The following is a 65,131-nucleotide window of genomic DNA, read 5'->3' as shown; positions in this document are numbered from 1 at the left end:
AGTGTAGAGACGCTGCAACAGACCAAAGAAACTGACTGATGCCACAGATGACTTGGCTGCGTCACCAACAACAAGGTTCAGTGTGTGACTTCCACAGGGAACACATAAGGCCTTGCTATTGAGATCGAGCACTCTCTTCTGGACCCCCTGGTTCTTGCCCTGCATATTGCTGCCATTGTCGTATGACTGGCCACGACAGTTAGCAAGGTCCAAACCTAGTTTTTCTAGGTGCCCTAAAAATAACTCAAACAGGCCTTTGCCTGTTGTATCATGGGCCACCAGAAATCCAACAAAATGTTCGTGAACTGCTATGCCTTTTTTTAAATCACAATTGACTATGCGAAGCACAACCGAGAGCTGCTCGTTGTGACTCAAATCAGGTGTGCAGTCCATTATTACCGAGTAATATTTGGCTTTTTTTATTCGGTCAACAATGGCATCTGTTGTGCACGTGGCCACAAGTGAGATGATTTCATTTTGGATCCGACTACTCAGGTAAGTGTCGGAGGCTTCCTTAGCTTGGATTCGTCTGAGATGCTCACGCATCACAGGGTCAAACTAAGCCATTAACTGAACCTGACCCAAAAAATTACCATTGCCTGGTTCATACAGTTTGTCAGAGCGGCCACGGAGAGGAAGGTTTCTCTCTGACAGGAAGTTGATGATTTCCAGTAACCTGGATAAAATCTCATTCCAGCGTTTTGCTTCTACTTCAATTATGTCCTGATTATGTTGATCTATTGCTGTTTTGGTCTCAAGCCGATGTGAGTGCTGCTTCCATCTATCAGTGTTTTTCCTGTGCTCTTCAGACCTTTCATGGTTCATCAGATGCATTCCAAGGTTCTTCCAGTCATTGAATCCTTCCTGACTCAGTTGTTGTTTTTGTTTCCCATAAAGAAAACAACAAAAGCAAAAAACACGGTCTGCACTTACACTGTACACTAACCAAGACCTGTTAACCCTCTCACCATTTTTCATTTCAATGCAATAATATGCCTTTGTGAATCTGCGGCCCTTTTCATTTTTTGGAAAATCTTTATCTTTGACCTGGACTGGCCCCAATTGGACTAACGAGCAGCGCTCTCTATCAGTGAGCAGCTTGGGCCAGAGTGCTGGGTCGTCCACAAGAATATGGGTCTCGCAGTCAATGTTGTCGTTATTTTCATCCTCTTGAATAACCGAAGTGGAAATATTCACCAGTTGTGCTTGTGCATGATCTCCGTCTGTTTGTTGACACAGGTCATCATTCGCATTGCTGCTGGCTGAGCCAGAGCCACTTGGAATTGAAGGAGCGGTAACGTTACCAGTGACAGCAAACGACGTTGAGGGCTGCTCTTCATCCGCCGACGGTCCCGCTGCCACTGCGGTGGCTGTAAAAAAGCTCGATAGCTTTGGCAGCTTTGATATAAAGTCCTGCCTTTGGTCTTTCTTTTTCTTCTTTTGTGACCCGCTCTCGTAAGATCGCTTCATGATGTCTCTCTCTTACTCTTAGCGCTTACTGTTTTGAATTTGACGTCATTTCCGCATACGTATGATGAGCGTTATGCGCGTAACATGGAATAGTCCATGTAGTGCAGACTGAAGGGGGGTGCACACGGAAAGATCGTGAAAACATGAGCAATTAGACATCCCGATGCTACTATTGTGAAGGGATTTTTATAAAAATAATAAATATGGGGACAAAATATATGCATTGGGGAATTTTGGGGGCCCCAAAAACCTTCGATGGGGCCCGGGGCTCCAGGCAAATGCCTGGTTTGCCTAATAGTACGGCCCGCCCCTGGGGATTGGACCTGAGTGCGGGCAGGTGTTGGCACTCAGGCCAATCAGGGAGTGTTTGTACTTATGTGCCTGCTTTTGTCTTGTAGGGAGGTGGGGAATCCAGGAAGGATTGGGAGGAGAAAGGAGCCGATCGCCAACAGAGATCGCGTAAAGCAGAATATGATTTACGTTCTGTCCAATTATCTTTGATTTACACGTGTGTGGAAGACAATAAAAGAACTTCCTTGTGGAAAAAGCAAAACCTGTGTCCAGCGCTCAATTGAACCCGTTACAAAGGTCAAATAAAACAAAAAAACACCTGCACTGGCACAGGTATTGCATTTGATCGCCTAGTTTCTCGCCTTAACTGTGGCTCCAAAGCATTGCATAGCTCCATCAGGAGATGCCTTGGGAGACGAAAACGACTCAAGAGCCATTCATCGTTCTCCATAAAAAAATCGGCGCGGCCTCGAAAAACTCTCTCTCGTCTTAGACGTGCGTTGAGGACCTCTAACAGAGCCAGATCTGCCATCGCTGAGACTCTACCACCTATTTGGCAAAGCTCCTGTTTATATAGACAGCTGAATAAACATTTCACCTGTCACATTCTAATTATTTTCATAACAATACTGTTTTTAATTAGGCCTGACTTGATTGTAATTGTTTGAACGGCTGGGCTAATTCCAATTTATTTAGTAATTAATACAGATGTGCAACATGGGCTACTTGTGCTGCACTATTCATCAGTGAAATACCCGTATGTTGCGCCAAAAAAACTTGCGTACGAGCTCAGACCTGACGTGAGATTTCATCGCAGCCTGCCCTCACGTTCAAATTGATAAATGCCAAGCTCAATGTTGAAATGAGCGTACGTCCATTTTACGCACGTTTTCTGTCGTACGCTCGTTTGATAAATGAGGGCCAATGTATGAATAGAATAACCTACACAAGAAGGATCATATTTAAACTAATATCCAGATCTCAGCTGCCATATCATGCCCACAGGCCTCCAGATAATAAGATTATGTTTGTTATTTTTATTATTAAATAATATTGAGATTATTGTAATTATTATTATTATAACTAGAGTTTCCGCACACACATTGCGCACTGTGGCATCCCCTTTCGTCGGCGGGCGGGGATTCGGGAATTAATGAATGAAGCAGGGTTGCGGTGCAACGGGTTTTATTTTAAGTCCAAGCACAAACAGGGAAATCATACACAAACTAAGGTTCTTCCGTAATCGGGGATAAGGGTGCGGGACCTCCTGGTCCAGCCCTTCCTCGGGGTCGGCGGGGAAACAGCACCCGACGCCTCCGGCTCACTCCTGGGGGGGGGGGGGGGGGGGAAACGTTCTGTTTAGTAACGTCGGGTCAACAACAGGTCTCTTCCCGGTCAGCCCTCTCTCCCGTCTGCCCCGTCCCCAGCCCTTAAAGCTCCTCTCTCGTCCCCGTGCCCCCGATGTTCTTGATTGCCTGGGCCCGCTTGATGCTCCCTCTAGTGCAGCTGGGTGGAGGGGGATGTATCTTCCTTCCACCACCCGTCCACGGGGATGGTGCTGAAGCGGCTGGCCCCTGGCCAATGGCGTGGGGTTGCCACACACCCCCATCCTCAGCAGCAAGCCGGGGGTTCCACCTGTTAGCCCTAGGCAGGCGTCCCTTCGGGACAGTGCGTCTGCGTTGCCGTGAGCCCGACCGGGTCAATGGACCACCTGGAAGCGGTAGTTTTGCAGGGCCAGGAACCAGCGCGTCACCCTGGCGTTGGTGTCCTTGGCCGTCGCCATCCACTTTAGGGGGGCGTGGTCGATGACCAGGCTAAAGTTCAGACCGAGGAGGTAGTAACAGAGCTTTTCTAGGGTCCACTTGATTGCCAGCGCCTCCTTTTCCACCGTTGAGTATGCCCTTTCGCTGGCCAGGAGCTTCCGGCTGATGAAGGTCACCGGATGCTCCTCTCCTGACTGGACCTGAGACAGAACGGCTCCCAGCCCCACCTCAGACGCGTCCGTGTGTACCAAGAAGGGGAGGCTGAAGTCCGGGGTGATGAGCACGGGCTCGGTGCAGAGAGCCTGGCGTAGGTGGGAGAAGGCTTCCTCAACCTCCTCCGTCCACTTCACTTGGTCAGGTAGAGTCCTCCGGGTTAGCTCGTGGAGGGGGCTGGCCAGTGTTGCGAACGCGGGGATGAACCTCTGATAGTACCCGACTAGTCCCAGGAAGGACTTCACCTGTTTCTTGGTGGTTGGCCGGGGCCAGGTACGGATGGCTTGCACTTTTTCGTCCTGGGGTCTCACACAACCCCTCCCGACTTGATAGCCCAGATAGGAGGCCTCCTCCAGGCCCAGGCGACACTTATTGGGGTTGGCCGTGAGGCCGGCGGTTCGAAGCGCCCCCAGGACGGCTCGGAGGTGGTGGAGATGGATGGTCCAGGTGCTGCTGTGTATTACAATGTCATCTATATACGCAACGGTGTGTTCTCTGTGGGCCCGTAGGATCCGGTCTATCATCCTTTGAAAGGTTGCGGGTGCCCCATGCACCTCGAACGGGAGGACGGTGTATTGGTATAGCCCGTCTGGTGTGGCCAACGTTGTCTTCTCCCAGGACCGCTTGGTGAGGGGGACCTGCCAGTATCCCTTCGTGAGGTCTAGGGTGGATATGATCCGGGCCGGGCCCAGTCGCTCTATCAACTCGTCTACCCGTGGCATAGGGTAGGCGTCGAAGGCAGACACTTCGTTCAATTTGCGAAAGTCATTGCAGAACCGGTAGGTCCTGTCTGGTTTGGGTACCAGAACCACCGGGCTGTACCAGGCGCTATGGGACTCCTCTATGACCCCCATCTGCAGCATGCGGGGGCGATCTCTGTCCTGATGACGGCGCGCCGTGCTTCCGGGATGCGGTAGGGTCGGAGGCGGACTCTGACTCCCGGTTCTGTCCGGATGTCGTGGCTGACGGTTGTGGTCCTGCCGGGTCGCTCTGAGAAGACATCCAGATGTTGGAGCACCATGTCTCGCATGTCCTGTGTCTGGCTCGGGCTCAGCAGCTCCCCCACTGGGACCTCTGGAGGGGGTAGTCGAGCAGCCAGCGTCAGGAGAGTTGGATCCCGCGGAGTGGTCAGTGGTTGCCACCGCTTCAGCAGGTTGATGTGGTATAGCTGGGTGGTCTTGCGTCTCCCCGGTTGCCGTACCTGGTAATTGACCTCGCCCACCCGGTCAATGATTTCATAGGGTCCCTGCCATTTGGCCAGGAACTTGCACTCGGAGGTCGGGATGAGGACGAGGACCTGGTCGCCCGGGTCGAAGGTGCGCAGCTGGGCCCCCCGGTTGTACACCCGAGCTTGGGCTTGCTGGGCTCGTCCGAAGTGCTCCCGGACCACGGGCCACACCTGCGCCATCCGGCCCCGCACCTGCTCCATGTGCTCGATGATGGTGCGGTGGGGGGAGGGTTGGCTCTCCCAGGCGTCCCGGGCGATGTCGAGGAGCCCTCTCGGTCGTCTCCCGTAGAGTAGCTCGAACGGGGAGAAGCCGGTGGAGGCCTGGGGTACCTCCCTGATGGCGAACAGGACGTGAGGGAGTAGCTGGTCCCAGTTCTTTCCATCAACCTCCATTACCTTTTTCAGCATGCGTTTTAAGGTCTGATTAAAACTCTCTACCAGTCCGTCGGTCTGGGGGTGGTAGACGGAGGTCCGGAGGTGGCGGATCTGTAACAGTCTGACTAGGTCTTTTAACACCCGGGACATAAAGCAGGAGCCTTGATCTGTCAGGATCTCCCTAACTATTCCCACCCTGCTAAATAACGTCATTAACTCTCTTGCCACTGCCTTGGCTGTGGCGGCGCGGAGAGGTACGGCCTCTGGGTAGCGGGTCGCGTAGTCTACCATGACCAGTATGTAGCGGTGACCTCGGCTAGTTCTGGGGAGGGGGCCTACGATGTCTAATGCTAGTCTGTCTATCGTGCCCGGTGTCCCCGGGGGAAGGGATTCCGTGGACGAGGCGTGCGGCCGGCGTCCTACCTCTCTCGCGGGTTTCTGCGGAGAGAGGGGATGGAGTCGGTCGGGGATGGCGGGGGTTGGCCTGCCATATAGACGGGGCGGCTTCATAACTGGCACGGCCTCGTCCTTGGATGTCGGGGTCTTGGTGGGCAAAGCTCCGCCCCCAACAGTCGTCCAAAGATGGGACAGTCGCGTCCAATTAAAAGGGGCATGGGTAGGTTGGGCACTACCCCGGCCTGGACCGTGAAGGTCCCCTTCGGGGTTTGTACCGTGATGTGGTTGGTGGGGTATGTTTCCGTCTGTCCGTGGATGCAGCCCACCTCAATGTCATGCCCGGGCGTTCCGCAGGCTAAGTCGGGCCGGATCAAGGTGACCACGCTCCCTGAGTCGAGGAGGGCGTGGGTGTCGCGCCGCCCCACCCGTACCGGCAGGCTCGGCGAGACGGTCCTCTCGTGTGACCAGCAGGTGGTGCGGAGGCAGGCTCCTCCCCTCTGGTCGGACGGACTGGCCGTGGGCAGAGATACGTCCTCTGCGCCGGGACAGTGGCGTGCCAGGTGGCCCTTCTGGCCGCAGGTGTAGCACCTCCACTCCTCTCTCGGAGTCGGGGGGGCGGGGCCTCTGTGGGCCACGTTGTTTTGAGCCGGGTAGGCGGGGCCTCGGACGACCGGTGTCCGGGAGCGCGGGGTCTCCGTCATCCGTCCGCGTCGCTCGGCCCGCGGCTCCCCCCCTCCGGGTCAGCCCTCTCTCCCGTCTGCCCCGTCCCCAGCCCTTAAAGGTCCCATGACATGCTATTTTATGTATTCCTAAATATAGGTATTAGTGGGCAACTAACACAGTATTCAAAGACGTTCCCTAAATTCAGCCGTGGTGCAGTTACAGCCACTCCGAGCCAGTCGCACATTGAGCTTCCCCCAAATGCGCTGTTTCGGTGGGCGTGTCAAGGAGGAGGGTGGGGGTGTGGCCCTGAGCAGCTTGCAGCCACCATGCGCTCTGTTTACAGTGGATGTATCGCAATGGCGAGGTGCACACAGCCTTTAGCAGTGTTCTGTAAATATTCTAGAACACACGGGAGTCCTGGAGCTCTATATCTAAATATTATCATATAGCCTACACAGATATCTATATCATATAATATATATTATCACGGCCAAAAGCTGTGTGAGCCAATATTATGAAACTCAAACGACCGCGTTGGGTTCTCCGACGTTCCTGGTTCTTCAAGGTCCACATCAATGTGAATACACACACTGTAACGCAAGTGTTTCTTGTCGGTTCTTTGACGTGTCTTGTATTTCCACAACGAGACTGTCGTGGGGGTTATCTGAGCCATGGTTGAGAAGGAATTGGGGGAAAGGAACTTTGGTTTGACTCGCTGAAGTACATGAACTGCGACATGCCGCCGGTTGCCGCGAGGTACCATCGCCCGGCAGCGGGCAGCCGGCAGCAGGCAGCGCGCGGTTCAGTCGACTTCAGGTTGATGTGAAAGTGGAAGAACCAGAGACGTCGCAGAACCCGACAAAGTCGTTTGTGATTCATAATATCGTCTGGAGGCGCACACAATATGTTATATGATATAGATATCTATGTATTATATGATATTATTTAGATATAGAGCTCCAGGACTGTAACGCAAGTGTTGTACACTTCCTTGTTATTTGGATAACCGTTCTGCTGTTGGTGTGATGGCGCATAACACGAATTAATGAATTGGGGGGAAGGAACTTTGGCTTTGACTCCCTCAAGAACATGAACCACGATATGGAGGAGAAAGGGATTGTTGGCGGCGAATGTCTCCCGCTTGAGCCCCGCTGAGGGACCACCGCCGGAGGCGGAGGTGCATAAGCGCTGCCCGGCAAAGATCCCTTTCTCCTCCTTGTCGTGGTTCATGTTCTTGAGGGAGTCAAAGCCAAAGTTCCTTCCCCCCTCATTCTCAACCTTGGCTGAGATAACCCCCAATACGAGTCTCGTTGTAGAAATACCAGAGACGAGAGTCCGACGTGTTATGCGCCATCACACCAACAGCAGAACGGTTATCCAAATAACTGCTTGTTGGCCGTTTCCGGCCAACAAGCAATGATTCTATGAGGTATTCTAGTCCGCTGAGCTATGAGCCAGAGAGCTAACGTTATGGATTGTACATATTTATGATTCGAAATTCGTCTCCGCCTTTATACTACAGATACCCTAGGGTCTATAGCATATAACCGCGTTGTCTGATTATAGTTTAATTAAATTTGCACAATTTAACAGCTCTCGTTTTGAAGAATAATCACTGCACCATTCGTTTCAATAGGAATCGCGATGGTCTATACTTTCAACATAAAGTGTACATATTTATAATTTGAAATTCGTCCCAGCCTTTATATGACAGATACTATAGGGTCTATAGCATATAAACATGTTTTCTGATTACAGTTTAATGTAACAGTAAGCTGACAACACCGCAACTGCAAATTAACCACACAGAGATTACCATGGCAACCGGTCAAACAACACGGCGTTCTGCGTGCGCATCCGCTGTGTCGATAAACAAATAACCCCCATATTGAACAAAGTTAAACCAAGTGAGCGTGCCGTTCACAGACACAGTTCATGTTGGCCCAAAATATGAAACCGTAACCCGAGGCGCCACCTCCCAGATAATAGGGAGCAAGCAGCAAAATGTTTGTCATCTCTGAGTCGCACTCTAGAAAGAAAGCCAGACATGAAAAAACAATACATCGAGTTCATGCAGAAGACGTTTGAGTCAGGCCAGGAAGAAAGATTAAGAGTGTTGGTACCTACCAACATTTGGCGTCTACCATCCCCAGAAGCCAGACCAATTACGGATGGTTTTCGACTCTAGCGGCAATCGTTTAAGGTGTCTCCTTAAACGATGTCCTCTTAAAGGGACCAGACCTAAATAACACTCTTCTCTGTATCCCCGCTTTCGCAGAGAGCAGGTTGCAGTCTCGGCAGACATCCAACAGATGTTTTACTGTTTCACTGTCTGTAAGGATCACCGTGACTTTCTTAGATTCCTGTGGTTCGAAGATAACGACCTCACAAAACCAGTGACTGAGTGCCGAATGACAGTACATGTTATCGGTAACAGCCCTTCACCAGCTGTTGCCATCTACAGCTTGAAGACAGCAGCACAAGAGGGACAGAAAAAGCATGGGACGGATGCTGAGCAATTCGTCATGAGGAACTTCTACGTGGATGATGAACTTACCTCTTTCCCCACTGCAGGAAAAGCCATAGATGTTCTGAAAAGAACAAGGGAGATGTTAGCCGAGTCAAGCATCATGCTACATAAGATTGCATCTAACAGCAGCACCGTTATGGACGCATTCCCAACAGAAGACCATGCGAAAGGTTTGAAAGATCTTGACCTTAAAGCTGATCCGCTGCCTCCCCAACGCAGTCTCGGCCTCAGATGTTACCTACAAACCGACAGCTTCTTCTTCTCTGTGTCCAACAAGGAAAACCCTTTCACTAGAAGGGGCATACTCTCAACTGTAAACAGTCTCTTTGATCCCTTGGGTTTTGTATCACCAATCACGATACAAGGCAAGGCACTTATGAGAGAAATATCAACAGCAGAGCATGACTGGGACACTCCACTGCCAGAGAAGGAAATACAGTGGAATGCTTGGAGAGACTCCCTAACGGAGCTTTTACAGCTTCAGATCCAAAGGACATACGTGCCTGTTTCTCTGTTCACCACTGTTCACCACAACTGGTAGTTGTTAAAACGCCCCTGTACTTCTCCACGAACGGGCTCCTTGTACGGGGTTATTAGGCAGATGGGCGTATTTAAACAGGGATAACCACCATCACCCAGAAGAATGTAACCAGGGGGAGGGTACAGTTTTGCCGTGTAAAAACTGCTGTTTTTCATTATTCTTGTGTCATGAACTGACCCCGGGTAGCCAACAAATATATCAAGAAATTGACCATCAGAATTACAAATGGCCTGCATATTTAACGAAAAGAACCCTTTGTAATTCAAATAGTCGATTCTGTGCAGTAGAGGGGGTTTGATCCTGATGTGGCAGCCATCTATTGCGCCCACAACATTGCCGAAGGCAGGGCTCCCTGAAATCTGGGCAAATCCTTGCCCAATTGCCTGAAGCTCTCCTGCGTTAGGGAAACAGATGGCTCGCTTCAGGTTGACCCATATGCTGTGTGCCACTCTGTGGACGATCCGATGGACTGTGGATCTTGGCACATTGAACACACTGGATACAACCCGATACGAAAGTCCATGAGCCAGCCAGTACACATAGATGAGGACTTTGAGGTCCTGACCCCATCCATGGTCCAGGTCCCTCCGTAGAAGCCTCTGCAGACCATGCATGGCTCGTCTTCTGAGGCGGAAGTCCCGCTTCAGCTCAAGCTCGACGTTGAACCACAACAGTATGGGCACGTTCTGATTTAGCTTGCAGTACTGCGGACCCTCGGTCTGGAAAATGAAATAAGTTCACATCATTTACTCTGAAAATGACTGCGGGGAAAACAATTCCAGATATAGATGGCGTTTCCTTCCCCATCCCCAAACCATCCAAATAGTTTGGAGATCGTTTGGGGGGGGGGGGGGGGTGGTGAACCACAAACGCATTAGTAGTTACATACAATGCATGTGTCGCTATTCAGACAGTCTTTTTTCTTTTAAATTGCATGATGTATTACAATGGGGTTGAGCCAAGAAATGTACGTCAGTATTTAGCATGTTGTGGCTAGGATAACTACAACTAAACTTGTTGCACAGTCTGTTCTACCTACCTCAAACCGATCCACAAGCATTCCCATGCGTCAAAGACATCCTTGATAAACTCTTCTTCTTCTTCTTGGATTGCTCCGATTGGCGTTCAAACTCAGAAAGATGTTTAACACCCAAGCTAGAGAAAACACTGCAGCTGAAGAAGGCATTGTGAAATGAACCGGCGTCATTCTCGTCGCGTCTGTATATACACGCCGTTGACGACTAATGATGACGTCACAGGGTAGGGTTTGATGACATCACAGGGTACACAGCAAATACATGAGTGTTAAAATGTTAGGGACGGTGTTGAATATAGAGTGTTGGTGTTATTTTAACACCACGCAGTTATGAAATAGCACTGCTAGTGTTGCCTGTGACTTATTTGCGTTGTCAAATCTGAGTGTTAAGCTTTTTTGGTGTTAAGGCAGATCTAAGCCACGCCCTCACGTAACGGTTGTCCAGGACGTGATGAAGACGAAAAAACTTTCGCCTGCGCCATTTCTTTCTTTCACAAGACGGTAGAAGGTAAGTGCTTAATTTGACTGTCTGGGGGTATTCAAGACTTAGTCATGCACCTGTTATTTTATCATAATTCATATTTGCTTCATAACTTGTGCTTATTTAATTTGTAATTGTCTATTTTGTATTGTAACGTTAGGTAATAGCTAGGTTATAGCAAAGCTTTTAGCATGACTCTATACTCTCAGGTTAGACTATAACGTAAACGTTCTTGAAAAGTTTACTCCCTGATAATAAACCTACTGTGTAAGCGGGAATATATCGTTGGACTTGTTAAAAAGTTATTAGGCTGTACTAGTTGCTAGCAATGTGCAGTGTTCGGCGGGAGTAAGTTAGCACGTTACGTTATTGCTAGCAAGCTGGCTGACGTTAAGTGAACTTTAACGTAGCTCTAGCCACTGAGAGATGGTGAAAACATGTATGCTAGCCATCAGTGACAGGATTGGTCTGACTTATGACATGACCTTCTAACCATGTCCATAATTGTCTACAAAAATACATTGCAACATGGAAAAGCATTACTGGTAGAAAGACGTTGCGAACGCAACATTAAGAACTACAGTTCCTATCAACGTTAGCGGTTTCGCGCTATTTCAGAACCTTCAGAACGCGCTAACACCGAATTCATCAAGTTCAGCAAGTAATATACCAACAACGAAAGAAGATAAAGGAAGAATGTAATGGCATTCTGAGATTGTAGAGAGAGAAGGAATGGCAGTATGTATTTGAGTAGTATGTAGTGTAAATGTGGTCGATAGGGTTTACATGTTTAAATGTGGTCGATATTGTTTGAATATGGTCGATAGGGTTTACATGTGGTCGATAGGGTTTACATGTGGTCCATAGTGTTTAAATGTGGGCGATAGTGTTTAAATGTGGGCGATAGTGTTTAAATGTGGTCGATAGGGTTTACATGTGGTCCATAGTGTTTAAATGTGGGCGATAGTGTTTGGATGTGGGCGATGGTGTTTGCATGTGGTCGATAGGGTTTACATGTGGTCCATAGTGTTTAAATATGGTCGATAGTGTTTAAATGTGGTCGATAGTGTTTAAATGTGATCGATAGTGTTTAAATATGGTCGATAGTGTTTAAATGTTCTTTTCCCTCACTCTCCACCTCATCCCTCACTCTCCACCTCAAGCTGGTGTGTGGTGAGCGTTCTGGCGCCGATTGGCTGCCGTGCATCACCCAAGTGGGTGCTACACACTGGTGGTGGTTAGTGAGGTCCCCCCCTTCACTGTAGGCGTCTTTGAGTGTCTAGAAAAGCGCAAAATAAATTCAATGAATTATTAGTTGAGGGATTTGCTGAAATAGGCTATGCAAAATGTGCAGGGGAACAGGGGGGGGGGGGGGAAATGAACGTTAGCCTCCCGTTTTCTCCCATACAAAATGTTGCTACGGACAACTCGACTTACATGCATGCATGCTCATTTTCACGGAATACAATCTAAAGTACAAAACGAAAATTTGCCCACTGTCCATCAGTCAGATATTTAAAATAAATATAAATATATTTGATTAGGCGATGCTGGGTTTCGTGGAAGTGAAAATGGGCAGTTTTAATAATGGGCAGTATGGAGTCAGATAAGCTCAGGTCACCATGGACGTATTTGGATTTGCCAAATTTTGCAGGACACTTGATATACAGGCTAATTGCAAATATGACATGTCTGGAATGTTTAACTGTTGGCCTGAGATTTGTGTTGTATCATATTGTAGCAGTAGACACTCAATGAAGTGCGCATAGCAGCCGGTAGGGGGAACGCTACATAAAGGTGGCAGGTCTCCCCGGTGCTCTCTCTCTCTGCACCAGTTTCCCATGCAGTGTCTGCTTTATTTAGACCCTGGTCCTAGCTCGTGTTCCTTGCTTTTTTGTCCATCGTCGGGACGACGATGCAAGAAGCGGGGGTAGAATGTAGCACTAGACACTCAATGAAGTGCGCATAGCAGCCGGTAGGGGGAACACTACATAAAGGTGGCAAGTCTCCCCGGTGCTCGCTCTCTCTGCACTCAATTGCATGCATGACTTCCGGTCCGAAGTGTTGTCTCGCGGCAGGTAAGGTGGTACGCTGCTGCTTTGTTTCCGAGATCCTATTGAGGTTGTTGTTGATTCTTGGGTGCATTTGCTTTGCTGCAGAGCGCTTGAGCTGCCGTGACCCAGGGGATGACAACATGGCTACTAGGGGTGAAACGGATCAGTGTGTCCACGGTTCGGTTCAGATAACCGTTTTGGGCCTCGGTTTCGGATACGGTTCGGATTAGGATCATGTCCGTGGTAGTAAAAAGGCAGACTTTTTTGTGACGGAGGGTTTGGGGGAGAAACACAAAAATGAATGAGACCCACAGGCTATTTGCAATGTGTTAATTGACTGCAATCAGACAACTTGCAAGGCTTTTTTGTGCAATAAATGTTCCCCTAAATGCATTTGAAAACATGGTGCACTGAGTGTAACATGTAAGGGATAACGGCCGACGAGGCTTAGAACTCTGGCGACGAGCGCAGCATGAAGCCAGAGTTGCCTCTACCTGTCCATTATTTCCATCAAACCGGTCGACCTCGAAGGCCGTTATCCCGCTATCACCCGTTTGTATTTATCTCCCGTATATTTAGAATATAATTGTATCAATTACTTTCTTTAAATTTAGGAATCGTGCGCTTGAACTTCAGAAAACAACCTATTACAGCTACCTCATTGGCTCGGGCAGCACTGGAGAGAATGCATTCCGCTGGGTCCTAAACACCCTTTTGTATCGGACGTAGGCTACAGTAGGCAAAATACGCTACATAAGGCAATGCCTTCATGAAACCGAAATCCGCGGATCACCAGAATGCTCCGAACTGTGGTAAACGAACCGAACGGATTCGGATACAATTCGAATCCGCTGCAGGCCTAATGGCTACACAGGATGGCACCTCATTGACACCTGGAGGAAGGCTCACGACATTTACTGCATCGAGTGTGCCAACGACAGTGCGAGCATACAACACAACGTCGGTCGAGCCTACATTGATGACGGGTATGTATGCCGTTCCCCTGATCACTTGAACCAGGGCAGGGGAAGCAAGCAAACCAGCAGGCAACCCAGAGGACGGGGGCTCAAACAACACTGTGGAACCAAGATACTTCTCAGCACATGTGGCTGCCACGATCTTCATGACTCCACCAGGAATACGCCAAGCCCCCTTACCTCTGACCTTTGCCCTTCCTGAACTGTCCTTCCTGACCTTTGCCATGTTGACAGTTGCCCCTACTGTACAGCAGCAGGCAGAGGATGTAGGCCTGTCCTCGTTGTCTGCAGAGGAACAGCTCCAGGTGAGGTCTCTGCTGAGACAGTATGCCCCTGTTTTCTCAGCCCATGATGGAGATCTGGGCTGTACCAGGCTGATCTCCCAGGACATCCCGGTGGTTGATGATGCCCCTGTAAGGCAGCGCTACAGGCGTATACCACCATCGGAATACGAGGTCGTGAAAGAACACATCAATCAGCTGCTCTCATCCCAGGTAATCAGGGAAAGTAGTAGTCCCTATGCGTCCCCAATTGTGTTGGTGAGGAAAAAGGATGGCACTCTGCGTATGTGTGTTGACTACAGGCAACTCAATAGCAAGACTAGGAAGGATGCCTTCCCTCTGCCTCGCATTGAGGAGTCACTTGATGCGCTTTCAGGTGCCCGCTGGTTTACCACCCTAGACTTAACCAGTGGCTACAATCAAGTGCCAGTTACTGAGGCAGACAAGCCAAAAACTGCCTTTTGCACCCCGTTTGGTTTGTTTGAATGGAACCGCATGCCCTTTGGTCTTTGTAATGCTCCTGGCACATTTCAGAGGCTCATGCAGCGTATTTTTGGAGACAAACAATGCGAGTCATTACTGTTGTATCTTGATGACATCGTTGTGTTTTCATCGACTGTGGAACAACATCTGGAGCGGTTGCGGGTTGTGCTGGACCGACTCAAAAATGAGGGCCTAAAGGCAAAGCTCAGTAAATGCTCTTTCTTCCAGAAGGAGGTGCATTATTTGGGCCATGTAATATCTAGAGACGGTGTCTCCACGGAGCCCAGCAAGGTTGAGGCAGTCGCTAATTGGCCAATGCCTAAGACTGTCTCTGAGCTGCGGTCTTTTCTTGGCTTTGCCAGCTACTATCGGCGGTTTGTAGAGGGTTTTGCCAAGTTGGCAGCCCCTCTGCATAAGGCTGTGGCAGAGTTTGGGAGCACAAAGACGGGTAAGAAGTCCAAACATGGTGTCATCGAGCAGTGGACTGACGAGTGTGAACAAGGTTTTAAAGCGTTGAAGGCAAGGCTCACTACTGCACCAGTATTGGCCTATGCAGATTTTACCCTCCCTTTTATCCTGGAGGTGGATGCGAGCCATGGTGGCTTGGGGCAGTGCTCTCCCAGGAACAAGCAGGAAAGGTGCGGCCGATAGCTTATGCTAGCCGCGGCTTGAGACCAACAGAAAGGAACATGACCAATTATAGTTCCATGAAACTTGAGTTCCTGGCCCTTAAGTGGGCCATGACTGAAAAGTTTCGAGAGTACCTGTTGGGTCATAAGTGTATTGTCTATACAGACAATAACCCTTTGAGTCATTTAACTTCTGCTAAACTGGCTGCAGCTGAGCAGCGATGGGCAGCCCAGCTGGCGTCCTTCGACTTCGACATTAAATATCGGTCAGGGAGGAGTAACCAGAATGCCGACGCGCTGTCTCGCCAATGCCCACCTGGTCCTCAGGATATTGAGGCTATGCTCCCTGGTACTGCCATGCCCAAGCCTCTGCAACAAGCCCTGGCACTGAGAGAGGATGAGGTAATCCAAGCTACCATTGTAGCCCTGCCACAGCACACCACCCCTGAGATCTGTACTCTTCAGCAGGCTGACCCGGTGATTTTAGAGTTGATGCCGTTTTTTGAGAGAAAGCAGCGTCCTAGCCACGAGGAGCGGGCACAACTGTCACAGTCTGCACTGATTCTGCTCCGTCAGTGGGATCGCCTGGTCGAGAGGGACGGGGTCCTGTACCGCCAGGTGTTCCGCTCAGATGGTGCGGAGCCCACTTTTCAGTTGTTGTTGCCCGAGGCTCTCACCAGCGAGGTTTTAAACCAGGTCCATCAGGAGCATGGTCATCAGGGAGTGGAGCACACTTTGGCGCTGCTGCGGTCCCGGTGCTATTGGCCAGGCATGTCCTCTGATGTGGCTCAATGGTGTCAGGCATGTGAGAGGTGTCAAGTCGCCAAAGATGTCCACCCAACAGCTAACAGCTATATGGGCCATCTGTTGGCATCGCGTCCTAATGAAATCGTTGCCATCGACTACACTACCCTTGAGCCTGCACAGAATGGTGTCGAAAATGTCTTGGTAATGACAGATGTTTTTAGTAAATAAACCATAGCTGTTCCTACTCGGGATCAGCGTGCAACCACAGTGGCCAAGGTCCTTGGTTTTATAAATTTGGTGTCCCGTCTCGGTTACATTCCGACCAGGGCCGTAACTTTGAGAGCTCGCTCATACAGCAACTTTGCAGCTTGTATGGTATTGCGAAATCGCGCACCACACCCTACCATCCTGAGGGGAATGGTCAGTGTGAACGGTTCAACAGGACACTCCACAATCTGTTGCGTACACTGCCTGTCTCCCGAAAGAGGGACTGGACTTCATGTTTGCCTCAGGTCCTTTATATCTATAATACCACTCCCCATCAAGCTACCGGAGAGTGTCCGTTTTTCCTGATGTTTGGCCAGGAACCTCGACTGCCACTCGACTTTTTATTGGGTAGAGTTGAGAACCCAGTTAATGGTTCTGTCCATGAATGGGTCCAGGAACACCAGGCTCGACTACAGGTGGCATTCGAAGGTGCAAGGGAGCACTTGCAACACGCTGCAGGCCGCCGAAAGCGAGCCCATGACCAGCATGTCAAAGAGCTATTGCTCAGGGAAGGGCAGTTGGTATTTCTGCGTGATTTTAATGCACGAGGGCCTCACAAGATTCGGGATCGGTGGAGCTCCATGAAGTACAGAGTGTTGAGAGCACCTGCAGAAGGTGGCTCTGTATATACCATCGTGCCAGTGGACAACCCGACTAAGATCAGGCAAGTCCACCGCAAAATGCTGAAAGCTGCGGTTGGAGTGGACCCACCTGGATGTGCTCCCCCTCATGACCCACCACCTGTGGAGGAACCAGTTGCTGAGAATGATGACTCATTTGAGTACGATCTGCTGGTCCTCAGGCCACAGCCCCCAGTGGCCTCTGCAGTCAGGCATGACACCAGCTCAACTGCTGTGACCCAGGCCCGCCCCCAAAGGCCAGTTCTTCCATCTGACCCCGACCCCCAAGTCGGCGTCCCTTTGTCGGCACCACGTACTGGAGCACGGAACTTGGACGCTGCCCCTCCAGTCAGTTGACCCGGTCCTAGTGACCTCGCCCCACGCCGGACCATGCGCTCAACTGCTGGTCACCACTCCAATGTCCATCATGTTCCACGGCCAACTGGACAGGTAGAGGCTGCGGGTCCCCCTATACCAGTTTCCCATGCAGTGTCTGCTTTATTTAGACCCTGGTCCTAGCTCGTGTTCCTTGCTTTTTGTCCATCGTCGGGACGACGATGCAAGAAGCGGGGGTAGAATGTAGCAGTAGACACTCAATGAAGTGCGCATAGCAGCCGGTAGGGGGAACGCTACATAAAGGTGGCAGGTCTCCCCGGTGCTCTCTCTCTCTGCACCAGTTTCCCATGCAGTGTCTGCTTTATTTAGACCCTGGTCCTAGCTCGTGTTCCTTGCTTTTTTGTCCATCGTCGGGACGACGATGCAAGAAGCGTGGGTAGAATGTAGCAGTAGACACTCAATGAAGTGCGCATAGCAGCCGGTAGGGGGAACACTACATAAAGGTGGCAAGTCTCCCCGGTGCTCTCTCTCTCTGCACTCAATTGCATGCATGACTTCCGGTTCGAAGTGTTGTCTCGCGGCAGGTAAGGTGGTACTCTGCTGCTTTGTTTCCGAGATCCTATTGAGGTTGTTGTTGATTCTTGGGTGCATTTGCTTTGCTGCAGAGCGCTTGAGCTGCCGTAACCCGCTATTAGCGTGCGCTACTCCCGTTGGCCTGCGTTGGTAAGTGTCCTCTTGGTCTGCACAATCTGATTAAATATTAGCGCTAACAATGTTTCGGTTGTAGGTACCGCATGTAGCTGTAGGCTCCTCCCCCTGTTATCGTCAGTGTGCCGCTAATCGAGTCAATAGGTATAGTGTGTTTTAATTCAGCATTGGGCCCATACGGTCATTTCAATAATAAAGATTTTTACCAATTTTATACATTCTGTTTTTAGATGAGGGACGGCTACTGAGTAACCTGAACGGCTGAACCCTGCTGCTTTGTCTTATATTTAGTCTGCGGTTTCAATTACAGCGCCGTCCGCTGTTGTGTTTACAGCTTTGTTTGCTGTCCTTGTTTATAGCGCTGTTTGTTGCCTGTTGCCTACAGCGTTGCAACAGATTTGGCGTTGTGTTACCACGGCCGGAAACCGTTACAGCCATTTTCACTGCCGCCTTGGCCATTGGGTTTGTTTTGCTTTGGATATAGTTTGTTTATTTGCTTTCTTTTCTGTTTTTGGGCAAAGGATATTTTGTTTGGATTGATTGTTTGCCCCGTTTTGGTTTCGCATTAGTTTTGTTTCATTGTGTTTGATTGTTGTCTGTTTTACTTTGCAGAGGTCTGTGGTGGTGGCGGTGTCCCTTTTCTTCCTGTGTGCTGTGCTTCCCTGGGATTTGTGTTTGTGTGTGTGATTATCACTTACCCGGGTGATTTACATTATTTGGACCCTTCCCTTCGCTAGTCCCCCCATTCATATCAGCCTCCGCCTTAACAGTTTATTCCATTGGATTAATTAAATAAAATATATATTGTTAAAACTGTGAACCACGTCTCCTGCCATTAGAGTCAACTTACTTGCGTGTCTTAAATTAAATCTTTGGGTGAAAGTCCCAAGGTGGCGTTGTCTGCAACCTCCTGAACACGGGCTGTGCTTGGTGTGGTCCCTAACGTCACCTCGCCGCCGTGCTCCCCGCCCGCTTTTTCCCCTCGCCCTGCCACAATATTTTATTTTTTAAGAAAGAAATGCTGGTTCAAGTGGAGTGCAAGGGTGTCCTGAAATGGGTTCGAATACCAATGAAGGATGACCGCTATGATTACTTTCAGTTCATTCAAGAAGGTAAGTAAAAGGTTAACTCGACAATTTTTACATCACACCTAATATTGCATGTCATTATGAGTCAGTTATTGATTATTAACAGCAAAGTGTATAAACATCATGATTGTTTTACATATCTAAAACAGAACTGTACCGACAGTTTATCGGAAGTTATTTCATCATGTCATAGGTTAAAACTTAATGGCATGTGGTTGTGGTGCTGTTGCCAAACAGCTTTTAAGTGCATTATCGTCACCTTCACGCTGTAATGCATTGGTAATCCAATGGTAGTCCAATGAGATAAAAAGCCATTTCCGTGTATTGGCCGCACTGCACCCAAGTATTAGTTGCAGGGATGCAGGAATTTTACAAAATTACTATATCAACTGTGGTTAATAGTTGGGAAATAACAGTAAGTGTTTTGGATCTCAGTTTCAGCTAAATTCAACCTGCCAAATGAATCTGATGTGGACCTGAAGGACTCCTCAGGAGTTGATGTAGATGGTGACATTTTTGATGAGTTGGTGAGATCTGCTGCAGTATCTTTCAAGGTGTTCACTGAGGACTCTGGTAAGACACAGAAACGCCCCTCCCATTGCATTTACATTTAGGACATTTAGCAGATGCTTTTGTCTAGAGTGAATTAGTACATCTGTCAATAGGAACAGAAACAACAATATTGCTATTGTTACAACTGCAGATGTCAGAGAGCAAATATGCAAGATCAGGCCACTGTGGTGATGTTGCCTTATGCAAAATATATTTCCCAACTAATGTTAAATATTAACCCCCCCCCCCCATCCCTTTTCTTCCCTTAGCTGAGAAAGAGGTCTCTGAGGCCTCCTTCTGCTCAGAAGAGGGATCATTCTCACCCATTGAGTCTGTGAGGTCATTCTCATCAGTTGAGTCTGTGAGTTCAGGCTCCACTGTTATTACAGAATGCACCAAAGCACGGAGAAGGCAACTGGTAGAAGGACCACCTGACAGTAAGGCAGCAAAAGATGTAAGTTGTTCTTAGGTTGTTGGTAGGATGTCAAAAAATGTTCAAAATGCATAGCAAGTTTACATGCAACCTCTATATTACAGATGGTCTATGTAGCTCTACATCAAAAAACCGGGGGTGAAGACATATTCAAAGAGTACAACGCAACCAAAGGCCTTTCTGATCAAACAAGAAGGAAACTCGTCAACCTCCTGGTGGCAGATATGGTTGAGAGTCATGGGTAAGTGACCAATAAAATACAACCCCAATTCCAGAAGAATTAAGACACTGTGTACAATGTTAATGAAAACAGAATGCTATGTTAGTGAAAACTGACCCTATCTTGCTATGGTGTAGGAGGGTCCCACCAATCAATGTCCGCGTGACCTATGCCCTAGGAATAGTCACCCTTTTCCCCAATTTGAAGGATAAGGCTTCACCAACTGGTTATGTGAGTATTATGCAACAGGAACCTCTCATTTAGTCTTGGTCATGTATAGAGAAAAGCCTTATTTTGGGGTCCTGATACAGACATCAGCTTTGATGGATTTTAATATTGACAGTGTGTCTTGCCTGTGTTCTTGTCTGACAGGAACATTACTACGATCCTCACAGTGGCCAAGGTTACCTGGCCTACAGATTGAAAACGGTTCAGCGCAATACCACAAGTGACTTAATGAGGAGCCCCAAGTCTGCGGATCAACATGGCCCTAAGACCCTGCGTGAGACATCAACATCTGAGCAGCTGTCAGGTGATGAATGCAGAGAAGCGATGTCCGTGATGAAGCATTCAGCAGACCAACCAGTTGTTAAGGAGAAAATGAAGGCAACCTTCAAGCACCGTCAGAGTATGCTACACGATCCAGACCAGTCTTCAGTTATCCTAGATCACTTCCCCCGATTCTTGGATACACCAGGCTTGGTAAGAATTATAGAGACTTGCTTGATGTACCAGTTATTAAATGTGTTGTGTACCATGTTTTAATATGGTTTCTGTCTGTGTTAGATTAACCAAGACTTCACAATGCTATTTGGAGAAGATGTCTCGGGCAAGTTTATTGCAAAATGGCCAACGTTCTACAAACCTAGGATTATCGCTGTCTGCAAAGGCCTTCGCCCTGGTACTCATGTGGATGACCTTCTGTCCGCTCAAGAGGAATCGAATGATTATGGTAAGTGTCCACGGATTGTGTTTGCCAGTGTTCTTCATATGCGCTTATTAACTATGACTGTGTACTGATGGGGTGTGGGTGTTGCCATACTAATCCACTAGGATGGGACAGTGACTTGGCAGCTATCCTCCTGCTCGTTCATCTCTTGCCTCCAACCGCAAAAGGAAAAAGACATGGGAAAATCAGTGCCACTGAAGCTGCTGACCATGTGGTCAAGTTCATGAAGGTATGTTCAGGACATAGATAGTGACTGAATGTTGCTTCACCTCTTTTAACACTTAATTTACCTATGATTTGTCACTTTCTTGGTCAGCTGTTTGAATTTCCCTCTCGCAGCAGTTAAAGGGACACACCAACATTTAGGGAAATTATTAATTTTTTATCTTCTTGTCTCTGTGTGTGCAGTAACTCAATCTGACATACCCACTACTAGCCTAGTTTTGCATAGCTTATTGAGGTGGGCAGAAGCAACAAGCAGAGATAGAACATCAGACTGAGTTACTGCACACACAGTAACGAGAAGTGTATGTATCATCTTATCCAACTTTGGGGGATAATATTTAAAATATTGGCAAGTTCCTTTGAAAGACAAGATATTGTTTACATAAAATAATGCTCTTAAAATGATTTGGAGATATTTTATTCACTGCTGTGGTGGCACTGTAATCAAGGAGGCCAAGATGATGAGAGATAATTAATTATTATTTATGTACGTTGCCCTTTGTTGAATAGACATTCAGTAGATCCCAAAAAAGCTCTGCTTTTAACGTGCCATGTCATTTAGAGGTGTTTAGACGCCTATCCAGCTATAAGAAGAGGCTTATATAAGAAGCCTCTTTGGTGTGTAAACAAATTACTGTTCCTAATTTCCCCTCCAACACTCTTGGGGTGGGGACGAGCATGGTGACATTCCTGGACAGATGTGGATCAGCACAGCCCTTCCTCCTCTGTGTTGGAGAAAAGAAGAGTAGTATCCAAAAGTTTTACGTCATCCTCGATCAGAAGGCCATTCCCTGCGTGGCGCAGACAGCTGTGGCTGCCTTCGATGAAATGTTTAAGGCCCACTTCGTCTTTGCTGTATCCTACGATGAGGCCTTGTGCAACGTCTACACCTTCATCCGGGCAAAAGGGGATCATATTGAGGTTTGAAAATGTTCACCTGTTACATTTGCAAGGTACACCACAAAAGTTGCTCCGTTTTTTTCAACATTTGAAGTTTGGTCATGCGTTGTACCCAGGACGTTCATTGCGTTTGAAATGTGGAGAGAATGGGTGTTCTTCTGTTTTTTACACATATTGTGGATTCAAGAAACATTTATTGAGAGTACATGGAGATAGTGTAGCTTCAAATTCTATTGTTCCTTTGGACAATGTTCACAGTAATGTTTGTGTTCCTGATCCACTGCCAAGTGAAGTTTCTCTCGTAAGCTACTCAGCTCCTCTTGAAAAAAGACAGTTACTGGATATGTGTAGCTCTATTGTGGCTCAAGTACAAGCATCTGGAGTCGCTGAAAGTACTATGCAGTCTTTAGTTGGTTCAATGGAGGAATTTGTAAATGACGTCCATGTCCAAGCACAGGACACTGTTCTTAAATGTCTTTCATCTGAGGTAACTGAACAAACTCTAAATAAAGTTAAAGACTGTTTTGTGCTGCTTGAAAATCCATTTTCATCCCTCAATACTGAAACTAAGAGGCGAAGACATTTTGAGAAAAAATGGAAAATTGTGGAACCAGTAGAGCATGTTCTTGGTGTGCGTTATGATCTACGCAAGGATAGAACTACTGGTGTATACAGTCAAATTCCTGTTAATGACAAATTTGTTTATGTGCCTATTTTGGGAACTCTTGAGTCGATGTTTACTAATCGGGAACTCAGCAACTGTTTCCAGCAAGTGAAGCTTCATGAAGATGGCATTTTCAAAGACATTAATGATGGTTCATATTTCAGAAATCATCCATTATTTTCACAGCAAGAACATGCTCTTCAAATTCAGCTTTATTATGATGATTTTGAAACGGCCAATCCCATAGGCTCTAAAAAGGGAATTCACAAACTTGGCTGTGTTTACTTTATTTTAAGGAATTTGCCAATGAAGCTGAATTCAGTTTTGATGAACATTCATCTTGTGGCGCTTTTTCATTCAGAGGACTTAAAGAAATATGGTTTTGATCCAATCCTACAGCCTCTTGTTCATGACTTAAAAGTTTTGGAGACGCAGGGAATCCAGGTACCCTTTTCAGATACACCATTAAAGGGGTCTGTTATTCAGGTTACTGGGGATAATTTAGCTATACATGGACTTTTTGGTATGGTTGAATCGTTCAGTGCAACTTACTATTGTCGATTTTGTTTAACTGACAAGACACGTTTGCAGTCAGTCTTTAGTGAGGATGACCCAGACTTAATTCTTCGCACAAAAGAGCTCTTCTCAGAACACTGCAATGCCATGGCACAAAATCCCACTCTAGTTCACTCATTTGGTGTTAAGAGAACCTGTCCCCTAAATGCACTGCAATTTTTTCATTCCTCAGACAATTATGCAGTGGATATTATGCACGACCTACTAGAAGGTGTTGTACAGTACGAGTTAAAGCTTCTTTTTCAGTATTTGGTGAAGCACTACATTTCTTTAAATGCCCTCTCTCAAAGGATTCAGAGCTTTAACTATGGATACAGTGAGAGAAAGAACAGACCCAGTGGAGTCAAAGTTAATGATGATAGCAATGACCTCGGGCTCAATGCCATCCAGTCTTGGTGCCTCCTGCGAAATACTCCCTTGATTTTCGGAGACCTAGTTGACCAGAACAACAGTTATTGGAATTTGATTATGCTTTTGATTCAGATTGTCAACATTGTATTCTCACCAGTTATAACAGATGGTATGACTTATTATTTGAAGCACCTAATTTCTGACCATCACAAACTTTTCAAGTTAGTGTTTACAGATAAGAGGCTCATCCCAAAGCATCATCTGATGATACACTACCCCAGATGTATTAGGAAAATAGGTCCACTTATACACATGTGGTGCATGCGATTCGAAGGCAAGCACAACTTCTTCAAAAGGTCGGTGAAGAGTTTTAAAAACTTAACCAAAACATTAGTCAAGAAACATCAGCATCAGTTGGCTTTTCATTGGGAGAATTTTTATTTCAAAAGATTACAGTTTGGTCCTGTTAAACATGTCTCAACTAGCAATCTGGAGGGCAGTGTGGTCTTGAGGTCTTGTCAAACTTTGAATGTGTCTAGTGTCTCCACTACTACCTGGGTTAAAGTCCATGGAACAGAGTACCAGATTGGAATGTTTGTCTGTACAAGTGTTAAAAATGAAATGCCTACTTTTAATAAGATTATCAATATCATTATCAAAGATGATGAAGTGTTTCTTTTGGCAACTAAAGTTATTACCATGCATTTCGATGATCACCTGAATCCATTCATCATTGAGGAGGTGGCTGATGTGTTCAGTGTAATTTGTGTGGCTGATCTGATGTATTATAGACCTTATGACAGGCAGTTTTCACCTGAAAATGATGAAAGAATGTATATTGTGCGTAAATTGATTTAATACAAAGGTACTTTTTTCTACAATTTCTGCCATTTGTCTTTTATTTCAGGTAGTATAGTATATATGCTCTTTTGATCCCGTGAGGGAAATTTAGTCTCTGCATTTATCCCAATCCGTGAATTAGTGAAACACACTCGGCACACAGTGAACACACATTGAAGTGAAGCACACACTAATCCCGGCGCAGTGAGCTGCCTGTAACAACAGCAGCGCTCGGGGAGCAGTGAGGGGTTAGGTGCCTTGCTCAAGTCCACTTCAGCCGTGCCTACTGGTCGGGGTTCGAACACATTCTAAAATGTTAATTTAACACTAGAGAGAGTGGATGCATATAGACACTTTGCCGGTGTTAAAATTAACACTGTGGGTGTTAATTTGACACTGACAATTTTGCAGTGTAGTATAGTATAGTATATATGCTCTTTTGATCCCGTGAGGGAAATTTAGTCTCTGCATTTATCCCAATCCGTGAATTAGTGAAACACACTCAGCACACAGTGAAGTGAAGCACACACTAATCCCGGCGCACTGAGCTGCCTGCAACAATAGCAGCGCTCGGGGAGCAGTGAGGGGTTAGGTGCCTTGCTCAAGGGCACTTCAGCCGTGCCTACTGGTCGGGGTTCGAACCGGCAACCCTCCGGTTACAAGTCTGAAGTGCTAACCAGTAGGCCCCCTAGTGGGGCATTGGGAAATTTGACACCCGATAGTGTCATTGGTATTTACACCTAGTAGTGTTAACTATTAGTAATTTTTAACACTGAGTTTTGTTGTCTTCACACTACACTGGTGTTGGTGTTGAAGAAAGCAGTGTTCTTTTTTAACATTTTATTTTAACACCAACACCAGTGTAGTGTGAATACAACACCATAAAGTGTCGTATAGTGTTGGTGTAGTGTTGATTTATAACAATATAGAGTGTTAAATCAACTAAAATTGGGTGTTAATTATCTAACACTTTCTAAAATGTTAATTTAACACTAGAGAGAGTGGATGCATATAGACACTTTGCCGGTGTTAAAATTAACACTGTGGGTGTTAATTTGACTCTGACAATTTTGCAGTATAGGGTTGTCCCATTTGGTAGGGGATCCGTTAGGGGTAGCAATGAGCATGAGCTATGAGGGTAAGGGTTAGGGGTAGGGTTGAGATGTAGGGTTGAGACAGTGAGCAAAGGAATGAGACTGAGCCTTAGTGATAATATAAAATATCAGGCGTGAGTGTTCTGCCCCCACAATTTGTTTTTGCTCTAGACGGCTACTGGTTGACAATAGCATTGCATGAGTGAGTTGTGTTTTGGCTCTCCTGTGTTACCATAGTTGCCATGTTACCTAGTTTAATGCAACATTCCAGAGAGCACAGCATGTCAGTTCCTTCTCTTTTTGGTTGTCCAGAGAAAGTCTTAGTCCGTGAGTATTAATGTTTAAAGCATTCGAATCATTTCTGTTGCTTAACAATTATGTTTGTTTAATTTCGGAATGATAAGGTTTACTTATAAATCGCCAATGCTAATCGCGGTAGCATTTCCCATTGAATTACAGTGTGAAATTACCATTGAAGCTAGCGGGATAACCAAGTCTGATGTTAATGGATACTCTTTTGTTTAATGCTATTGTTTAGCTTATCGTAGCTTTGTATATTGTATATTTATTTACATGAGCAGATTGTAAATTCATGTTTTGTATGTTTTTACAGTTTTACAAGTTTGGAAGTAAACAAGGAACTTTATCAAAGGCCTAAACCGTTCCACGTTTCCTGGGCTTTTATTAGAAAGGGGCCAACTTCATGTTAGCCATCTGCTAAGCTAACCTTATCGAGAACAAGAGCAGAATACATATAACTGCAACAATATTATACATAAAATGTTTCACCAAGACCAATGGTTGCAACATCAACCTTACGTTTTTTGGCTTGGAAAGAGACATCTTGGAGCTGTTGTTAGCCTAGCTAAATTGAGTTTCTCCGTGGTCCGCAAGCATTAAAATGCAACGTGAGCTTGATTGAGGCAATGGCAGGTGCAGACAGAGCGGGTGTAATCCTGTTGCCGTAGCATTCTCTGCGTTTATTGGCTGGTCATATATATTACACAGGCAAACCTGATTTGCAGGCAACAATTTTCCTAATTCATTTTTAATTTTTTTAGTTCTGCAGGCAACCTCTTGCGGGCCAGAAAATAAATAAGAAGGGCCGTATTCGGCCCGCGCACACGCACATGCGCACACACTCTTCCAGAGCGTTCTGCTGATGGTGTGATGGCGCATAACACGTCGGACTCTCGTCTATGGTATTTCTACAACTAGACCCGTAGTGGGGTTTATCTCAGCCATGGTTGAGAATGAATTGGGGGAAAGGAACTTTGGCTTTGACTCCCTGAAGTCATGAACCACGACATGGAGGAGAAAGGGATTGTTGACCGCGGTCGTCTCCCGCCGGAGCCTCGCTGCCGATGGACCACCGCCTCGGCTTCAGGATGCGGTGATTAGCGCTGACCGCTGCCGAGGCGGCGGGAAGCAGGGCTCAAGCGGGATACATTCGCGGCCAACAATCCCTTTCTCCTCCATGTCGTGGTTCATGTAGCCTACTTCAGGGAGTCAACCATGGCTGAGATAACCCCCACTACGAGTCTCGTTGTAGAAATACCAGAGACGAGAGTCCGACGTGTTATGCGCCATCACACCATCAGCAGAACGGTTATCCAAATAACAAGGAAGTGTACAACACTTGCGTTACAGTCCTGGAGCTCTGCTCTATATCTAAATAATATCATATAATACATAGATATCTATATTACATAATACATATTATCACGGCCAAAAGCTGTGTGCGCGTCCAGACGATATAATGAATCACAAAGGACTTCGTCGGGTTCTCCGACGTCTCTGGTTCTTCCACTTCCACATCAATCTGAAGTAGACGCGGTCGTTTGAGATTCATAATAACCTATCGTCTGGAGGCTCACACAGCTTTTGGCCGTGATAATAGCCATTGCGATACATCCACCGTAAACAGAGCGCATGGTACCGTGGCTACAAGCTGCTCAGGGCCAGGTGATAATATATATTATATATTGGATGATATAGATATGTATAATATGGGTTTCTAAGAGCCATTGCGATACATCCACCGTAAACAGAGCGCATGGTACCGTGGCTACAAGCTGCTCAGGGCCAGGTGATAACATATATTATATATTAGATGATATAGATATGTATAATATGGGTTTCTACGAGCCATTGCGATACATCCACCGTAAACAGAGCGCATGGTACTGTCAGTGGCTACAAGCTGCTCAGGGCCACACCCCCACCCCCCACCTTGACCTGCCTTGACACGCCCACCGTATACAGAGCGCATGGTAGTGGCTCCAAGCTGCTCAGGGCCACACCCCCACCCTCCTCCTTGACCTGCCTTGACACGCCCACCGAAACAGCGAGTTTGGGGGAAGCTCAATGTGCGACTGTTTCGGAGTGACTGTAACTCTGCACCACGGCTGAATTTCGGGGACGTCTTTGAATACTGTGTTTGTGGCCCACTAATACCTATATTAAAGCATCATAAAATAGAATGGCATGGGATCTTTAAAATAAAAAAAATCTTAAAGAAAAAGCACAACGGAAGTCTACGTCCACTTTAGTTCTAACAAAAGAAAACCATTCCAATGTTTCCTTTTATGAATACATTAATAATAATGATAAAAACAAGATAATCATGACGCATTAATAGCGCTGTCAGAGGATGTTCTTTCTATAAAAACATATATCTTTGAGTGACCCGGGGATGAATTTATTCTTCTTCTTTGCGACGGACTAGAGCGAGTTGTTGGAGTTGGGCAAAGTTTGAAGTTCATGCTCGCTTTGCTTCTGACCAAATATCTTTTCCAAAGCTTATTTTGGGAGTGGGGCAACCCTGAAGTTTATGCTCGCTTTGCTTCTGACCAAATATTCATTCCAAAGCCACATTCTGTTTATCAAGATAATCATGGCAAATGAATGCCGCTTTGAATGTTTTTAAAGCGTGAATGCAATCAATAAAGTAAAAGGCAGATGAAAAACCTTCTAAAAGGCTACAAAAAGGATAAACATTGGGGTCATAGAGACATAGACATACAATAAGTGACTTCAAGGATATACAATACTTAATTTGGGGGCACTAGCCCTACAGGAAGTGATTCACAAAGGATCATCAAATGCGCCATTGAAACACACTGAAAATTCGAAGGCATCGCAATAAATTCCTCTAAAGTGATTGGAAAGAGATAGGAACTAACCTATCCACCAGGGGGCACCATGGGATAGCACTGCGAAACTCTCAAGTCTGCAAAAAGGGCCATGTGCAGCGGCGTAATCCTAGCCCTGAGCCGCGGTTCCCCCGGTGCCAGAGAGGGCCAAGGTTCGGTGTGGAAGTCCCATTCAAGCCATACAATAAGTACGTCAAGTTTCAGAGCAGCAGAAGTTTTCTATCTACAAAACAGCCTTTTACACCACATTCTGAACGACAAGGTCTTCCTGGCCACACTTCCGAGAGGCCCTGTCAAAAACACAGCCTGTTTCGGTCAACTTTGAACAAATTTCTTGCGAGAAATAAAAATCTCCTATATATGTCTCTCAGACAACCTGGTCCCACAGGAATCCGTGTAATGACTACGGATGCTTAACTCGAAATCCGTGGCCACATCACGGAAACACGCCGATTTCCGTGATGTGGCCACGGAATTCGCTCCAATGCAAGTAAATGACACTGATGTTCCGTGGCTCACACACGGATCCCCGTTTCAACGAGCGAGTCGACCACGGGGATTAATTCAAAACCCGTGGTGGTCTCACTGAAACACTTAAATTGTCCTTGGTGTGTCCACGGAAGTTGCTCCAATGCAAGTAAATGACACTGATATTCCGTGGCACACACACACAGATTCTCGTTTCAATCTGTGTGTGTGCCAAAGTTGACCACGGCGGGGGCTTGACTCAAAATCCGTGCTGGTCTGACGGAATCACTTAAACACATTCTCACTCCGAACGCGTCGATTTTTGACGAACGGTCAGTGACTTTGGCTTCAGTTTCTGACGCAAAAGGGTACCCTTGTGCTTCTTTTTTCGACGCATGGGGTTTTCAACTCGTTACAATGTAACCCCTTCACGGGGGACCCGACGGCTGCGCATAGAGACGCTATGAGCATTCATCCCATTGGCTAACGGTGGACCTTGCGCTTCTTTTTTCGACGCAGGGGGTTTTCCACTCATTGCAATGTAATCCCTCCACGGCAATATATGAAGCTATGAGCATTCATCCCATTAGCTAACGGAAGAGCCGATGGCTGCACATAGAGACGCTATGAGCATTCATCCCATTGGCTAACGGAGGACCATGTGCTTCTTTTTTCGACGCAGGGGGTTTTCCACTCATTGCAATGTAATCCCTCCACGGCAATATATGATGAGCAGTGGCGTCTTTGCAGTAGGGGCCAGTGGGGCACGGCCCCACCAGAGAACGCTGCCGTGCAGGGCACGATTATACTTTTATTTTTATTTTCAAAAATGTCATTGAGCATAAGTTAATAATACATTAATTGTTAATAATTAATTACATGTCTGCAGTTTTAATTTGATGAACGCAATTGTTGTAGTGTAGTAGTTGTGTGTGAAATAGTTTGTTGCTCCGTCTCGTCTGTTCCGCTCGGTGGGGCCCAGCCGAGATGGCCCTGTCTGCTGCAGTGTAGAAAACTGGTGCTGTTGTTGCGCGAGCAAGCGCGTGCGTAGCGCCCGCTTCTGTTTCGGCGGTGGGGCCAGAAGTTTAGTGCCCCAAAGCTCTTCTCATTGGCTGATTTGTAGAAAGGGCGGGGTTTACGGCGGGAGCCGATCAGATCTTGCTAACTAGCTAACGTTGTTACAGTTACAGTTACTGTTACAGTAAATAACAACAAATGGACGTTTCATTCATTAAATGATGAATCGTGTTGAGTATCTGTCTCATGTGAGATTTAGCACTTGAACAGAAGTTGGAGATAAAACGTTTGGGACCACATCGCCCGACGGATTTAATCATTATTCAAGAGGGAAAGGACAAGAATAGATCGTTCAACCAGGAGTGGTTCAAGCGGAAAAAAAATGCTTGTGTTTCACCTCAGCCACACAAAGGAGACCAGACAGCACTGTCCTTAAAGCACAGGTAATTACCATCTTAGACCAAACTTACTTAAATTTTCACCCAGGATTATCCAGGTCTGAATAGGCAACCACTCTATCAGGCTAGATTCATTGTTAATTGTACAGTATGGTGGCCTGCAAACTTAATACAACTTAAACAATACTTCTTTTTTTGGTAGGCTATATTGTGAGTGGTGGCTTTGTATATTGATTGCTGTGTAAAGGGTGTGCGCCGTTGTGTTTTTATTGTTGCCACGTTGTTGTTTTCTTGAGTTTTGATATTGTGAGGTCTTGAACGCTGCCATTTGGTGGTGCTATTGCTATAATAGCCTAATATATGTCGTCAGATTCGCGTTTGAGTGATGGCATTATTCAGCTGCAATTTTGGTCCCCTCTGTCACTTGCTACTGTTTTTGTTGTGATGGTAGTAATATGTGGTATTTCTGGATTTCGTTATAATATTTTCCTGCATGGGCCCCACCAGAGTTTCCAAACCAAAATCGCCACTGATGATGAGCATTCATCCCATTGGCTAACGGAAGACCCGGTGGCTGCACATTAACGGCGAAGTTACAGTGAAATCTGTGACATTCCTCAACACAACTACACCAACGTGTCCTTGTTAATTACAAAACATGTGTGGGTGTCATGGCCCTTTATATTTGAAACTTGCAGTAAATTCGGCTTTCATGATAACTTCATCAAATGGCTTTGAGCTATGTACAGTAGTTCAAAAGCACAGATCAGAGTCAACGGGACTCTGTCTGACAGTTTCGAGCTACAACGAGGAACAAGACAAGGAGATCCCCTATCCCCTTTAATTTATGCAATCTGTATCGAACCCCTGGCAGCATATATTAGAGAAACTAATGAAATAGAGGGCTTTAAAATAGCAGAGCAAACTCATAAATTAGCTTTATATGCCGATGACGTGGTTGTATATCTCACAAACTTAGAACAATCACTACCAGCTCTAATGCGCGTCATTGATAACTATGGTAAGGTATCTGGATATAAACTAAATATACAGAAGTGTGAAGCAATGGTTATAGGAGATCCAGTAAACAGCGATTTAAAGAGTAATTATCTATGGCAGTGGGATAAGGACAGAATTAAATACCTGGGAACTGTACTACCACAGAATAACAAACTATTGTACCAGCTGAATTATAAATGTTTGGAGGCACATATTAGACAGGATATGAATAGGTGGAGATCAGCTATATGCTCTTTGGGTAGAAGAATAGATGCAGTCCGAATGAATGTACTACCCCGTTTTTTGTTTTTATTCCAGACAATACCACTATATTTATGCACAAATACCTTTAAAATTTGGGATACAATGATTGGTAAATTTATATGGGATGATAAAAAACCGAGGGTTAAAATGAAAACCTTGAAAATGGCAAAGGAGAAGGGAGGACTTGCTCTCCCAAACCTGAAATACTATTATATGGCAGCACAAATGCAGCACATACGAACCTGGTTAAATCATAGTTCAGAAGCAAAGTGGAGAACAATAGAGATGTTTATGTGTCAGGGTCCATTAAAAACTATTCCCTTTTGTACAAAATACCAACGAAAAGCACCAGTAAAAGACAATACATCAATCAGAAATACTTTGGAAATCTGGGCCAGAATTAAAAACACTGTTGAAATAAAGACAGACTTGGTGGCTCTGAGAGAGATAAAAGAAGATCCCGAATTCATGCCTAATAAAATTGATGAAGCCTTTGATATCTGGGCACAAAAGGGACTGATCATTTTTGGACAGTGCTTGAATGAAAAGGGGATCAAATCATTTGAATCTTTAAGCAAGGAGTATGATTTGCCACATTCCCACTTCTTCCGATTTCTACAAATAAGAAGCTATATTCAAAATAGTGAAATTAAAAACAAGACCAGCAGAGACATACATCCATTAGTACAATTTTTGATAAAGAATTATGATAAAATCAAAGTCCCAAATCAAATTTCGGCAGTATATACTATTCTGGAAAATAACTGTGAACATCAAGACACAAAAGCAAAACTGAAATGGGAAGAAGAATTGAATTTAGGCATATCAGAGGAGCGCTGGAGGGAAATGAATCAGAATGTTCACACAACTACTGTATCGCCATATTGGAGAGAATATGCGTGGAAAATACAATCACGATTCTTTATAACACCAGTGCAGCAAGCTAAATACAATAATAAAATCACAACAAAGTGCTGGAGGGAATGTGGAGAATCATACGCTAACGTACAACATATATTCTGGTCATGTCCTGTATTGCAGATATTTTGGGAAAAGGTACAGAAAGAAATCTGTCACATTGTAGGATGTGCTGTTGAACTAAATACAGACTATATACTGCTGGGAAAGACCATAGACACACCCCATGAGGAAAAAGACAACTACTTGCTTAGAGTGCTGCGTATAACCGCTTTAAAACAAATCTCCAGACACTGGCTCCAAAAAACCCCGCCCACAATAGAAAAATGGAGGGACACCACTCAGCAGGTACACAAAATGGAGTATATAACATATAAAATGAGGGGAAACCTCAAAGTATATGAGTTCAAGTTTTCTTCTTCTCACCCCTTTTCGAACAGGTAAAGCAAGTGTAAGACAGTTTCTTCTTTTGTGGTTTTCATTGTGTGTAAACATTACTTTATTGTAACTGTCCACTTGTTTCATTTATTTGATTGTTTATTATTATTATTTTTTATTATTATTTACTTGTTTGAAATAAAAACTTTTTCAATTCAATTCAATTCAAGATGGGCCAAGTGGTCAACCTACTATAATTAACTTAATCATAATGCTATATCTGTGATTATCCTACTCGTCTATTATTATTATTATTATTATTATTTTTTTATTAATTATTTTTCTCCATCTGTTTTATATGTCTCTTGTCTCGTTGCTTGCTTTTTTTTTTCTTTTTTTATTATTATTATTATTTATTTTTTGTTGTTTGTTTGTTTATTTTGCTTGTTTGTGTATGTTGCTTTATGTGCGTGTCTAGTTTGTTGTCAATGTAGTTGTTTGTTTGTTTGTTTTGCTTGTTTGTTTATGTTGCTTTATGTGCGTGTCTAGTTTGTTGTCAATGTTGTTGTGTTTTTTGTCTCATTGTTTCATGTGTACATTTGAATGTACAGACACGTGGTGATTCTAAAAAATAAAGTATTAAAAAAAAAATAATAATAATAATTACAAAACATGTATGGGTTAAGTTTATGGGCATCAGTTGTCCTGTTTTGTGTTTTGATTGAGAGAAACAATCGTTTTTTTGATCAGTGTTGGGTAGCTGAGGTCGTTGCTATAGAGGCCACGTCCGTGCGCTTTTTTTGACAACTGACAGAGCAACCCTTTCTCATCAAAATTACGTTCCCAGATAACTATTCGGCATTCTCAATTACGTTTGTCTAAAAAACGTATTTTTTCTGTGATTACGTTTTATTGAACATATTGTAATGACCTCGCCGGTGACATAACGATGTCGAGTCATTAGTAATTGAAGGAACTTTTAATGAACCAAAACCAGGTCACTGAAACCCGTAACCAACGGCAGAAATCCCACCCAAAACAAACCCTGGTTACCCCGGCAACCCCCAACACGGTCTCACTCACGTGCAGGCCCCCACCCTCGTGTTCTTCCAAGGCCCTCCCCCAGCTGACCTAATGATTCGCCCCCACACTGATTGACAAGAAGAACATTACAATACATGCACACAGAACAACTGGCATAACGGACAACGAAATACAATGCAACACATAACACACAAACTATTTAACTGTCCCAGGGTCGCTACAATATCGTAAATACGAATTCGTTCTCAGCCTATTTTTGCCATTTATTTACCGTGTTACTATGGCAGAATAAAGAATAAATTCATGCATTATCATTCAACTTGAACATGTGTTTTTACAGTATAGAGTGGTGGAGAGAGGGATGACGTATTTTGGCAAACCCGGAAGTGAGCGTCGCCCTCGGTTCCCTTGACAAAAAGCCAACGGGTTTTCCATTGGATTTTGGATTATTGCAGAAAAATCCTCAACTCCTCAAAAACGGAAAATAAATAAATAAATAAAAATAACCGTGCTCCAAAGAACGAAGTGTAAACCAATGCATTCTGAACGGGAGTGTTTCTCAGATTTTTCCATGCTACACAACGAAATGTAAACCCATGCAAATAAAGACTTCATGGTCATAATAATTTAAATATCATTAATCTACTACTGAGTGTGTAGGGAGGTATTCTGACCTTGGGTGTCTTGAAAGGCGCCTCTAAATTAAATGTATTATTATTATTCTATTTTTTTCAACAGGGCTGAATCCAGTCACTTGACCGTCATGGTTGCTATGGTGGTTGCTCTATACCGCCCCCTCTAATACTCGTGGCTCTAAAAACCACGCGGCAAAGGAGCTGCCGTCAATTGGGTTGTTTTTGTCGTAAACTAGGGTCCGATGGTTGAAAAATCGACAGATATTCCAAGGTATCCTTAAAAGGCAGCTTGGATGTGTTTATTTTCTGCAGTTTAGACTTCTTCTATAACTAATTTTTGAAAGCAAAACACCAAGCTCATTGATTTAACGAGGGAGGGTTATTTGAAACAATTTCTTAAATAAATATTTGTGAGAGGTCATTCCTTCTCCTGATTTGACTTCCTATTTATGTCTAGGGTAAACCCCTACTGTCCACAAGCATCCCCCCCCTCCCCATATGGATTTGGAGAATTGTTGCCACGTCCCAGTGGTGGAGGTATCATATATATATGAAAGAAGGCATTCAATTATAGCCTACTACAATGATCAATTAGGAGGCCGAAGCCCTAAAGGAAGTGATGCAATAGGTGACTGAGTCGACAACATTTAAAGGGGACATATTATACAAAAACTCACTTTTTGGTTGGCTCTCCTAATGTGACGTCGGGTTAGGGAAATTGGCATGGAACCACTCCCACCTTTCAAGTCCACACCCTCTAAATTAGTTGAAGATCCGCCATCTTTGATCAGCCGTTTTTCGCACAAGAAAAACGGCAAGATTGCGATGGCTAGCAAAATGTCCCACATGAAGTGTTGTGTAGTTGGCTGCAAACAGCCACACAAATCATTTCATTCTCTCCCAACCAAGGGAAATCGAAGAACTGCGTGGCTCGATTTCATTTTTGATGTTCATGTCCCTGCAACAATAGGCAAGAATCTTGTGGTTTGAGCAAACCATTTTACAGAAGACTGCTTTGAGAATCTTGGACAGTACAGAGCTGGATTCGCCAGCAAACTTCGTGTGACAGAGGTTTCTGTACCTACTATCCGTGTGGAGTCAGCAGATGGAGATGTAAGTACTTAAAAAAAAACGTTTTTCTGAGCAGTTAAGCATGAACTAGTATGTTCTTATTTTGCAGTTTAGCTAAAGCTTACGTTAGCAGCTACTGCTAGACCTGCGTCTGCTAAGAATGTTTCTCTCCATTCCATAAAGCAGAACCGTGCACCACTGTGTGTTGGATTGATTTTCGAACTAGCTATACCTTGAACATTTCTGAAAGTAATGCTTGGTGGTACTGATTTTGTATTGTTACATGTTGTCGTGTTTCTGTCGCAGTTAAGCATGAACTAGCATGTTCTTATATTGCAATTTAGCCAAAGCTAACGTTAGTGCTCCACCTGGTTAGAATGTTTCTCTCCATTCCATAGAGCAAAGCAGTGCACCGACGATCGATTCATTTTAAACCTTGATCATTTCTGAAAGTAATCCTTGTTAAAATGTTGTCTAGCAGGGTTGGAAATTAACTTGAAAAACATCGTGGTGATTTTCTATTTGTTTACACCTTGTCGAGACTGAAAATTATCCACAATGGATGCGGCCAGTATGCCCTTGGTTTGCTGTTGTAGCCCTACACAATTTATAGTTGAGGTGAAACAACTGATCAGTGCCTATACTCTAACAAAAGATGAATCTCAAGACTTATCCTGTTATCAGTCTGTAGGCTTTGTAGCTGTTGAATGAAAACTTTGTATTACAAGTGGGTCATAAATGTTGTGCTTCATCTGAAGTAAGGTTTCAAAATGTAAACTATTTCCCCACCCCCTTCTTTTTCCTCCTTCAGGCTTCAGTACAGTCACTTCTGCTTCCAGCAACAAGAGAAATTGGTTGTCAAACAGATCCTCCAGAGATAATAAAACACACTGTTGGTACACAGCTATCTCTACGGACTCTTCAGCCTCATTTCAAAAGTGAAGGCACATAGATTGATCTCTCACAAATGTTTTGATCAGGTTCACCATCTAGCTATTGCACCAGTTAATGCTTGAATTTGTACTGCAGAAGGGATGTAACAATTAATCGATTTGTTTATATTCAACATTTATGTTCAAGGTGTCCAGGCTACTGTGTCCAGGAAAGACTGTTGTGTTGGCACGTCCACTGTTCCCCTCACTGCCCTGACGCCTGTCCTAACTTCAACACCTGTAAAGGGACCTCGTCTGAAGGAGGTGGAGGAGGAGGATGAACTTGATCTTGAGGACAGCTCATCAATAGTTACATGTCAAGGGCTGGATAGCACCTATGATCCTAGCAATACTATCATTTCAGACCTTTCGTGAGTAACTCAAATTTCTTTGTGTGTGTGCAAGTTTTCGTGCTATGCATCATGGCTTATATCATGAATTCTATTTATTTACAGAGATGTGGCAACAACTCCAATCCATGAGGTGAAGAAATACATTGTTTATGAGACCTGCCTTATGGAGCTGTTCAGGATGTGCCCTATGTGCCAGCGCCCATGCACCATTCAATCAAGACGGCTCGGGACATTCATCTCGGTGGTGCAGCAGTGCCCCCATTGTGAGTACCGCCGGACTTGGGACAGCAAACCACTCCTCAATAACACGCCAGCCGGCAATCTTCAGCTCTCTGTGGCAGTCTATGTCAGTGGAGCCTCATTTTTCAAAATGCAAAGGGTAAGTGAATTTGGTCATAATTGTTGAATAAAGCATGAAGTGCTAAACAATACCTATAAGAATTACCAGCTCCAGACACAATTACAGGAATGTTTACAACAACCCTTTTTGTCATCTATGTCCACATTCAGGTCTTCGGCTATGCACCTTCAAGTGTTTCTGTACGACACCTTTCGTCGGCATGCACGTACATATGTTGAACCTGCTATTATCAACAAATGGAAGGCTTCTCAGGATGACATGCTGCTGCGCCTTAGTGGGGAAAATACCATAATTGGTGGCGACATGAGAGCCGACTCTCCAGGTATTTGAATAATGCACAGAAATGAGTATATGATAAAATACCATAGGAGGGTTACTTTTAAAATTATACAATGTTTTCATAGGCCACTCTGCAAAATTTGGTAGCTACACAGTGATGGACCTGAAAACCAACAATGTGATAGATGTCCAGTTGGTTCAGGTGAGTGGGAATTGATCAAACTGTAAGTTGCTTTTTTACACTACAACTTACAAATTTGCCCATGTGGCACCTTTTACATTTACATTCAGTCATTTAGCAGGCGCTTTTATCCAAAGCCACTTACAAGGGAGAATAACATTCAAGCTATATTGCAACAGAGACATTAGTGTAACAATAAATAAATACTGCTAAGTAGTGCTTAGTAACTAACCCCTTAGGGAGCATTTACTTATGCATCTGATTGTTTTCATAGAGCAACGAGGTAGGCGGCAGCTACCACATGGAAAAGGAGGGCCTGAAGAGAAGCCTTGCATTGTTGGAGGAGCGCAGGGTGACCCTTGACTGCATAGTGACAGACCGACACCCGCAAATACAGAAGTTCTTGAGGGAAACTGGCATCAACCAGTACTATGACGTCTGGCACATGGAGAAAGGTATATTTTTTGAGTGTTATTTTACATATTATCAACACACCTCTAAATGGTTCATGCCAAGACATTCAAGGCAAGGCAAGGCAAGGCAACTTTATTTATATAGCACTTTTCATACACAAGGCAGACTCAAAGTGCTTCACATATAAACATTGTTATACATTAAAATAAAATAATAGATAAGTAAAAGAAAACATATGCAAAGAAATTAGTAAAATAGAAAGTTAAAAAGGCTTTTTAGTAAGTAAAATTGAAAGTGCAATGTATTTAAGAAAGTGAGAAAATTAAATTGAAAGTTATTTAAGATCAGATCAACAGTCTCTGGAACCCAAGTCGGGACTACAACCCGACCTAAAGGACAATATTCTAGGACTCTAACCCAGCTTCTAGGACTCTAGCCCAGCAACCTTTCTCTCTGGTATCAGATCATGTATTTTTCTGGTAAAAATAGAAAATAAAGGGAAAGTTAAAAAGGCATTTTAGTAAAATAAAGCTACAGTATTTAAGATTTAGCAGAAAGCTAAAGCAAACATAAAAGTCTTCAATCTTGTTTTGAAGGTGCTCAGAGTTGGGGCAAGTCTTAAATCCTCAGGGAGTTTATTCCAGCTATTTGTTGCATAGTAACTAAATCCTGCTTTCCCATGTTTTTGTTTACTCGGGGGATAATTAACAGATTGGTCTCAGAAGATCTTAGTGTTCTAGAAGGCTTATGTAGTGGAAGCATATCAGTTAAATATTTTGGGCCTAAACCATGTAGGGATTTATAGGTTAGCAACATGATTTTAAAATCAATTCTCTGACCTACAGGAAGCCAATGTAACGATTTAAGAATTGGTGTAATATGTTCAAATTTTTTGGTCTTTGTTAAAACTCTAGCAGCAGCATTCTGAACAAGCTGAAGCTTCCTTAGAGTTTGTTTTGGGAGACCTGTAAGGAGACCATTGCAGTAATCAAGCTTACTAGTGATAAAGGCATGTACAAGTTTTTGTAAGTCTTCTGTGGACATGAGCCCTCTAAGTCTTGCTACATTTTTAAGGTGATAATATGCAGATTTTGTAACTGATTTGATGTGACTTTCGAAATGTAAATCAGAATCCATGATAACCCCTAGGTTTCTGGCTTTGATTGAGGTTTTCAGGGACAGAGAGTGTAGGTGTTGGGTTACTTTAAGCCTTTCCGTTTTAGCACCAAATACAATTATCTCAGTTTTATCCTCATTTAGCTGAAGGAAATTTCGGCACATCCAGTCTTTCACTTGCTCAATGCACTGGCACAGCAGATCTATGGGCCGATAGTCATTTGGTGATAGCGATACATAGATTTGCGTGTCATCAGCATAGCAATGATGGTCAATATTGTTATTATGCATGATTTGCCCTAGTGGGAGCATGTAGATGTTGAATAAAGAGGGTCCTAAGATCAAACCTTGTGGGACTCCACACATCACGTTGGTTGATTCTGATACAAAGTCGCCGATGGAAACAAAGTAGTTCCTATTTTGTAGGTAGGATCTGAACCAATTTAAGACTGTGCCTGAAAGCCCCACCCAGTTTTCTAACCTGTCCAAAAGTATTGTATGGTCTACAGTGTCGAATGCAGCACTGAGGTCTAGTAGCATTAGTATTGAGGTTTTGCCAGAGTCTGTGTTAAGACGGATGTCGTTTACAACTTTAATGAGGGCGGTCTCAGTGCTGTGCAGGGGTCGAAATCCTGATTGGAAGGTGCCATAACAACCAGTTGATGCCAGGAAGTGATTAAGTTGCTGGAGGACAACTTTCTCAATGATTTTACTTATGAAGGGCAGATTTGATATTGGTCTGTAGTTGTTAATAATAGAGGTATCTAGGCTCCGCTTTTTTAAAAGGGGTTTAATAACTGCAGTTTTCAGGGCTTTTGGGAAGTTGCCTGACTGGAGAGAGTTGTTAACTATCTGCAATATGTCTATTGCTAGGCAGTCAAAAACATTCTTAAAGAGGTTGGTAGGTAAAGAATCAAGGCAACAGGTGGATGGCTTTAGTTGTGTAACAGTTTCCACAAGAGTTTTAGAGTCAATAACATTAAAGCATGCCATCCCTGCCACTTTACTTTTGCCTGAACAGGGTGGTAGTCCAACATTTTTGTTTGAAGTGGAGATATTGATGGCGCGTCTGATGCCTTCAATTTTATCAGTATAAAAAGCTGTGTTGGGGGGTTGGTCAGTCTGTCAACAGTTGCAAATAGGGTTTTTGCATTATTATTATTGGATTTAATGATATTGGAGAAAAATGTTTCTCTAGCACTTTTTAAGTCTGAATTGTAGGCACGGAGGCTCTCTTTGTAGATATCATGGTGAATTTGAAGTTTTGTTTTACGCCAGATGCGTTCAACCTTCCTGCATTCTTTTTTCTGTGCTGTTACAGAGGCAGCTTTTCTCCAGGGTGCCTTTTGCTTTCCAGAAATCGTTTTAACCTTATACGGTGCAATGACATCCATGATTTTCAAAATTTTCAAATTAAAGTTTTCTACAAGATCATCAGCAGAACATGGGTTGAGAGGTGGTAGTAAGTAGATGGCCTTTCTAAAAAGTACATACGATTCTTCATTGATATACCGTTTTTTGACAGTATTTGATTTTGTCTGTATGTCGGGAATAAAAGATATATTAAAGAAAACACAAAAGTGGTCAGACAAGGAAGGATCAGTCACAGAGAGATCAGAAACATTGAGGCCCTTTGTGATAACCAGGTCTAGAGTGTGGCCCTTACAATGAGTAGTCTCTTTCACATGTTGGGACAGTTCAAATGTGTCCAAAATGGTAAAAAGTTTTTTTGCACGCTTGTCATTCAAATCATCAGTATGAAAATTGAAGTCACCAGTTATAACTAGACAGTCAAAGTCTGTGGAGATGCTAGACAATAATTCTGTGAATTCATCGAAAAAATTTGCAGAGTATGTGGGTGGCCTGTAAATAATTAATAGGAGAACTCTGGGGGAGCATTTCAATACAGCACAAAGGTATTCGAATGATGGAAAATCACAAAATAACATCTGTTTCCCCTGAAAATCATTTTTAAATATAACAGCAACCCCTCCACCTCTTTTTCCAGATCTACATGCATCAAAAAAGTTATAGTTGGGAGGAGCTGTCTCTATCAGAACGGTTGCACTGTTATTTTGTTCCAGCCATGTTTCAGTTAAAAACATAAAATCCAGTTTAGAGGTGGTAATAAAATCATTAACTAAAAATGATTTGTTATTAAGAGACCTAACATTAAGTAGACCCATCCTGATGGTGTTGTTGATAGGCTTTAAGGTTGTTTTTGGTTTGGAGGAAATATGTATGAGATTTTTGAGGTTAGCAGTGTGTCTACGTGTCCCTTTGTTTACTCTCTTAGTGGTTACAGCAGGAATGCAAAAGTTGCCATGTTTCGACATAGGCAACCTTGGGTTCAGCAGATTATGCGAAACGTCCTTTATACTTTGTCTACGGCTGAACCCTTTTTTGTCTCAGTAATACTCAGGACTACTATCAGTACAGGGGGCGGGGGGCTGGGGCGCCCTCCGCTTTGGTGTTATCAGCCTGTGGGAATGACCTGGCGATGCTATCATTGACACAGATGCAAGTTTGATGCCTACATATTCCTGTTTCTTAAATTCAGCTGGAAAATCGCAAAGGGAGGAGACAGTGGAGCTGGAGTTGTTGTGGCTATGGGAGAGATGAGGAGGGGGGTGGCCGTTCCTCGCCAAGCCAGCATCAGCGATGGGGGAGGGCACGGTGTCCATGGTGTCGGGCAGGCTGTTGTCTCTCTTCAAGGTCTTTGGTCTGTAATGCAGAGGAGGGGGGTGGCCGTTCCTCGTCAAGCCAGCATCAGCGATTGGGGAAGGCACAGTGTTGATGGCGTCGGGCGGGCTGTTGTCTCTCTTCAAGGTCTGTGGGCTGTCTGCTATCTGTGTGTCAGATAGTGGCAGAGTAGATGTGTGGGGGAGGCTGTAGTCTCGCTTCTTCTCAACCTGTGCTCTGATTGCGGCCTGTGCGTCAGACCATGGCAAGATTGTGGCCTGTGCGTAAAGCGAGAAGAGAAGATTGTCCCTCAACAGTTTTGAGCCTAACCTGTTTGGGTGTAGGCCATCTGCTCTGAAAAGATATTTGCGCCCCCAGAATAAGTTGAAATTGTCAATAAAGCCCCTTCCTCTTTCATTGCAGACTCTGGAAAGCCATGTATTCAGTGCAAGTAGACGACTGAATCTGTTTATTCCCCTGTCAACTGATGGTATGGGTCCACTGATGAATGAGTTGATGTGTATTTTGTCCAGTGTATCCAATAGATCAGTGTAATCCCTCTTCAGAAGTTCTGACTGTTCTCTTTGAATATCATTAAATCCTGCATGCACAATAATCTGTGAGATTTTGGGGTTTTCCAATATGATTTTGGCTAGTTTATGGTTGATATCACTAACCATTCCATGTGGGAAGTTGCATGTTTTGATCTTCTTACCGGTTATATCCTTGATGGTTGAGTCTCCTATAATCAGAGTGTCTGGTTCATCTGCTTCCTCTGAGATGGGCCCTTGTTGGACGGTGGCAGACACATGCGCAGCCCGCCTCCGTGGCGACTGGTTGTTCCATGTCTGTCCGTACCGTCTGTCCGGACACATTTCAGGGGTCAGGGGTGCACAGGTGGCCGAGGCATGCGCAGCTCGCCTCCATGGCGACTGGTTCATGTTCCGTCTCTGTCCGCACTGTCCGTCCGGACGCATCTCGGGGCTCAGGGGTGCATGGGTGGCAGGCTCGTTCGTGGACTCTTGAAGTGGCAGGAACCGGTTCTTCAGTGGCAGGGTTAATTTCAGTGACGGGCTAATCCGGCTGATAACTTTAGCTTTGGGTAGTTTAGCATTTGGCGTTGAGTGATCTTGTTGATTCACTTTGGTATGTTGTTTTGGCTTAGCGCCGACTCTGTGCCAGTGAAACGCAGCTGGAACTGTCTCTCTCTTGTCCAGCTTCGGGAAGGATACAGTGTAGCTTTGATCATCTTGCTGTATCCGAGTGAGCTCAGCAAACTCACCCATCGGCACTGTATCCTGTAGGGGTCCTTTGCATTTTTCTAATGCTGCTAGTCTAGTTTCAATTAAAGCCACCCTCTGTTGCATTTTGGTGCAGTCTGTGCATTTCCCAGTCTCCGTGCCTGAGATATCCGAGTACAGAGGCATGTTGGCGATAGGAAAGTCCAAGGCTTTTTCTGCGGTCTGATCCGGGAGTAAAAAGTGCCAAAATGTATTGTTGAATCGAGCGATGGAGGACGACGAAAACAAACTATATACTGTTAGGTATTATGATCATGAAATAAAATAAGATAAAGTAGATCTAAATGATGAATTAAGTATTTTTTTCCAATGCCTAGCGGAGCTTCGGGAAACATGACCTCTCTCTGCTGCTGCCACTGGGTAGTTCAGTGGGTTGAATGTCTTGGCATACCTGCTGATAGCAGGTATCTTTGTCACATTTAGGATTCAAACACTTCAAACACATGGCATAACTCATTTATAGTTAGCATTGAAAAATAGTCAGTCTATGGATTCAACTAATTTCTTGAGTGGCAACTGTTTTTTCCCGGTTTAATAATTATTTTTGTCTGTTTTAGGAACTATGAGCTGGAGAAGGTGCTGAGTATCAAAAGGGTCCTCAAGGACATTGCCAAACTTAGCCCCCACTTCCAGACCTCATCATTAGAGTCGTTTCACAGCGTCATCTTGCAATTTGCTCCTAAAAATGTAGTGTTTCCATTCCTTGGGATGCTTTGCAGGTAAAGGAAACTTTCATCACACAGAATGTTCTAATCCTCAATACAACCAAAACCAAAGAACTCACAGTTGACTTTCGGGGAAAAGGCAGGCCAGCACCTTCCAATCTCCATTAATGGCCAAGTCGTGGAGTGGGTCTCCTCCTTCCGTTTCTTAGGCACCACTATCCACCAGTCCCTATCATGGAACCTGAACATTAGTCTCATTATTACCAAAACCCATCAGAGACTATACTTCCTCCGTCAGCTGAGGAAATGTGGGGTTAGTCAGGCAGGCATGACCCATTTTTAGCGTACACCTCAGGTGTAGTCTGCCTACCATAGCCTCACACTATGACACCAGAATTTCCAGGAAAGCTGGATCATCCCTGACCCCTCTCATCCAGCACACCACTTATTCACACTCTTACCATCAAGGCAGAGGTACAAAAGCATCACAAGTAGAACATCACGCTTTTAGGAATAGTACCTATCTACAAGTTATACGCCACCTGAACATGCACTAATCACTTTATGGTCTACCTCACTTTGCCCTTTTTGCACTACTGTACTTACCATTTATGTGTTATTTATGTGCCGTTTTTGGCTTTTTGTCTTGTTATGTTGTGTTGTTATTATTGCTGGGTGATATATGTGAGCATAAAAAAACACATTCCTATCAACTGTATTTTTATATTGTTGAAATGGCTATAATAATAAGCTTGAACTTGAACCTATCTTTACTGTACAAGACTCTACCTGGCTGCTCTACATTACAATGAGAATGCTGATCGAGACCAGGCCACCTCATCCTCTGGAAAACCTCTCTACAGGATGCATTTCCCAAAGGCAAGGAAGGGAGAGTGCAGGGTGAAAGCCATCAAAACCGAGACAACATTTGGTAAGTTATAAAAAAATGTTTAGTATTCAACAATAAGACCTGTACATTTTGCATACTATTGCACTTCAGTATCTTCACGCCAAATAAAACAATAAATAAGTAAAAAATTAAGAATTAAATAATTGAGAAACTATACATATTTACATAATTGTTTGTGATTGTCAAATATTGCACAGAATATGTGGAAGCAGTGGCGTCTTTGCATTAGGGGCCAGTGGGGCACGGCCCCACCAGAGAACGCTGCCGTGCAGGGCACGATTATACTTTTCTTTTCTTTTTTCAAAAATGTCATTGAGCATAAGTTAATAATACATTAATTGTTAATAATTAATTACATGTCCGCAGTTTTAATTTGATGAACGCAATTGTTGTAGTGTAGTAGTTGTGTGTGAAATAGTTCGTTGCTCCGTCTCGTCATTTCCGCTGGGTGGGGCACAGCCGAGGTGGCCCCGTCTGCTGCAGTGTAGAAAACTGGTGCTGTTGCGCGAGCAAGCGCGTGCGCAGCGCCCGCTTCTGTTTCGGCGGTGGGGCCAGAAGTTTAGTGCCCCAAAGCTCTTCTCACTGGCTGATTTGTAGAAAGGGCGGGGTTTACGGCGGGAGCCGATCTGATCTTGCTAGCTGGCTAACGTAGTTACTGTTACAGTTACTGTTACAGTAAATAACAACAAATGGACGTTTCATTCATTAAATGATGAATCGTGTTGAGTATCTGTCTCATGTGAGATTTAGCACTTGAACAGAAGTTGGAGATAAAACGTTTGGGACCACATCGCCCGACGGATTTAATCATTATTCAAGAGGGAAAGGACAAGAATAGATTGTTCAACCAGGAGTTGTTCAAGCGGAAAAAAATGCTTGTGTTTCACCTCAGCCACACAAAGGAGACCAGGCAGCACTGTCCTTAAAGCACAGGTAATTACCATCTTAGCCCAAACTTACTTAAATTTTCACCCAGGATTATCCAGGTCTGAATAGGCAACCACTCTATCAAGCTAGATTCATTGTTAATTGTACAGTATGGTGGCCTGCAAACTTAATGCAACTTAAACCATACTTCTTATTTTTTTGGTATATTGTGAGTGGTGGCTTTGTATATTGATTGCTGTGTAAAGGGTGTGCGCCGTTGTGTTTTTATTGTTGCCATGTTGTTGTTTTCTTGAGTTTTGATATTGTGAGATCTTGAACGCTGCCATTTGGTGGTGCTATTGCTATAATAGCCTAATATATGTCGTCAGATTCGCGTTTGAGTGATGGCATTATTCAGCTGCAATTTTGGTCCCCTCTGTCACTTGCTACTGTTTTTTTTGTGATGGTAGTAATATGTGGTATTTCTGGATTGCGTTATAATATTTTCCTGCATGGGCCCCACCAGAGTTTCCAAACCAAAATCGCCACTGTGTGGAAGTATTGATGGGCTTCATCATGGGGCCAGTCTTTGAAGACCCAGCAGCATACAGGGATGACCTTCTGAAAATCCACATCCCTCCGGACCTGTGTTCTGAGTTCGAACATCCAGAGAAGGAGGAGGTGATCGCCAGCTATGTGTCTCGCTTCAATCCAGGGGAGGCAGTCTGAAACCCACATATTGTCCTTGGCTGTCAGGAAACTGTCGACGAACACGCTGGACCACACACGACGGGATGACAACCCTTATTTTGCGTCCAAGGAATCCCCAACACCAACTCAAAGTTTCTGTAGGCAAGATACCTGTAACGACTAAAAGTAATATTGTATTGGTTAGTAAGTGAAATAGTTCTGTCAGACAAAGTACAATTGTCACATTTCCTGGTGGCTGAAAAGATCAGTTTTATTTCCATTTTTGCTTTGTGTAATAAATATTTTTTTGTATTTCTAAATGTGTTGTGTGAGCATGTTTGCTACTAGCTGTATTTGCAGATAGTAATCATACATAAGAAAGAAAGCAATCAGTATTGGGGCATTGTCCAATTCTATGTATTAGAGTGTAAGGCTAGTGACCTACTGTATGAACACAAGTAAAGTAAGACTAAAGTCTGCTTGCTGAAAAATGCAGTATGTTGCCATATATGTCACACTGTACATACTAGGGAAAAAAAAACATAAGAAATTAAACGTACTGCTCTATTCCCCGTAGCCGTAAAGGCCCATGGTCAGCTCTGTAGACATTGCACGCTGTTTGTAGAGAATAAACATTTAGGCACACTGGATACACCCCTGGATGGTCGATCACGCATTGGGGCATTCCCTCCAGCTGCTCCATACGTCGTGTGACCTATAAGTTATGATGTAAGGTGAGTGCTGTGCTAGCGTATCAGTAAATAACTTTGTGCAATGGTAGGACAGTGGCTAGCATACGTAAATAAATGAGTGCTATCATGGTCGCATAGTTGGTAACTAGTGCTAAATACATGTAGCGAAGGAATGCTACCTGTGGAATCTCCTGGCAGCATACACTCTCCGCCTCAGTTGGCATTGCCCCACAACTTCCACAAGTGCACCTATATGATACAAATGTGAGTTTTGTAATGTTTAAAATGCAAGAAAATATTGTATAGAAATGGCATGTTTCAAAATATAAGGAACATTAGGCTACATAGTTATAGGCTACATCGTACAGTAAGCTGTCAACTAAAGAGAGATGGTGATGTTGAACAACAAATAAGTCGATTAAAAAAGTTGACTAACCATTCAGAAACTGCTTGCTGCAGTCGCGGTTGTGCAGGTGGCTCCTCTTCCTCCTCTGGCTCTGGGTCCGACTCAGGGTCAAATATATACGGTTGCGTTTGCTGCCGTTGACTGTTAGCTGCCATGGCTTTCAGCGTTTTCACGTGTGATAATGACCAAACTAACGTATGATGGATGGGGTGTGGCCAGCCACAGCTAATTTGCATAAAAGTGACAGAGCCCAAAACAGCTCAATCTGACAGGGACTGCAACTGGCAAAAATAGAGCTGATTAAGTCTCTTTATGTGAGAGTGATTTTGTGCAAAGAACTTCATTTAACATGTTTTGTATAGCCCATAGACCAATCTAACTTCTTTAAAAAAAGCTATAATATGTCACCTTTAAGTAAGCTGTATAGGGTCTCTTATATATCAAAGGGGGTCTCAAAGGACGCATACGCTTCAACCTGTGGCTCCAGCACTACAGGAAATGACTCAGCAAGTGCTCCATCTCGTTGCAACTCACTCAGCGGCTCGCTTGCAAGATTTTGGCCTGAAGTTCTTCCCAGACCTACACCCTAGCCATCCAACATGCATATCCGAGAATCAGGCCTCTCTTTAATAATGACAAAAAGTTATGATAAAATGTTTACACACATTTCCCGGGGCCCCGTGAACGACATATCCGAGATTTGGAGTTCTAGCCCTTAGAGAAAAAGAGTTTTCCCAAATGGAGTGTCATTTGGACAAAGCCCCTCAGAAGTGTAGCCTGCAAGACCTAATGGTTCAGAATGTGGTGGAAAAACAGTTTTTGGGATAGGAAGGTCCTACCGCCCTGAAATTTTAATACCTTATTCTAGGGCCTAACTGGGACCTCCGCACCGAAACTTGGCCCGGTCGGACCCCGAGGGCAGGAAGGGGGGGCCTGACACGTGTATTTTACTCTGAATTGAGGCATTTACACCGACCTATCGAGTCTACCTGTAGGTAGGGCTTTTGTAATACTCTAATTGTAGCATTCAGTGCATGAATTGTTGTGCTCTATATCATGTTAGTATCTTTCTTTTTTTCCCCGTAAAGGATGCATGCTGTAAGAGTGAAGTACCGAGAGCGCCAGAAATACATTTGTTATGAAGGGCAACTGACCTTCAAATCATTTTTGGAGTGTGGTGAGTGAAACAAACTGCACAGCCTACTGGGTGTCATGTGTAAATTAGTGGTGATGTCTTATATTTATTATTATTGTGGTCGTCAAGGACCCTTAGAGGTATAATGTATTTGATTTTGGAACCCCCATCTCTAAATGTTTCGTGTACACTGAGAAAATGAATGATTTGAGGTAATGTTTGATGTAAAAGTATATTCTAGATTTGCAAAAATCTTCATGATTAAAAATAAGAAATAAAATGCAGATTTGCAAGCTCATAGCATTGCACTCGTAAACTTATAAAATCATTGTTTTAAGTGGTTCAGATGTGAAGTGACACAGATGTGACCTATAATAATAAGATGAATTGCACAACAGTATGAATCTTGTGCAATATTTTTTTGATTTCAGTTTCCAAGAAATTTGAAATTCCTACCTTGGACTTAAAAGTCTATGATGATTTGAACACTGAAGTTGACGAGGACGCGTTTGCGTTTCTTGTAATGAAACCAGACCTGGGTTTGCTTGAAGTCTGTTTGCCCAAGGGCTCAGATTTTGAGGGTGAGTCACTTGTTAACTTGGAGTCTTATAATCCATTTAGTCCTAACCTTGTAATGCAACATAGTAAAGAGAGACTTATCCACGTTGCATGACATTTTGAATAAACATGCCTCTTCAGACACTTAAAAAGCATCTGAGGAATAACTAGCTTGGTGTGTGGATCCATCCTAATCTATTGTGATCTTTTACATTACTCTTATCACAGATGATCCCCTCTTAATAATGACATGTTATTATAATCACACCCGTTATGTTAACATGCTAGAATCAGTGAGCCCCTCTACAAGCCACTCCGTTGCCAGCAGCAACAGCTCCTTTCTCAGCTCTAGTGTAGAAAATGAAGGGGACTCTGATGACACCATCATTTTGCAGCCTAGTCCTGGCCAAAGAAACAGATGACCTGACTCGTCTTGCTCGGGTAAGCTTTGCAGATGGAGAGATCAAGATGGTGATTCTGATAAAAGGGGTAAGGGGGGGGAAATGGCCAAGTAAATTGGGGCATGGTTTACATTTTTGTCACTGTAAATGTAATTGGCCACCAAATCCCCTCTTTATTTTCCCGTCACACTTAGATGATTGAAAAGATTCTGAGGGAGAAACCTGGAGGAGAGAGGATCCTTACAGAGTACGCTCGGAAAAAAAGCCTAACAGATTCCAGAAGACGTGACATGGTGAAGATATTGGTTGCACACATGGCGAGTGAACATGGGTATGTTGTCATGTAATTAACATCCAACCCTAACATTTATGGTTTTATAGTGCAGTAGGCATCGGCATAGGAGTACTTTTGTTTGGATCTACGCAAAGGGCATCACTGCCTTGTTTCCATACCTGGCCGATCCCCAGGGCACTTTGGGCTATGTAAGTAAATAAAACAAGTCTAACCTCTTCACTCATTCCTTCTAGTATTGATCAAAAAACCGAGTGAGATTGCAACAAATTATTAACATTTCTAAATGCTGACCTTGTCTCCTAACCTCAACAAGTTGAACACAGCAGATGTCAGACTGGTTGACCTTGATTTCATCAATTCTCCAGACAAGAACATGTGTTCGTTTTTTAAGGAGGAAAAATAAACACTTTCTTGGTTTTTAGGTGCATTATTACAATCCAGTAGATGGGGGTGGATTTCTTGCATGGAGAGTGAAAATGCTTCAAAAAGAAGCCTCAGAGGGACAACAGAAAAGAAACCCTCAGCCACTGACAGGTACATGATTTTTTAGTGTTAGATTTTTTTTTTTTTATGAGTTCACATGTTCAATTCATCTTTAATGTGCATAGTGCTTTTTTGTTACAGTGATGTGCATCGCAGGGGGTTTAGCAAAAAGCCGTTTGGCCGTTTGTGTAATGGGTGAAAGTGGCTTAACTATTTTGAGAAGTAAAGCAAGTATTGCATCAGGGTGTGGTTTCACTGTTACAGGTCACTGTTCACTGATCATTGTTACAGGTGGTCCAGATTCTGGTGACAGAACCCCCTTCAGTAAGGAAAATCGGCTAACCACAGAAACCCAGTGTTGCGAGGCCATCGCACTCATGAAGCATACAACTGATGAAGCAATCATCAAGGAGAAGATGAAACAGACCTTCATCCATCGCCAAGAATTGGTTCATGACCCAGTGAAGTCCTCTGAAATATTCGCCACCTTTCCAAGATTTCTTGACATCACAGGAATGGTATGTTGCTCTTCGAATGCCTTGCATTAAAATCAAGCTGAAATGAAAAATGACTTAAACAGATCACATTCCTGGTCAGCTCTGGTGCACCTATTAACAATATATGCCATGTTGTTTTCTGTATTCCATCTTGTCTGCAGATAGTGCAGGATTTCAGTCTGATGTTTGGTGATGACATCTCTGCAAAGTTCCTGGAGAAGTGGCCTACTCACTAAAGGCAGAAAGTCCTTGAACAAACCCGTGACCACAACAGAAGAACTGGAAGATGGTACACTCAAATTAAAGAAATAATAATAATGGAAGAAGGAAATGGTTTGGAACAAAAATATAAACATTTTAGTAAGAATGTCTTTCTGAATTTTCTTGTATTTTCAGGATGGGACAGTGAGATGTCCTCCATCTTGCTCCTTATCCACCTCATGCCACCATCACCTCATGGCAGCAACAAGAGACCAGGAAAGCTCTCTGCCAGACAAGCCATTGACCACCTTGTGAAATTCGTCAAGGTAATGTTACAGTTTAATTAAAGTTTAAAAGGGCTCACTGTTCTGTCCGTAATATTAAATCTTAAAACTATACTCTTGTGAAATCATGTGATGACCATGCTCATCTGTAATCAGCGAGTGCCGTGTGATATTTCTCTGATTTGGCTCCCCACAGATCGATCACCATCAGCCCCAGATACGCTGATATGAATAAATCTATTTATTTTACATTTAGCAAAATAAAAAATGTAAGGCTGAAATCTTGCATTTTGTGGCAATAAGTGATTCTGGTGGTGATGATTGGGCCCTAAACTGCAACAGATACATTTTAATAGCAAGACTGATTAAGTTTTCTTTTCACAGACTGGGACCAGTATTGAAGGGCATCTGGACAGCATCACAGAGAGCCGTCAACCCTATCTACTGGCTGTGGGAACCAAGAGGAGCGCCACACACAAGTATTTCATTGTTATCGACAAACATGCAATCCCGTGTCAGTCACCAGATTGTCTTGCCTCTTTTGACGAGCTTTTTAAAGCTCATTTCGTCTTCGCTACCTCGTACAACAGGGATCTGGCCAATGTCTACCACTTCTTGCAAACCTCAGTTTATCAGATTGATACTGCTACCACCAAGGTGAATCCCAGGGTCAAAGAGATGAGAGCTCGGATGCTGCACTGATTTTGACACCTTGAGATGTTTTGTTTTATTTGCAAAGGCCCTCGAGCAAATGACAGTTCACTAATTAAGCACTTGAAGGTGATCCACGGACTGTGTTCAGGAAAGACACTTCGTCTGAAATGTGGTCAGCCTGCTTGTTCTCGTTTCTTTGGTACTTTTTCAGGGTTTCGAAAGCATCTTAAAGCACATGGACCTTGTGATCCTGGTGAAGGCCCCTCAACTGAAGATTTAGCTTTAAACATGATGGACAAGGGCTGTGAGATAGCAGAGGCTCATCAGGTATCACTTGACACTAAGGTGTTGGATGTTAGATGGGCCAAACACCATGGAAATATGTATCGTCCAGGTTTAGTTGTTTGTCTTAAAGTGCTTAATGAGATGCCAGTTTTTCACAAAATCCACCGTGTTGTTCTTAAAGATGAGAGGTTACTGTTGTGTACATTTGCTCTCCAAACACTGTGTATGGATGAGCATTTTTATGCATTTAAAGTTGTGTGTACTGCAGAAGGACAAAGCATTCGATATGCAGATGTCATACAGTAATGATGATTCAAGTTTGTTTATTGTCCCATACTGTTTCCTGTGATAAAATAATTGCTAAGCTCTAACTATTGCACTGGAGATGAACAATGGAATTCTGAATTTCTTTGCCCATAACTCAAATTCTAATTTATTCCTATTTTCTCCTGTTTTATCTAATCGACCCAATTTCAAAGAGCACATTGTGTCCAAATTGTGATGGCCCACCAATTGGGCATATATGTTTTGGCTGGGCTGATGGCAATTGCAATATTTTACAGCCTTATCTGCAGCTACTGATGTTGTGGTGATAGTGTGCATACCTGTTTACAATATTCTATTTGTTTTTATCAAAAAATTATAGGGATGTGTCACCCTGAAAGACATTTCCCCCCCCTCATATATTATGGGTGCTCAGTGCATGTGATATGCATTTAAGAAAAATAAAAGTGCATTGTTGAATATTCAGTTTCTGGTCTTTTTTATTTCAAACATTTTAATCCAGAGTTATCATTATTAAAAACAAAATTGAGTAAAATACAACTCTTTATTGAGTGAAATAGAACTCTAGTCATAGTAGAATTAGACTTCTATTTTGAGGCAGTTACTACTCTGTACAGAGTAAAATACAACTCAATTAATAGTATAATTGGAACTCTATTTTGAGGCAGTTACTACTCTGTATAGGGTAAAATACAACTCTGTATTGAGTGAAATGGTGTTGGAGTTGTTCTCACTTTATGCTAAATTGAGTACATTTTAATCTTGTGGAGTAAAATATGAACTCTAGATAGAATAGAAATAACTCTATGACGAGAGTAAATTTTACTCTTTTTGGACTGGGACCAAATACTGTCTTTTTGGGAGTAAAATTTTACTCAATTGAGTAAAATTGACTCTTCAAAATTTCCTGTGTGGTATAATTGGTATTGAATAATAAAACCCGCCAAACCATGTGGCCTTTAACATAGCTACCCGTAACGCATGAAAATCTGACAGTTCATTGCTCCAGCCAAACGGATTACACTGTCCCAATTCATAGGACGCATCCTTCGTAGACCGCGTCCTTCGAAGGATGCGGTCTACGTAGATCGCGAAGGACACTCCGAAGGCCGAAGAAATGGGACGGTCTAGCTTTCGGAGCATTTCCGGACAGCTGACCTGGGGCCGTATTCACAAAGCATTTTATTTTACCGCTAGGAGTGCTCTTAACTCGCGCTAAAACATTTTACGTAGGAGTTTTTTCTTAAAAGTTATTCACAAAGCCGCTGAGACCTACTCTTACTAAGGATAAATCACAAAGAGTGAACTAAGAGTGACGCGCCGTTGCTATGGATTACGTCAATTCTCGTGCACGAGTTTAGAAGCGGTCAGTTCGGTGATTGGTTGTTCAGACGAGCCCACTGAATCACCGAAAAACAAGGAAATAGCCTAGGCTAGAAATGAATTCCGAAATGAAGTAGTTATAGTGCAGTTAGCAGAATACACGCATGATGACAATTTTGTGCAGACCACGATAATGACGTTGTAGCCTGCACGTTCAAGAGAGAGAGAAAGCAAACAATAAAAATACGTAAAATCTAAAAGAAAATAAATGTTACAGAGAACTACCCAAGTGTTGACTGATTTGTGCCAAGGTGTTTACCTAAAATGTGTTTTCAAAGTGATCCCTAAATGCCAGTCCACTCGGTTCCACACGGCCAAATTCCTTGTAATGTTGATCGCCATCATCATCATCATCATCATCATCGTCTGGCTGTGGAATGTTCCTCCGCTTGCAAAGGTTGTGTAGAATGGCACATACAGTGATTACTGTGCTTGCCCTCTCTGGGGTGAGGCGTATTTCGCCGTGGAGGACATGAAACCGACGTTTCATCTGCCCAATTCCTCTCTCCACAACATTTCGTGTATGTTTGTGTGCTCGCAAAGAGCCAATACGATGTGTTTTACGCATAGGACTAAGCGTAATCTGCGTAATCACTTACATGTTACACTTTAACTGTGCTCCCGGTTGTGGATTGAGGTAGGGTGTGTCTAGAGCCACGTCTTGCATGGATAGTCACTGTCACCCAGCAAGTGACACCCAACTCCTACATCTCAAAAAGCTGCCTCAGACCGCTCACCATTAAAATGCGCGAATCAAACTGAAGATCCAGGCCACTTTGCAACAACATCCAGTAGGCTATGTTAAAATTTGCATCAAAAACAACCTGAGTGTTGATGGAATGCACTTTCTTCCTATTGACGAACACGTCCTCGTCTTTTGATGGCGCAATTATTTTTATTTTTTATAAGTTATATATATATTTTTATAACTTATAATTTTTATAACATTTTATTTCGGGACTAATCGGATTATTCCTGTTAGTCGGGGATGTTATTGCATTGCGCATTAACTCCACAATAAGTTGAATACCCTAACATTTCGTCTCGCAGGCATTTTAAGATTCTTTGTGAATAGGTCTTACTGAGTTAGGAGTCCTCTTGAGGACTTTTAAGCTCTCCTAGACTTAGGTGCTACTTTTAGTCCTAAAATACTTTGTGAATTGCTCTTAGTGAAAAAAGTTAGGAGTCCTAAATTTAAGAGTGACACGCCCATTATTTTTAGGAGTTACTCCTAAATTCGCCAGTTAGGACCTACTTTTAGCCCTAAGATCCTTTGTGAATACGGCCCCTGACCTGTTAGTAAACAGAAGTTATACCGGACAGCGCGAAAAAACAAAACAAAGAAACCCAATAAACCTACAAAGAAACCAACAAAAATGGAGCCAGAAATTATAATTTTATTTTTTATCTTTTATCTTTTATTGGAGGAGTTGGGGAATACTCACCGCCGGAGCCGACGGGGGATATATCTTCGGCTCCGAGCAAGAGACGACCACAGATTGGTAAAGCTGTGTTACCTTACTTTTAACCAGCAATATAACTACATATTTAAAATAGTCTCAACCTTACATTAATATAAAAAAATGTTTCTGTCATTAATCAGCTAAATAAGGTTGAGTAACTTAGATTGATATATAACTATTAACTATATTATATATATATATATATATATATATATATATAACTATTGCATAGATAGATAACGATAGATAGATATATATTTAAGCATTATCTATCTAAACTCTCCACACTTAATATCCAGCTATTGTTCAACAGTTTTACTTCTGTTTCTTTCACTAAACAGCCCAGACCCGTGTACTGCAGGATCAATCCAACGGTTCCTGTCCTGGACCGTTATTTTAATGGCCAGGACACCAAAACGGATTTCCGATTGGGCAGGGAGGCCCTGGCAGTGCTGCTGGACCTTCTCGGCCAGGAGCGGAGCCATGGATGGGGTGCCACCATTGAGATCCTGGTGTTTCTATTCTGGCTGGCTAGTGGGACATCATACAGGGTGGTCTCCAGAGTGTTCGGGATGCCTCGTTCCACTGTCCACCGCATCGTCCACAGGGTCACTGAGGAGGTGGTGGCCATTCGCCACAAAGTATATTTATATTTATTTTATCATTTTCTTTACCATTTCAGGTCATAACAGCATGTGCCATCCTCCACAACATCTGCCTTGGGGCCGATGACATCATGGCCCCAGAGGAGGAGGAGGATGAGCTTGAGGACGATGTAGAGGAGGATGAGGGGGGCGATGGTTTGGAGGCAGTCAGTGGTGCTTCCTGGCGGGACCAGCTGTCTGCAGAGGTGTCTGCCCTGGAGGAGGCCCCCCCTGACCACCAATATATACAGGCAAGTAATATAATTGAAAAGCTATTTCTATTTATTTAAAATGTTTTGCAGAATAGTTTTACCCGATTTCTTTTGTCAAAATAAGGTTGTGTAGTATTTAGTATGCACTCTTATTCTTGCCCTTTTCCAAATATATTTTAGTGACATGGCAGCCGTCGATTGAGTCAGCCCTGCAAACCCATTCGGTGCGGTGGACAGTGGAGAGAGGCATATCCAGTACACTCTGGAGACCAACCCTGGATGTCCCACGGACAGGAGACACCAGGGTCTTTAATGTGGCAGCCCATCCGGGTCCAGCAGCACCACCAGGGGCTCCCTGCTCTACTGAATCATTATGTTTTTGTATATAGTAGTTTTCCAAGTATATAGTATATATATATAAGTTTATATAGTAGTTTTATAATAATTGTTGTAAATAGTCACATGAATGTTTTGTTGTAAATAGTTTTATTGTGTTATACATGTTTTATAAGTTTTATACAAATAAATTAGTTAATAATAAATAGTTAATAAAAAAGTTAGTTAATAAATAGTTAAATAAGTTAAATAATAAATAGTAAAATAAGTTAAATAATAATAATAAACAATGTTAACAGAACTGAAATTATTTGTCAGCAATACGCTCCAAAATTGAAAAAAAACGGTCCATTCTCTCCCTGCTCTCCTGGGCTCTTCTCTCCTCTCCCTCCCTGTTCAGCCTCATGTCCTCTTTAATCAATTCGAACATTTCGTCCTCTCTGTCCCTCTTTCTGGACCTCCTCCTGGACCTGCTCTCCTCCTCATCCTTCTCCTCCACCTCCAAATCCACCACTGCCGTACTTGGCCCTGGTGTGTCCTCAGGGATGGAGGCAATTAGGACAGGGGGGTTGGTGGAATGCCTCTGTCCCAATACCTCATCCATGAGGACAAACCAGGGCCAAGTGGCAGCAGCGGGTTTCCCACCTACACCCTCTCCTGACCCTGGATACTTGCAATCCTAAGGCAGAGGAAATCAATCATGGCAGTTAACAACAACAGCAGTATCGAAACAAATTTCAGCAAAAGTGTTTATTAACTTGCATGGTTAAAACAAATAATGTATAAAATAACCTGTACATACTTTATTTTATTTTTTTAAATTATCCCATTTTTTCTTTGCCTGCAGGGGAGTCACATTCCCCTGCAGGCCTATTTTCTCCAGAATTGTCCTAAACACAGAGAGATTATTAATCAGAGAAAACAAGAGACACATTTATCAATCATGTTAATAGCCCATGTTAACAATAGGCCATTTATAATATATACATTTGACCATCTTGTAAAGGTTACATTTAAATTAGCCCTCATCCTATATGACGCCCATAATAATAAGACAACCAGTAGAAGTCAAAACACCCTTTTTCTTTGTGTGTTTTTCGAGTGCTGTCTAGTACTGATGCGAGCTGTGACTTTTTTTTGTCTTTCTTTAATAACCCAAAATAGGACATCGTAGTAAACGATTTCTGTGGATGTTGTATCTGTCCTGCTTTTCAATGAGGGCTAATTTAACTAACCTTTACAAGATGGTCAAATGTAGATATACAAATGGCCTATAATAATTTTTATAAACTAACTTACGATATAAATAAACGATTGTTTCCTTACCCCCAAGCCACACTCGCCGAATGTTTCACCCCGGTGAAGAGCTCGTCGTTCTCCCCCCTGAGTTTGATAAATTGAGCAGTATGCTCCTTGCTCCCTAAAGCAAAACCAAATGTTAGAATTAGTTTTACTTTACACTAACAAACAAAAGCAGCTTAAATAGCAAAATAACCAAGTTAGCTGTGTAATCAATCCCAACGTCTGTAACGTTACGGTCTGAAAACCAGGGTCCACAACCTGTGTTCGCGTTGGTCCATTTATCTAACGTTACAGAATAGCAAATTATCTATATAATCGCCCCAATTTCAGTAAATAAAACCATTTTGACCGCTTAAATTTAAAACTATAGGGCTTAACGTGTTCTTAGTTACCGTTACAGCTTCACTAACTGTAACGTTACCTTACTTATATTGCCTATTACTTTAATGAAATAAGTTTTAAGGATAACTTATTTGTGTTTTTAACGATACAAATTAGTATTTTAACATTTGTATCGTTAAATACTCGAGTGACTGGAAACCAAATACTTACATTTAAATTAAAAAGTCAAATCCACATTCTCCTCCATTGTTGTTTTATTTTTTGGATTGAATGCGCAATGAATCTTGGGAGGGATACGTTGGGCCGTGAAGGATCTTGGGATACGTTGGGCCGCGAAGGATACAGCCGATGCATCCTTCAAATCCGGGAAAAGAAGGCTGCATTCGTAGGCCGCATATGAAGGACCCTTGGAATTGGGACAGCACTTGGCGCGACGCTGTGACGCAATCGGCGTCGACGCATACTTCGAATGCAGCCTTCGAAGGATGCGTCCCCTGAATTGGGACACTAGCCGCGTTTACATGGCAGATCTATGCCGCATAGATTTCTATGCGGCATAGATCTGTTCCGAAATGTGTTCCGAATGAACTGTATACATGGCAGTGACAAAAATGTCCGTTATGTCCCTCGCGCACACCTGACACATCTCTGGACCGGCGGCGAGATAATGGACGTGTTATCACTATCGGGGATTTTAAATTTAATTTTAATGAAAGCACAGCAGGAGAGAGCTTTTCTCTCCCTGCTCCTTCAAGAAAGAAGGAGGAGGACGGCGCAGCAACGTCAATTTCTTTTAAGATCTTTATATTTACCCCCAGCTCCGCCGCAAACAAAACGAATTTGGATGCGAGTCCGCAGCCAAGACTGGTGGGAGAGAGTGGTCTTGAGAGAATTTAGTGACAAGGAATGGCGAGAGAATTTTAGGATGAGTCGGCAGTCGTTCATGAAATTATGCGAGCTGATGAAGACTATTTCGCCGGAGGAGGTAACTGTGCGAAGAGCAATACCGTTGGCAATGAGGGTTGCCATGGTACTCTACAAGTTGGGCAGCAGCGCCGAATATAGGCTGATCGCTAATCAGTTCGGGGTGCATAAAAGCACCGTTAAGAAGTTTGTTTATATGTTCTGCAAAAGTATGGTGCAAGGACCTATAAAAGACCTCATAAGGGTACCAACGGAGGAGGAAGCCCTCTACATCGCATCCAGATTCGAGGCCAGCTACCACTTGCCAAATGTGATGGGCATCATTGATGGCACACACATCCCCATGTTGCCCCTTCAGATGGGTACAAAGACTTTGTCAATCGAAAAGGCTGGCCGTCTTATGTGCTCCAGGCAGTTGTCGACCACCAATTTTGGTAAGCACTCTTTTGCACTTTTCTCACTCTATTTTCTGTCTATAATATAAAGGCTGGTTCACAGTGATATGCAAGTTATTTAACGGCTGTGTTTATCTTTGGCACTCTGCCTATACGGCCCATACGGCCTCGTAACTGCGACCGAATCACAACCGCGCTGATATTCAGCAGCCAACAGCACTCCCTCCTCGCGTTTTATATTGATTTCAGCTCTACAACAGTAATAAGCAACAACCGATTATGATTTGTTTTTTTATTATTAATGATTTATTTGGCTCTTCCAACACAAATAGAAGTTTGTTACAAAGTAAGCTACATAAAGACCGTAAATAACATTAACGGTTATTAGAACACCTGCAAAAAAAAGGCCCAGTGCTGTTAGGCTACTCTATATCAGAACTCATGGAATACCTCTTGTCAAATCAAATTAGGCCTAGGCCTACTTGGTCGGAACTAACTGTTGTATGCCTAATTAAAAATAATAATAAAATAAATCTTGTTGCAGCTTCTGGAACATCAGCTGTAAGATGCCCGGTAGCGCACACGACGCCAGTGTTCTCCGCAACTCGGATCTCTTCCAAAAAGCCCATCTACTGCCTAAGGTGAGACCCAAAAGGGGCCAATGCAACCCCAGTGGTGCGATGAACACCTGCAGCTCGACTTGAGAGACTTGGTTTGGGTTTACCAAGCATATTATAACCCTATAACCCTAACCCATTAAGTAATGTTTTACTTCCGTCTTTCTTTATTTTAGGGTGATAAAATCATCGAGGGAGAGCATCAGGCTAGTCATTGTTGTGGATCCTGCATATCCGCTCCTTCCGTGGCTGGTTAAAGGACATCTCAGCTCCCCACGGCTAACTCCAGAGCAGGAATCTTTCAACGTGTATCTAAGTTCGCTCCGGGTTGGGGTGGAAAATACATTTGGGATTCTAAAGGCAAGATGGCGTGTTCTATTGAAACGCAGTGACTTTCACTTCACATTCACACCGACTGTCATTGCAACCTGCTGTGCTTTGCACAATTTTTGCCAGCTTCAGAGGGAACATGTAAACTGGTTGGAAGAGGCTGCAACTCCAGACGGAATCTATCCTCAGCCTGCCCAGCCCGCAAATGTTAATGACCATGGTAACCACGAAAGGGCCGTGGTTACAGGATATATGGCCACTCACTTTCCCCTTTGCAGTGGTCATCTCTATTAATTGAAACACGTAGGTTAAGGGAACATAATGGTGGAATAAATATTTAATAAATAACAATAATACAATAAATAACAATATTTTCACATCAATATATGCTCATCTTATTAATTAATTTATTCATTGATGGGGAACAACCGGTTGTTGTTTTTTAATGTAGCCTACCCCATATCAAATTGTATAAAGCTATATGTAAATAGATTAGATTGTATTATATTTATAAATTGTTAAACATGGTACCAAACTAGATATATAGATTGTATAGGCCTATGTATAAATTACAGAAATTACACAAATAAATAAATAATATATAGTCTATTAAATGGTATTTATGTATGGCTTGAAATGATATATAATTCTAAATATAGTATAACAAATTGTATATAGATGGATTGTAACACAACATATTTAAGAAATCATTTCAACATGTTCATTGTTTTTCGTTCTTTTCATGTTCTTTTGTATTTTTGCTATGTTCGATTTTTATTGATGTCTGAAATAAATGTAATCAATGACTTTGCACATCAACAACTTGTTCTTTTACTTATATTACTGGTTCCCAGTTAATTTAGAATGCTAGCCTAGGTCATGAAGACAGTAATCTGAATCATGTGTGTCACTTTCATTTGATCTAGGCCTACTCTGTGTGTAGAGGGTGAATAAGACTGGTGGGCACTTGCTGGATCTGAATCATGTGTGGCACTTTCACTTGATCTAGGCCTCTGTGTGTAGCTATAGGGTGGGGAATAAGACTGGTGGGCACTTGACTGATCTGAATCATGTGTGGCACTTTCACTTGATCTAGGCCTACTCTGTGTAGCTATAGGGTGGGGAATAAGACTGGTGGGCACTTGACTGATCTGAATCATGTGTCGCACTTTCGTTCGATCTAGGCCTATCCAGTGGGTAGTTGTAGGTGTGTGGATAAGACTGGTGGGCAGAAAATGGGCTGAAATTTGGAGCCTGGTGAGTTGGTTGTGGAAGCAATGACCTGAGGCCCGCAAATATCTGCCCTGCCAAACGCTCGGTTGAACGAGCACTTTCTTCTAAAAATCGGGACATGGCCCTCTCCTCACGCTCTTCATTCAGCCTCTGCGTTCGCTCCATTCTGTCCATTGCAGCCTTTTTTCATCCGTCCAGCTTTGGAGAAATCGGCCATAACCAGATGCCTGTTTTCCTACAAAAAGTGAAATAAGTTTTGGAAATTATTATTGTTTTCTTTTTAAATATATAGGCTACCCCATGATTTGTCTTTAAACTATCAGGTCATCAGGCATGATGTGGAAGACAATGGGACAAAGCAGATGACTCGTAGCCTAGCTCACAATGTCAACTTTATCTAAACCCCACATTTAACAGGCTTATTATTTTTCTACCGAGGCAGTGGCTTACTCTTTTTTTTTGAAGCAGGAAGGGCAACGTTGGAGGTCTCCTCTGCTATTGACTCCAGAGCGTTGCCAACAGCGTCATTGCCGTCACTATCATCATCATCTACCACAGAATACATAGGCCTACGTGTTAAGAACTAACATGGGATGTATGTGATCGCCTACTTGAAATAACATTAAGTAGGCTACTCTCATGTATTATCAGCCAACCTCAAACCATCGCTAAAAAGCAAGCAATAGGCCTAAGTCATGGGTACCCATGAATTTATCCTAAACCTTATAACAACGGTGACAACTTACCAGAGTGTCACATTCACGTCCTCGTCCGTTCTAAAACCAATATCACTCCATTTTCCTCCACGTTGATATTGGCCGTCCTCCGATGAAACTGTTGATTTTTTCGAAGAATGGAAAATTGGTTGGAGCCGCACCACTCCTGTCAACTGCCTGTTTGGCCTTGTGGTAGGATGCCTTCAAAACTTTCCAACGGTTTTTCATCTGCTCAATTGAGCGACTATAGCCCGCATCCTTAAACTTTTGATGCACCTCTTTTAAAAGGTCGCTATGTCGAACCTTCTCTGGTCCATCCTTCGGAAGATATCTTGTTCCTTGAGAATTTCCAAGAGGACATTTGTCTCCTCGAAGGTCCAATTACGAACTACCACAGCTGCCATCTCTCTAAATAAGAATTATTTTAACGTTAGACTGCAAACGTACTGCCTACTAATTTACAGTTATCTCGGACGCGCGCGGACACTATACGATACGCGAACACGTCATTAATAAACACCCATGTCCCGGCTCTTAGCAACCGGACACGCTTACCAGACTACTTTAACGGAGTGATAACAAAGACGTGAATCAGGCATATAATAATAATACATTTAATTTAGAGGCGCCTTTCAAGACACCCAATGTCACCTTACAGAGCATATAGTCATCATTCAAAACTATGTAAAACAGACTAGGAATAGAAGAAAAACAGAGGTTAAACATGAAGAGTAATAATAATGAATAACACTCAAAGACGCCTTGACAGCGGTGAAGTTCGGTGTGCTTAAAAGTAGCCTACCGACGGAGCTCAGTGGACCAATTGCGAACTACTGCGGCGGCTCTAAATTAAACCCCAATCTATGCGGAATAAGTGTATACATGGCGATTTAAAACGGACTACACCACCTATTCTATGCGGCATAGAATCTATGCCGCACAGATAATTGTATTCCGAATGAGGCGTATACATGACCATTTTCTATGCCGCATAGAAATCTATGCGGCATAGATGTGTCCATGTAAACGCGGCTACTGAGGCCGTTTCTCAATTCCTAGCACGCGTACTACGGACTCGATGACTTCCAAGCACGTACTTGGCAAGTCTGTACTTCAAGCACATACTTGCGAGCACGCGAGTACGTAGCTGCGATTGGAACAGCAGCGGACTCGATGACGTCACCACCTCTGCTCGTCCGTTAACTGTGCTACGGCCTCATTTAGGCATATACTACTGAACAATATAAACAAATGATATAAAACAAAATCCCAGCCTCTTTCATTTTCAAATAGTATGTAAATATTCTGAATGAATACAAATTGAAAAGATATGCGTGTCCTGTCATGTGTATAAGCCATACACACACGACTTTATATATATTTATATGTTATCTTATATTATTATTATTATATTATATAAATATATATATAAGTTAAGAGTAACTTAAGCTACAGTTGTGCGTCTTCTCCATATTGTCCGCCATCGTACTGCTGCGAGTGCGAAATGCATCCTGGGATTTATAGCGATTGCAAGCACACACGAGCCACCTCCGATGCATGCTTGGTGAAACGGCGAGATCGAGCACGCATCAAGAACACTTCCGGGTTTTACGACAGTACTCGCTTGATGCGTGCTTCAAATTGGAACAGTGCTCGGGCAACGACTGATGACGTTTCACGAGTCCACGAGCAGACGAGCACGCACAAGTACGCGAATTGAGAAACGGCTTGAGTGGAGCGGATGACCACTCCAAGATGGCGGCCCCGCGTCTCGTCAGCGCCAGTAGGCGGTAGCATTCGATGCTCCGTCTATCATATAAGATGTGTATGGTTTTTAGAGCCACGAGTATTAGAGGGGGCGGTCGATAGCAACCACCATAGCAACCATGACGGTCAAGTGACTGGATTCAGCCCCGTTGAAAAAAATAGAATAATAATAATAATAATAATAATACATTTAATTTAGAGGCGCCTTTCAA

At 43.7% G+C, this 65,131-nt stretch overlaps 2 protein-coding genes and 1 long non-coding RNA gene across 5 annotated transcripts; 2 read left to right on the top strand and 1 right to left on the bottom strand.

Annotated features, from left to right (window-relative positions):
* Positions 1–18,965: 18,965 nt before the first annotated feature.
* On the top strand, positions 18,966–24,728 carry LOC130381215 (uncharacterized). The gene is made up of 8 exons (XM_056588692.1): positions 18,966–19,201; positions 19,613–19,750; positions 19,999–20,183; positions 20,267–20,403; positions 20,520–20,613; positions 20,755–21,084; positions 21,169–21,334; positions 21,436–24,728. Exons 1-8 carry the CDS (start codon positions 19,108–19,110, stop codon positions 21,579–21,581), a joined length of 1,290 nt encoding a protein of 429 aa, XP_056444667.1. The 5' UTR covers positions 18,966–19,107; the 3' UTR covers positions 21,582–24,728.
* A 1,570-nt stretch (positions 24,729–26,298) lies between these two features.
* LOC130381219 (uncharacterized) lies at positions 26,299–45,062 on the top strand. Of its 3 annotated transcripts, XM_056588699.1 has the most exons (8): positions 26,299–26,308; positions 36,228–36,370; positions 37,140–37,266; positions 37,409–37,992; positions 38,124–38,296; positions 38,379–38,455; positions 38,709–38,889; positions 44,505–45,062. In XM_056588699.1, exons 4-8 carry the CDS (start codon positions 37,763–37,765, stop codon positions 44,528–44,530), a joined length of 687 nt encoding a protein of 228 aa, XP_056444674.1. In that variant the 5' UTR covers positions 26,299–26,308; positions 36,228–36,370; positions 37,140–37,266; positions 37,409–37,762; the 3' UTR covers positions 44,531–45,062. The 3 variants fall into 3 exon arrangements, 2 of the variants coding, with proteins under 2 accessions (XP_056444674.1, XP_056444673.1); XR_008895349.1 differs by lacking the exons at positions 26,299–26,308; positions 44,505–45,062 and having other exon boundaries at positions 36,235–36,370; positions 37,409–37,631; positions 37,716–37,992; positions 38,709–41,007; XM_056588698.1 differs by lacking the exons at positions 26,299–26,308; positions 36,228–36,370; positions 37,140–37,266; positions 44,505–45,062 and having other exon boundaries at positions 37,337–37,992; positions 38,709–41,007.
* Positions 45,063–46,540: 1,478 nt separating this feature from the next.
* Positions 46,541–48,062, bottom strand: LOC130381226 (uncharacterized). Its single transcript, XR_008895353.1, has 3 exons — positions 47,951–48,062; positions 47,640–47,794; positions 46,541–47,259 (listed from the first exon to the last, which is right to left on the bottom strand). It is a non-coding gene; the product is annotated as an uncharacterized LOC130381226 (long non-coding RNA).
* Between the last annotated feature and the right edge of the window lie 17,069 nt (positions 48,063–65,131).

This window comes from Gadus chalcogrammus, chromosome 4 (genome assembly GCF_026213295.1).
Source record: "Gadus chalcogrammus isolate NIFS_2021 chromosome 4, NIFS_Gcha_1.0, whole genome shotgun sequence".
Classification (NCBI taxonomy): domain Eukaryota; kingdom Metazoa; phylum Chordata; class Actinopteri; order Gadiformes; family Gadidae; genus Gadus; species Gadus chalcogrammus.
The sequence above is the reverse complement of the archived record's forward strand: the minus strand, read 5'-3'. Positions and strand labels throughout refer to the sequence as shown.

What these genes read in the sequence shown, in the direction of transcription:
- LOC130381215 (XM_056588692.1), top strand. Translation starts at nt 19,108, where the DNA reads ATGCTGGTTCAAGTGGAGTGCAAGGGTGTCCTGAAATGGGTTCGAATA. An exon ending in GGTGTTCACTGAGGACTCTG is followed by an intron (nt 19,751 to 19,998) that starts GTAAGACACAGA and finishes TTCTTCCCTTAG; the next exon opens with CTGAGAAAGAGGTCTCTGAG. An exon ending in AGAGGAATCGAATGATTATG is followed by an intron (nt 21,335 to 21,435) that starts GTAAGTGTCCAC and finishes CTAATCCACTAG; the next exon opens with GATGGGACAGTGACTTGGCA.
- LOC130381219 (XM_056588698.1), top strand. Translation starts at nt 37,763, where the DNA reads ATGAGACCTGCCTTATGGAGCTGTTCAGGATGTGCCCTATGTGCCAGC. An exon ending in CATTTTTCAAAATGCAAAGG is followed by an intron (nt 37,993 to 38,123) that starts GTAAGTGAATTT and finishes GTCCACATTCAG; the next exon opens with GTCTTCGGCTATGCACCTTC. An exon ending in TAGATGTCCAGTTGGTTCAG is followed by an intron (nt 38,456 to 38,708) that starts GTGAGTGGGAAT and finishes TTGTTTTCATAG; the next exon opens with AGCAACGAGGTAGGCGGCAG.